Below are 55,794 nucleotides of genomic sequence, written 5' to 3'. Positions count from 1 at the left end.
GGGCAGCGGGTATTTTTTCAGCACAGTCCCCATCAACTGTAGGTTCCCCCAGGCCAGTGCCTTGATTTTCGTAAGCTACAAAAGCCGCCTGCGGTCCCGACGCGGCCCCGCGGGGGTCTCCCCACACAGCGCCCTTGCTCGGGGACGGGCAGCGCCGCCACTGCGCCGCCGCGGGAACTACAGCTCCCATCAGCGCCGCGGCACGGCGCCGGCTCCTGGCGCCGCCATCTTTGTGCGGGGCTGGCGGCGGCGGCCGCCATCTTTGCTCGGGGCGTCACCGCCCACCCTCGGCGGCCGGCGGCGGGTCGCGCATGCGCAGGGCAGTGCTGGCGGCGGCATGGGGCGGGCGGCGCTGGCCCTGTGGGTGCTGGCGGCGGCCTTTCTGTGGCGGCTGGAGCTGGTTGCGGCGGGCGGGCCGGCAGGTGAGCGTCGCCCGGCCGTGAGGGCGTTGCGGGGGATGGGGAACGGGACGCGGCTTCGCGGCCTGGCGGCGATGATGGGTGGCCCGGGCGGGAGGAAACCCGCGCGTCCTGAGGGGCCGCCGCGGGAGTCTTGCCGCCGCCTCCTCCGGCCGGGCAGCTCCCCCGGCACCCTGTGGGCCCCTCCTGGCTTCCCTTTCGGCTCGGGGCCCGTCACGGGGTGCCCGACACACTGCCCCCTCCCCGGCCCCCCGAGCTTGGGTGGCCCTTCTCCTTGCCCCTGAGGGCTTTTCTTTCCCCCGCTTGCTGTAGGCATGCCCGCGTTGAGCTGCGTGGGCTGGAGCAGGTCCCGAGTGTGATGTGGGACTTTGGTGCAACCCTGTTGCCAGCCAGACCAGACATGCTGTTCAGCCCCTGCTACTTGTTCTTATAGTTCAATGAATTAATTCCTTTGACTTTTCCTTCCTGTGTGTTTTAGATGCCAAATGGAAAACAATAACTGACCAAATTAAGAAAGCCCTGGAAGTCTATAAGCCGTGTGTAAAGGAGAATTGCAGCTGCCACCAAAGGTGAGAGACTGGCTTCCTTTTGACTGCACAGGCCTCTGGGCATGAGAGGAAAGACTTTTGTCATCGCTGATGGCAACCGATGGTTGGAAATTAGCTAGACAATATTTGGGTGCTAAGGTATCACATCTGTAGCCGTTGCAGGACATGGTGCTTGCAAGGAGGAGGTTATTAACAGCATTGTGTGAAACAGGTTGACATCCATAGTTCCAATAGAAGGTGTGTGCACTCACAAGCTGATCACACTCCTTGTTGTCCTCTGTGATTGAACATACACTGTGTCAGCATTTCACACATGATCATGCTGAATATGAGCATACTCATAGCTGGTGACGTGTCTGTCTTAACAATACACTTCTGCCTTCTCTCTTAGTGCAGTGTTGCCAACAAATCTTTCTCATGGGCTTTTAAAAGTGGAAGAAAGCAAGTATGTGTAAAATATTCTAAATAGCTAGATTAAGAAAGATTGTTTCAGAACACAGATTCATTTGGTGTGATAGTGTGCTGTACTTCTTAGCGCTCTTTCTAGGGAATCGAGCTCACTGCTTCTGAGAATGGGAGTGATGATAGATATTTATCTACCTGATTTTCACGAGACCAAAGTGTGATCCAAGAGGAGCTCATTCAGGAAGACACCAGTCCTGTTTACTTTTTTTGATGACTATGGAGCATTATGCATAATGCTAGTACTCTGACTTGAAATGCTGGCCTGATCTTCCTACAGTGAATTTAATTGAAGAGCTAGAGGCTTAGATGTGATGCAAGACCACTGTAGGCAGTACAAGTGCAAGCTCATCTGTCTTCTAGGCATAACCAAACCAAACTTCCTTTCTGTTCATACTGATGGAACACAGCTGTGGTGTGGTGTACATTACAGGTGCGTAGGTCATCATTGCCATATATCCAGGGATTATAGGGCTGGGTTTTTTGATAGCTTTAAGCGGCATTTTTATTTAAAAGAGAAGAGGCAATTCAGTGAAGAATCAACATATTCTTCTGCCTTTAGGATTAGGACTCCAAATGCAGAAACACTGATGCCCAACTTTAAGCCTCCTGTTTAAAAGTACCAGATATGCTCACTCATTTTGGGGGTGAGATTGAGTGCTATATTGGCCTTTAATATTAGATGAGTCATATTGGGCAAGTGTTTGTACACTCTGTTTTCAGTTTTTGATCTTCATTGCTCTAGAAATATTAATGAGGAAAAATCTCTTTTAGTTTAGCCTTCTAGTCTTTTCCCTAAGTTCCAATTCGGATACAGGCTAAAGAAATCTCCTAATTTTTAAACATACTCTCTACTATCTCCTGCCTACCTTTGGGTAGAATGCTTTCCCAAGTGGTTACAACTTCCAAATCTGCTTCAGAACGTGATAGTTGACAGTAACATGAAGTTATGGTTGCTGTGGGTCTCAAAACCTCGTTTTCACTGAAGCAGTAGTTCACTGAAGGGTTGGTAAGAGGCGCTGCTATGGTGACAGGTGTTACAAAAGAATCCAGGAAGATAATACAGCATGTATGCTGTATGACCCTTAAGAAGCTTCATTCATTTTGGTAGCTGATTTGAAGGTATGTAAATACTCAGCGGAACACTGAAAGCCAGTACTTTTCCCCGTATAACAGATTCTACTTATTTCTGGTCTTTTGTGATTTTTGTGGCCAAGGACTGAAGGTCCCACCTTGATTGTTGCTACCTTTTAGTTGTCACTTAGGTTACTATGACATGGATGTGCCATAAAACTGCACCTTTCTTCCTGTTCGCAAGCTCATTACATTTGCATCCCTGCCAGACTGCTTATCCTGTGGTCATCCCATCTGCTCAGTGACAATTTTTAAATGTAGTTTTACTGTTTTCTACCTGATTACAAAATAGCAGAATCCTGGAGGTTGGAGGGGACCTCTTGAGATCTTCAAGTCCAGTTCTGCTCAAGCAGGGTTGCCAGGACCGTGTCCAATCATATTTTGAATAGAAACTCTGCAGCCTCTCTGGGCAACCTGTACTGGTGTTTGACCATCCCCACAGGTGGATCACTCTGACAGTGTTGTATTAAACTAAGGCACTGATGCGGTGTCTACCAAAAAGTGGGGAGGGTGTCTTCATGGCTGTTACAGTTTTGACAGGGTTCGGTAAATGCTCCAAACCGTTAGATCTGAAGATCTTTAGACTAAATTTATATAAACTACATCCTTCTCCTGTACTTTATTATATTTGTTAGTTTTGTTTTTGTACTGCATTCCTGGAGCTCACTGGTGATATGCAGATGTCACAGAACATGCGCTACATAGGCCTGTCCTTCTGTGCTGCCTTTCACTGCACTCAGCATTACTGGGCGATGCTGTTCCTTGCAACTAGACTCTTACCTTCTTTTGTAATGTCTAAATAGCATGACACTGTGTGAGGAATTTGGTCTTGGTGTGGCCCGTTGTTCATGGAAGGCCAAAGCACAAGCTTTGCAACTCATAGGTTAGGGTAGCTGAAGACTTTTACCCATAATCTGCCAGGGTATGTAAGGTCCTTTCTGGGAGAGTAACTAGAGTTGTCCATGTTGATTTAGCCTGAGTCCTGTGCTGGGCTTGTTCAGGCAAACCATGTATAGGTAGTCAATGAGTGAAGCTTGGACCATTGAGTCTCTTGAGCAGTAGCTCTTCCAAGCGACTTAAATTAAATTCTCTGTTGTGCCACATGTAGCAGAGCTCCTGGAAGCTACACAGAGCTTGTTTTAGCTAAAAGTCTGTTCTGTATGCTGCAGTAATTTAATGCAGAGTATCCTCTCTATTGTACATAATAATGGCTGATTGTTTTGTTTCAGTGTCTGGAAACAGGACCTGTCTCCTTTTCGAGATGGCATTTCCAAGGAGATCATATCAGATGTGGTGAGCCGGAAGCTGGGGACACACTACCAAATCATTAAGAACAAATTGTACCGTGAGCAGGACTGCTTGTTCCCTGCGAGGTAAGAGGCTGTGCAGAGGATCGTGTCTCCCTAGCTGGGACACAGGAGTACTTCCAAATCTGCCAAGTTGAAAGTCCTTGAGCACAGTGATATTTTGGAGGTCTCAATTCCTTATCAGACCAGGAGCCTAGAAAATTATGTATGAAGCTTAAATGTGGCAAGAGGTGAGTGTCATTTTTGCAGTTCAGTGTACAAAGGGTGGGTGGGTGGGTTGGTTGGTTGGTTGGTTGGTTGTGGGATCCCAGAGAAAGCTGCAGATCAGGCCAGATTTAACAGGATGGGTTGCTTCACTGGTGTCTGTACTACACTGGGGCTTAGAGGCTGCTATAGGCAGTTCCCAACCTGCATCATGGTATGGCTCAGGCTTACTGTCTCTTCTGCTCCTGCTCAGAGAGAAAGACCTGCAGGAGACTGCACGATTCTGCCTTCTTCTAACAGCTCTTTGCCATATGTCATTTCACCACAGGTGCAGTGGAGTTGAGCACTTCCTTCTGGAGATCATCAACCGCCTCCCTGACATGGAAATGGTGATCAATGTGCGAGACTACCCCCAGGTCCCCAAGTGGATGAAACCTATTATCCCAGTCTTCTCCTTCAGTAAGGTGCGCGCATCTTTAAAAGCTGAGCATTTCTGACACGTGTGTGTCCTCCTTCCTCTTGGGAATGTATTTTTCAGGATGGTTCCCCACAGACTTTCTGTGTGTCAGAATTGCTTGCTCTTTTTTTGTTCTTTATGTTTCCTTTTGCTTCCAGTTTTCTGGCAGGCAGACTTGCAGATTTATTCAATAGAATGGTTTTTCCCCTCATTAGCTCCTCTTACAGGTCAAAAAATGTACCTCTGCCACAGCGGAATGATGCACAGCTGGATGGGATATATGCCAGCATAGCTGTCATTTGCTACGGTGCCTCTGTTAAAATTGTAGCCATAGTTTATCAGTGTTGTTAAGGATTTTTGATCATCAGTCAACTGTCATACAGTAAATTTCATGTAACGTGACTATTCTAATCTTCTTTTTTGGTACCACAGGTAAGTGTTTCTTATTTTCTTTTCTGTAATACTGCTGTCTCCTGTGAACCCTTTTCCCCTTTTCCATCTGCAAACATGCACACACATGCAGAGGCACGTGCACGCATAGAGACATCGACTTTCTGCTTCTCTGTTCCCAGACTTGAGAGCCCTCCTGTGTGTTTTCCTGCCTCTCCCGTCATTAAACCTGACTGCAGTGTAGTGTCTCATCCTTTCCAGCAAAATACCGTGACGCCTCAAGCTTCAGCCAATCTTGCTTTGCCGTAGTGTACACCCAATGTGCCCAAACCCTGCACCCTCGCTACCTAACCCTGGTCATGATCTGTTCTTGGCTGAAGCCCAGCATACAGTAAGATGAAAAAAGAAGCAATAAACCACTTGCCCTTTCTAGTTCAGGCCCTATTCTGTTTCTGCTAACTTGTAACATCGTACTCTGACTAGCTCTTCAGCTCATGAAGTCTAAACCATAATATGATCCATAACTATTGCCTAGTCCCCAGCTGTCATAAAACTCTCTAGAATTTCAGTGCAGCATTGCAAGCACTGTCATTGAATAACCATGTTTACTGCCAGGTGTGGTAGTAAAGCTAGCTGTTTTGCCTCTTGACCATTGCACAGCCTTAACTCTAGCCAGCAGAACCCAAACCGAAGCAGAGCAGGTTGCAGAATTTTAATATTTGCAGCTGTATTCATCCTGCCCCTGGGTGCAAGAAACTGAGTTGTCTGGTCATCGTTGTCCAGTATCTGAACTGTAACCTCAGCTCTGTCCTTAACTGAAACTTAGTGACCCAGGCACAGCTCACATTTAACCAGCCGGTGTTAGGAAGGCTCCAGGATGCCGGTCCAGGGTGCTATCTATGGCTGAAAGTATAAGGGATTGAAGGATTGTCCTATTCTGCCTCTCAGAAGGCCAACCCTGGGGTGGTGGTGGAGATGTCATGGTTTGTTATCAATGCCTGTTTACAACAAGACTGAGAAGGAGCTGATCATAGAAGCACACAGCCACTTAAGTTGGAAGGAATCTCAGGTCTCCCAGTCCAGCACGTTGTTTGGAGCAGGACCAACTAGATCATGGTGCTCCTGGCTGTGTCCTGCCCAGATCTGAGCACCCCTGAGGACAGGGTGTACACAGACAGTGTCTCTGTCAGAATGAAAACATGTTTCCCAGTATTTTCCCTTCTTGTAATCAAAGCCTGTTGCCTCAGTCTGTCTCTGCATTTCTGAAAAGAGTCTGCCTCCATCTTTGCTGGTCTTCGCTCTGATTGTATGGGGATTTAAGCATACAAGTAAGAGTGAGGAACTGAAATTGTTACATGACCTGGATACTTGTTGCATTGAATTGTTAAGTGATCTCTAGGAAGGCTGAAATGAACTGAAGTGTTGGAAACCTAAATGTCAAGGTGTCTATAAGTGCCTCTGAGGAGATAATAATGCCGCTTAACTTACCATCAGTAGAAAACACTTGTGGCTACACATAGGCACAAGTCTTTAGAAAGGTGAGTGGAGCTCAGGTCTTTCACTATTTACTTATCAGCTGTATCATGGACCTCTTTTGTTCTTTTCTGACATGGAAGTCCTGTGTTGTCATGCAAGACATAGTGTTTTTTAAAAGTAATTGAAAAATTTAAATATTGGGTTGTCATCATTTGAACCCCAGCAGCAGTGCAAAGCTCTTACAACTGCTTATGGAACAATAACAGGGAAAGCCGACAGAACTCCTAGAAGGGACGTTCATTACTGATGGGCTCAGTCAATAAACTGAAATAGATATTACTCTTATTCTTACCTTACTCTCCTTTTTCTAAAGACACCTGAATACAATGATATCATGTATCCTGCCTGGACGTTTTGGGAAGGAGGACCAGCTGTCTGGCCGATTTACCCAACAGGTTTAGGGCGCTGGGACCTCATGAGAGAGGACCTCAGAAGGTATGTTTTGGAAATGGTTATGTATGTGGGGAGGTTTAATGGTAGACAAACTCAGAGTAAAAGCCATCTAGTACTGGACAGCACTGAGCCAATGTTGAAGTCTAAGACCATAGGTCTCTTGGCCTGTGATCTGTCCTGCAGCCTCTCATTAACTACATAAAGACTAACTGCTGTATAAGAATTCTCCATGGAAACCTTGGATGATGTAACTAGAAGTTACAATTAGCTTCTCTGTTTCCAACACTTTTGTGAGGAATGCAGAGGACAAAGTATACATACTCTTCATGCTGTCGGGGCCAGATTACTATCATTTTTGGTGAGATAAGGTTTGTCAATAAAGTAGCAGTTATCTTTTGCCTGCAGAAATCTCCCCTGACACATGGAAATATTTTCCTTTGTTTCCAACTACTTCTCTAGGAGCTGTGGTTTTTTCACTGCAGGGATGATCCAGGATGTTTGTTTAAGCTTCTGGAAGGGTAAAGGAAAGCCTTCTTTAGATCTGCTTTTACTTGAGTATTACTGTGCAGTAGAGAAACCTGGAGTCATTCCCAAGAATAAAGAGTCATTACTGGGCTGAGAGTAAGACAGAAGACATTTCTGATGGGGGGGTCTTTTAGCAGCATCTTTGACTATGAGCAGAATAAGGGGTTGTTACTCATGGAGAGTGACAAAGTGTGCAACAGTGAGTGAGCATAGACACATAACAAGAAAGCTACCTTGATGTCAATCACTTGACATCAGAATGCAAGGTTGAATGATTCCCTCTTCAAAATCTGAAGATCTATAGGACTAATCATAGCTGAAGCCTAATGTAATCGATTATAATGAAGGTCCAAAGCATTTGCTTATCCTCGCTTTCTCAGTGAACCCCACTTGTGTCACTGGGTTACGAGCAGATGCAAAGCTTGACCTGCGCAGATCAGTAGGGGATCAGAACCTTTATGTCAAGCCAGGTGCAACAGAAAAGTACAACAAAATGTTCCCCAGAGTGACTGGACTGACAGAAATAAACCACGTGAACAGTTATTTTGAAGGACTTACCTAGATTTTAAAGTGAATGTTATTTGGCAAAACAATGAACCCCTGTGTTTTAAATGCAAAACACCAGACGGGGGTTTTTTTGTTTGTTTTTGTTTTGGAGTTTTATTAATGGGAAATGGCAGTGGTTAGAAACTTCAGTCATTTTGCACTATCTGTATTCAGTGAAGTACAGAAAAATAAAGCAACAGTACAAAAAGTGGATTCAAACTTTACATAAATTTTAATACCCTTAAAGGTTTAGTGAGGGGGTTGTTAGTAATTCATTGCTTTGGCTGAAAGGTATTCAGAAAAGTAGCCTATATCATGTTGCCTTAAATACAATATTCACAGGAAAACCTGTTTCATTGGACCTGGCTGAGAGTTTTTTCTGCTATAATGAAGAAAGTGATTTCCATCAAAAATGAAGAATAATACAAAGAGATCATGCTGTGAAAACTGATGAGAGTGCTCTTTCATGGTTATATTAAATAATTTATTGCCATGTATAAACAATATTTTCAGATCTGCAGAAAAATGGCCATGGATGAAAAAAATCTCTAAAGGATATTTCCGAGGATCCAGGTGAGCATATTTTTCTGTAACAGGAGATTCTACCAGCATATGCTGTGACAGTGGTCTGTATGCAGAAATATCTGTATCTCTAAGACCTAAACAAGTGTGACCCAGAATGTATTTTTTAAAAGGGAAGCGAGACATTTTGTACAGCAGTATTTCACCATTAGTGATTCTCCGTAAGAACTGCCATTTACAACTAGTTTATTATAATTCTAATATTGGAAACAGAAGTTGTGACAGAGTTGCTACATTATCTCTTAATGAATAAAACTGTCACACTAGGAACCAGCTTGTTTTGTTCTGTGAAGAGAACTGCAGGTGCATGATACAAATTTAAAGATTTGATATTGATGTGCTTGCTTCTTGCCAGTGTGAATGCATTATTTGCTATGCAAGTGCTCCACTGAATTGAAAGCATTCTTGCTTTACGTTACCTGAGGTGGGGGGGAGTAAGAGAGTAGATTATTTTTGCCCTCTCTCCAGGGAGAGTTTGAAAACAATGTTAAACCCAATACTTTGTTCCTCCCCCATCCCCAGTAGGGAAGGATTTGATATCTTACTAGGTAGGCTCAGGAGATGATGATGAGTGAGCCTCAGGGATGTCATAACCTTGTGTATGAGTAGTGTTTTAAATTAGTGTTGGAGGGATCAGCACTGAAGGTGCTTAGCAACTCTTAGTTCTCTCTGACTTAGAAGGGAGTTAAAGTATTTGGCACCCATCAGGGTAAAGCCTGAGGGAAGCAAAATCTCTGCTGATTTGTCATGGGAATTGCTTAAATAATACTATTAAATATTTAGTAAGTGAATAAAGAATTGTGGCCTCAAATCATTTCAGTATACATAACTCATTCTCTTCTGCTAATTTACCCTTGGACAGAATTACACTGTATCGTAGGTACCTGATGTTTTTGGGGCACATAAGGGAGGTCAGCCTTCTAAAGCGGCAGAGTCGGATTTGAGTCTGGTTGTTCGTTAGCTGTGTTGGGTCATGTAGATTGGCAATTACTGATAGCATTTCTTTTGTAGAACGAGCCCTGAGAGAGATCCCCTCATTCTGCTGTCCCGAGAAAACCCAGAACTTGTTGATGCTGAGTACACTAAAAACCAGGCTTGGAAATCTGAGAAGGTGTGTGGGTGTTGTCTGTCTCCTGAGTGTGAAGGCCAGAAAGGGTGGCATTGCAAGATGGCTTTGATGATTGAGAAGCATCTTGTTGGAGGGTTGTGGGTGGCCCTCTAGAGTGGGGGAGGCTTGTAGTTCCCTTAATGGCTGCACCTCTCTGACAGATGAAAGGAAGGAGTCTCTAGAGCCTGGCAGGCCAAACATTTTTCTTCCATCTACACTTTTTGTTCAAGGAAACCAGCACACGTAAGAAAATGAATCCCTGCCAATCCCCTCCTCTTCCATTACAACAAAATGAGCTAACTCGTCCTCTTCTAGCCCTGAGCTGCCTGTGTGGTGTTGTCAGTCTTTTTAAACCTTTTTCTGCCATCTCTGTTTCTTGGGCTTGTTGTTGATAACTTTCGGATAACGCTGATAACTTTTTAGTTCCATATTTAGTCTGCAGTCCATCTTTCTCCAGACAGTCTTGGCTAATCCGGTTACACTTGGCTCCACACAGTCCATTGTCCCAAGCTGTTTTCCACTCTGTAGCTGCCAACTCAACATTATCATTTAATGTGTTTGTGCTGGCGTTTGCTTACAAGCAGTGTGTAATTTACTGATTTTTTTTTTCCTTGTTTGAAGGGCTGGGAATTCTTCATAATACTTCTAAAAGCCCACCAGAGAAGATTTTCTCAGAAGTGGGAATGGCGGGTTTTGAGACTTCAGCTTTGTTTCTAACTGAGAAGGAAAACAAATATGAAATCACCATGTAAAGCTTACTGATTTTTTTTTTTTTAATTTTATTTTAAGGACACTTTAGGGAAGCCTCCTGCAAAGGAAATTCCACTGGTTGATCACTGCAAATACAAGTAAGAGTTTTGAATAGTAAAGCTGTTCAAGGGCTGTGGGTTATTTCTTTCCTTGCATGGTGTAAGGTCTCATTTTATTTTAAGGTCTAATTCCTGCAACCAGCTCCTTGCAGATAAGAAAGCTTGTAAACAGACATAAGGCAGTTAAATCTGTTTGCTTAGCATGGTCTCTTTCAGTATCAGCTTTCCCCTGTTGGGTCAGGAGAAATAAATGCTTTGGGGAAAGTAAATGCCTTAGATTGCTAATAAACATATAGATATAAAATTTTATTCTATTTTTTTTTAATCAGAAAGACTTTCTGTCAGTTTTTCTTTATATTTCTTTACCAAGCTGTGTGTTGAAAATTTATTTTTTGGTGCTACAGTGATAGCATTGCTGTCTTCAAAGAGATAAGGAACTAAGGAATCATGTCTTCATATGCATACTGGGACAAATGTTGCCACTGGGTGTATGTAATAAAGAGGGAACGTGAAATATGATTGAGCAAATATAGTATTGATTTATACTTTGTATATTGTTTGGGAGAAATTTTTTTTTATTTTTTAACTACTTCAGGGAGGGGGTTTTGGTGTAATATTCTTGTGGGTTTCTGTGTAAAAAATATAAATGTTTAGTGTGTATGCACTTGTATATTTGATGTTTTGCTTTTTCTTTTGCTTTAAAATTACTTAGTTACAATTCTGCCAGTTGAGAATCTGCTGATACAGGAACTTGGTCATTTGGCTGGATCTGTGTTTTTGTGCGAATGTGATTGACTTGTTTCATTTTATATTTCACTAGACTGTTGCCCAGATTTCTCCCTTCTGTTACACGTAGACTTCCCAACTTTGACGCCTCCTAAGCCCCTCGTATAGTAGAGGCTGAGACACTCTCACATGCTTTTGTTGTAGCCCAGGGTCTGACAGGGTCAACATGAACTTCTCGCTGCTTCCTTCAGTGTAGGTGCTATAGCGGGCTGGCTGAGAGCAGCACTCAGTGTCTTGGCTGAGGTCACGGGTGGTGGGAGCTGTGTCTGGAACTGGACAGAGGCATGTACTCGCTTCAGACCACTGTTCCTGTTGCACCTCTGCATGTATCTGTTGAGTTCCTAACACAATGAGCCCCTCATCCCTGCCTTGAACTCCTAGGTAATACAAAGAATGCAAAATAATATCAGATGTACTCCTTGTCACTTACTGCTGAACTAAGTTTAGCTATAATTCCCATCTCGCCCACTATATATAATACATAATCCCCATCGTGCCCAAAATAGCTTCATTAAAGGGAAAAACTCCCTTCCCCCAGCCCAAAATGTTTCACTTCAAAGATTAGTTATATGTACTGAGGGGTTTTACCCACAGGAAAAACAGCTTTCCATATAATTGGAGAAATGTGGGTTTAAAAAAAAAAAAAGGCAAGTAAGCAAACAAGCATCCCTCTGAGATACAGTTTGCTAAGAGAAATCCGCCCCCAGTCAAGCCCACTTTACTAACTTGGCAGAAAATACTGAAAACAAAATTGTGGATTCTTTGTTATCTGCAAAGTCCATCTGTTGTGTGCTAGCCTGTTTAACCTCCTAGGGTTGCATTCCCAAGTTAATACAAAACAATTAGATTAAAGCAGAATCCCAGAGGAAAAAAAGCAAAAAACAAACCAACTGAGATAGATGTGGCAAAGCAGAACAATGAACAGAAAAGCTCACTGCAAGACAATAGGGAACTGGAAAGAATCTCCTCATGGTAACAGAGTCTCTGAAGTGTAGGGTCATGCGATCAGCATCCCCGCTGTGACCCTGTGCCTCGTCAGCAGGTGTGCGTGAAGCCTCCTTTGGTTTGGCGTGGACAGGTGTCTTTGTCAGAATTAGAGCCTCATGCCTTGATTTTCTCCCTCAGTTTTGAAGACAGCAGAAACTCACCTAGAACATCCTTAATTTCAGCTCCCTTTTCCTACGAGGAGCTTCCATTAAATGTCTTCCCTTTGTTTTAGCGACTGGTGCATAGCTCAGTGTGAGGGAAACCGCCCCCCAAGCTGCTACCTGTGAGGGAAGGTTGACTGCTACTCAGAGTACGGTTTCTTAGTGCGTTTCCCCATAAAATGGCAAGCGTAATCAGGTCCCTCTCCTTCCTTATCCTTTTAAAGGTATCTGTTTAATTTCCGGGGAGTAGCTGCCAGTTTCCGGTTGAAACATCTTTTCTTATGCGGTTCACTTGTCTTTCACGTTGGAGAAGAGTGGTTGGAGTTCTTCTACCCTCAGCTGAAGCCTTGGGTGCACTACATCCCAGTCCGATCAGACCTCTCTGACGTCAGGTGCGAGGCCGGGTGTGCTCAGCGGAGCACTGCATGCCACAGGAGAACACTGCTGTGTTTGGGAAGGCGGTTTGGTTTGTATTACACCAAGAAGTGCCTCCACTCCTTGGCATCAGGCAAAAGCTCTTGGAGGTCACGTTCTTTTCTATTTATTATTGCCCCCAAAGAATCCTTTGCTTCTATTACTTGGAGAGTACAGTTCCACTGGAGTATGTAGGTCTGTCACCCTGATTGAAAGAAGCAGGCGCTAGGCCCTTAGACTTGCGAGCGGGCCCTGCAGCCCAGATAAGAGGGAAGAGGAACTTATCACTGGGCCAGAAATGTGTTGGTTCCCAGATTTCAGCATGCTGTCCAGAACTGATACAGAGCAGATGAGAAGGGCAGGTTTCCTCTGTGCTCTGAAATGAGGAGCACCAGTCCCTTGCTCAGTTGTAGATCCTTAATCTCATCCTCTGCAAAAAGTAAGCTGAGGAACAATGTTTTCCATTGAGCTGGCAGTTTCACAGCTTTTTTTTTTGGTCTTCGTTTTAGGGAGCTGTTGCAGTTTGTAAAGGAGAATGATGCCATAGCACAAGAAATTTCAGAGCGGTAAGTTGTGTGTCCTTTCTGGCTATCAGGCAGTCTTCCTCCAAAGCATTTTCTTATGCAGCTTTTGAAGGGGTTACCTATCAAAGACAGCCTAGTATTAATAGGGTGCAGTACAGCTGATCTGCAATAACAGCAGGAGGGTTGGAGAGCTCGTAACAAGCAGGGGGAACCGGAGAACAAGATGATATGCTTAGGTCTTTGGTTCATATGTGACCCATGTCAGGAACCCCACTGAAAGCTATCAGAAATTGGGAGCTTTTGTCTCGGTGTGAGGTGGGTTGACCCCTGGGAACTGCATCTGGTTGTAAGCATCATGTATCCAGGCTGGCAGCGACTGGCTTCTGAAGCAGCAGGCACCAGTGCTGCTCAGGCTGTATTTGGGATGTGAAATCTGATATTTATTATCCCAGATAACAAATACCATCTTGAGGATAACAAAAGCACTGCAACTGTCAGAGCTATGAGCATGAATGAAAGTTGTGAAATTAAAATAGATGGTGCAAAGCAGTGCATGTTGTTTCTCATTTGAAACACAGAAGAGTGAAAGTTGATATACATATAAAACAAAACCAAAGACTCTTGTAGGAAATGGAAATTGGTTCTGACTCTGCCTTGTGTGTCTCTAGGGGACGCCAGTTCATCACCGAGCACTTGCAGATGGAGGATGTCTCTTGCTACTGGGAGCATCTGCTGTCTGAATATTCCCAAGCCTTGACTTACAAAGTGAAAAGGAGGAAGAGCTACAGCGAGATCACTTCTGAATGGCTGAAAACAGAACTGTAGAGACTTCTCTGTTTTTCTCTTCAGCTCAAATTGATCTCTGTGGAAATCTGAAGATAGCATATCTTCTTTCTTGTTCACTCAGACTTCTTATCCTTTACACTAGTACAGCGGGGACCAGCAATAGGCTAACTTTGAAACTGCTCTTGTACAGCAGGACACAGTTGTACTCTAGCCATGAGAATGTTAACTAGAACGTTGGACTATGGCTATTTGATGGGGTGGTTACTGTCATTCCTGGAGGAGGGTTGTTAGCATTTAGGACATAGTTACAGAATGATCCTAAATCCCATGCAGTTAGTGGGAAGCCTTTTGGTTAGTTTTACTGGACTTTATACTAAGTCCTCTGTCCTCATGGGCTAGGTACACAGACTGACAGCTACACCCAGCTGGGAGATACATGCCCCTTTTTTTTGGCAAATGGTCAATGTTTTCTCACCTGTGTGACAGTATTTGGGATGTTAGGTGCTCTGTGACAGAAGCAGGTACTGGGATTTTTTACTGGGGTAACTTTTTTAGATAGCTTAGAGCTTAATGTTCATGTCAGGTTTTAGAAGTCAATGGCAAGGCTTAGATGTGCCATCGAAAGGACAAATGGTCCTTGCACGGTTAAACTACCTACCTCAGAGGGGAGCAGCAGGCAGTGATGGTGTTGCTGCAGCACTAAGCCTGAGTAGTGGACGGGCACACAGTGGACAGCTGAGACAAAGACGGCTCATCCTCTGACATGAGCTGGGTGCCCGCACAGCCACGTGGAACTGAGCCCCTCTTAGCAAGCTCTCACTGGTTGACTGGCCAGACATTCTAGGGCCCTTAGAAACCCAGAGAAAGTATACACAGAGCTAGATTTGGCTCTTCTTTTTTCCAGATGTTCACAGATTCTCTGCTCTGATCCCCTTCTGTAACTTTCTAGGATTGTTTTTTTGTTGTTTTGTTGGTTTTGGGGTTGGTTTTTTTTGAGGCTGGTAACACAGCTGCTGGCTTCAGTATTTGCTGTTCTTTCCCACAGCTGTTACACTCCTTTCCTCATCTCCTTCAGTCTGGTTGAGGAAATGTTTTCAGTCACACAGTGGCAGCTACTCCTCACATTGCTGACTCAGATTCAGTCACGGGTTGCTTGCGCTCACTGTATTTATCCCCACTGCAGACTGCTTGGCCCAGAAGGAGCACAATTTCTGAAGTGCTCTGTGGCTCCTGAGTCGAGAAGCTTGGTAGGAAGCAGCATCTTCTCTGGCATCCAGACAGGCACTGGGAAGAGTGTGGGCAGCAGCACAGGATCCTGGGAGGGCCACTGCTTCCCAGGTGAGGACCCTTGGAGGTAAAGCCACCTCAAGTCTTAGGAAGCAGCACAGTAACCAGAAGAGAACGGTAGCGACAGCTCGCGGTCTCCTCTGCAGTCAGTTTGGATCAGATAGGCAGAAAACACTACAAGGAGCAGTAGCACAAAGAGCCCCTACACACGTACGTGCTCAGGTTGAGGCCTCGCAGCGTGGCTGGGCCCTGGTGCCTGGGTTATCCCAGCCCCCAAAGCCAACAAAGTGGGGTACTAAGTAGCCTGATTTCTGAGGAAAAGATCTGTGTGAGGGCGGAAGGGGTTTTCTGGTTTTGTATTTTTAGACGATGGAGAGGCAGCAGTCTGAGAAACTGAAGCAGCTATGTATAATATTTTAAAGCCATTTTTAATGAGGTGCTTTTGGAATAAAACAAACCCGAAGTTTTGATGGATGCATCTCTGCTTAATCGGAATTGCATTAAGAGATCGGGATAACCCTCAGCTGTTCCCCCAAAGACAGGGGAAGTGTATCTGTCAGTTTTTCTCTGTCACTGTAATACTCGGGGTGTGTGTACTTCCACTGTCAGGTCAGGCTTGCTGGAGCCTTCCTCTGGCCAGTCGCCACCGGGAACTGGGGACTTTGCGGCCTGATTCCCTTCTTATTGCGTCAGCTAGCCCCGGCCCGTCGCTCTCAGCAGAGAGAAGACCTGCGGGGAAGCCGCCCGCCCTCCCCGCGGGCGCTACCGCGGCCCGGCCCGGCCCCTTCGCGCTCCCGCCGTGCCGTGCCGTGCCCCGCCGAGGGGCTGGGGGCGCTGCCGCGCCCGCCCAGCGCCGCCGCCGCCGCCGAGGAGGGCCATGGCGGAGCGGGTCGGCGCTCAGCCGCAGTTCGGGCGCCCCGCGCCGCCGCCGCAGACGGGCTGGGAGCGGCTCAGCGAGCTCTGGCGGCTTGAGTGAGGGGCCGGGCTGGGGCGGGCCGGGCCGGGGCGGGCGGGCGGCTGCGGGCGCTGAGCCCGGCGCTGGCCGCCGTGGCTCCGGCGCCCAGCCCCGGCCTTCCCTTGCAGCGAGCGGCAGCGGTACCCGGAGGAAACGATGAACATCGTGCGGTCGGCCTTCACCGGGGCAGTGATCGGCTGGGTGTACGGCGGGCTGCCGGCCTTCCGCCAGGCCCGGAAGGCCTTCATCGCCAGCAGCCACGGGGAGCTCTTCCACAACCGCGCCGACGCCGTGGTACGAGCGAGCCCCGCGCCGGCTCGGCAGCGCCCACCCGCGACGGGAGCCCCGCGGGGAGGCGGGGGTGTCCACGGGGGAAGCGGTCGGGCCTCCCGGGGACCGAATGGCCCCGGGCCTCCCGGGGAAGCGCCCCACGGCCGCCGCAGGCTCAGGCCTCCTGGAGGCTCCGGGCGGGAGCAGTTGCTGTTGGAGCCCGCAGGATGTGGGGGCACAGGAGGCCTCGGGGCAGCCAGCGGCCTCGGTTAGGTCAGCGCCTCTGGGTGGGTGTTATATGGCTCAGTAACCCCTTCGTCTTGGCTTTCGCCTTTTAAATTACAGTATGTCGGCAAGAGAACTCCCAGTGTCCAACTGGTGCTGCCCTCTTGCTCCTGTGAGTTAAGACCACTTAAAATTCCTTTAGCTTATCACTACACTAAACTGGGAGTTTGTTTTTAAATTAAAGTGGTGCTTACCTGGACTATTAGGAAAAAAACCCTTTAAAAATCTGCCTAATTTCACGTGACTATTTAGATTTGGCCCTTCTCCAAGCAACCTGCAAAGTATGGGTGTCTGGTTTCACTCTGCCCTTCTGTGGACACTCTTGTATACCTGCACCCAGGCCAAGCACTTAACACCACAGGCACTAGAAGAGAGAATTTGTTTTCTTCCGTGGTATTAACTGGAATATTTTTAATTTTTATGAAGCTTATGTTTACCTCTTTTTAAAAGCTGTATATTGCCCAATTTTTAAGCACCAGTGCTGAAATCCAGGCCTGATGGTCCCTTAACATTTAAACTTATTATGGTTATTATTTATTAGTACTTACAACTTGTAATAATTGAGAACTAGTTTCTAGTTAGTCCCCCTTTCTTCTCTGCTGCTCTCCCACTTTTCCTCAGAAAGCTCTCCCTGTCCCCCAGGATGTGTTTCAGCACTGGGATTAGAAAGACCAGTTGATGTTACAAACTGGAATTAATTCTTGGTGTTCCTGTTGGTGGCTGGGGTAAATGTGAGCGGCTTTTCCTCTGAAGATGACTGACGTGATCACTGAGGGTCAGGGTATCATTCCCAAGTGACACGAGTCCCACAACCTGTTGCAAATACCCCAGCTTGCGGCGGGCTGGTGGTGCTGGCGATGCTGGTGAGGGGGAGCAGGGCTGTGAGCTGTAACCTGTCTTCTCTCCCCGCTAGCAATCTGCACATCGGGCTGGTCTCAGGAGTTTCATCCGCTATGGCTGGCGCTGGAGCTGGAGAGTAGCTCTTTTTGTGACAATATTCAAGTAAGTGTTTCCCAGTGGTAGTGGGAGAAGAGCTGGCTTCTGCTTAAGCACTAGGGGCGAGGAGCCCTTCGTGCCAGCAGTGCTTGCAGCTCCTTGAGAGAGTCCTGGTGATTGATTGAGGCTCAAAGTGATGTGATAACAGTGAGTCTAATTGAGAAGGTGTGAACATGAAGAGGATTTAACCTTTTATAGTTACCCCAGAATTCAAATCTTCTAATGAACCAACACAAAAACTAAAATTGGAAAAGTCCTGTTCCTTACATCTCATCCATGCTGTTGCTGACTTGAATACTGTTCTTCCCTGTACTTGATGGCTTCTTTCTGCCTTTGCTTCATCCCTTTTTTTTTGCATTTTCCTCTGGGAGAGTGTTACAGTGTGTTGGCTGTTTTTGGAAGAACTTTCTATCCCATTCTAATTTTTTGGTTATGTCTCATTACTCCTAGTTTGTATACGCTAGCATTACTCACAATTCTTTGTTCTCGTCCTCAAACGCATGCAGATGATCATCCTGTTATTAAGCAGTCGCTGGACATCAGACCTACCATTGTATGTACCTCTTTAGGCCTTCACATTTTTCCTACACATGTGCAGCCAACGCAGAGATAGTGTTCTGCTTCCCTTTTTTTCTCCCTCAGAGGTGCCAGTGCATTTCTGACAATATAGCATCAAACTAAGCACACTCTTCCAAATAAAGCCCTTTTAAACTGGGAATATCTCGTTCCCTGCTGTTCAGAATGATGAATTTATATGTAGTCCTAAACCTTCATTGACTGTATCTGCAGGGATGTTCTGTTTAAATTCCCTTCTGCTTTTAAGATACCGGCAGTATCAACTGGTATTGTTTTATATTTCCATCTCTCTCATTTTTTTGTTTGTTTCTGAATTTTTTCATGAGCTTTTTTGGCTTCTTTGGCTCCATTTGGTTTAGTATCTGTTCTTAGGTTTAGCTGGCATACTGCTTGCTTTCTCTCGTGGAGGTTCTGATTTCTTCAGATTTCCCTGGGCTTGGCATGTAACCTCCTCATCTTCCACCAGATGTCTCCCATGCAGTCGGATCATCACCCTTTCTCACTAACCCTTTGTAAAAGGCTTTGAAAGAAGATATTTCCCGCTCAGCGTTAATTGTTTCTGTAAAGTCCAAGTTGAAGATTTTTCCCTGCGGTTGTGCAAATTTTGAGTTTTGCAGTTTAAAACCAAATTGTGTAGTTTTACCTTGTACAAAGGCTAGGGTGACGTTAGAGCGTTGGGAAGGAGAGGAAGATTGCTGTTGACTGTAGATGTCATTCAGGAGCCTCACTAAAGTGCTGGGGAGGTTGTGGCTGCTAAACTGAGAACAGAGTCTTTTGGGGCTTAACTGATGTTTTTGGAGGAGATGGTGTACCTACTCTGGTGGGAAGTCTCATGCTGCAAGAAGAGGTGGCCCTGCCAACGTTATGAGTGTGACTTAGCTCTGCTGGTGGGCACTGTCTGTCAGGCAGGATCTTGCCGACACACAGATTCAGCTTCTGCGGGTAAAGATCCTGCATCAGGGCTGACTGACTGACAGGACCTTTTCATTGCTCAATTCCTTTTATCCTTGAACATATGTTGGAAAAAAAAAATCATTAAAAAAAGAAAAAGAAATAGTATCTCAGATCCAGGCCGGGAATCCTGGTATTCCCTGGCCTCTGGCTGTGCAGCTGCCAGCAGTAAAGTCACAGAAGATCAAGGCACTTGTGGCTGGCACATGTGCGCTCTGGACAGGTGGGCAACAAGGCAGTTGGAGGCAACCAGAGGGTTGGCTTAAGGCAATCTAGCTTTGTTTCAGGCTGTGTTTTGCTACCTGTCTTTTTCCGTATGCAACATGCAACTGCTGACTTCTTCTGTGCCTTCTCTTTGCAGCATGGTGAGCACTGGTCTGTCTGTGTACCGCAATAAAACCACCATCAGTAATTTTGCTTCAGCAGGAGGTAAGACTGCTATAACCTTGTGTACTTTTTATGGGCAAGGGTCATAAGTGGAAAAGCGTAAGCAGAAATCCCCATCTCTTGGATTTGAGCAGGTCTCTAGCTTCTGTGCTCCTGGGATTTGTTCCTGCTCTACCAACTGCCATTGTGACTTTGCTCCATTGTTTAACTGCTGCATGTTTGTAACAGAGAGATCTCGATGCACTTCTGAAACCATTGGGGAGTTTTGTGGTTATCAGTTCATCTTCAGACACTTGCTGGAGTTTTTGGGGTGAAGAATGCATGTGTAGGGTAAAGGCAACACTTGGTGCATAAGCTGCTCTCATAAACCCTGTTTAGCAGGGGAAACATTTCTTATTTCCGCTCTTTATAACAGTTCAGTGCGCTGTTTGTAAACTACCCTTTTCATTCTAAGTTCTGCATGTCCGCTTTTGGCAACAGGGCTATGGGTAAGTGATCTGCTTGTTTAGTTTTACAGGCTTTATTGCCCTTACAGTTGGATACATGTTTTTACTGATCTTTTCTGCCTTACATGGCAGCTACTATTATTAGCTGTTGTTGAATAGGAAAAAAAAAAGGGGGAAGGATATCATGCTCCAGCCTGGAGAGAGCTCAGTTTTTACTTTCATAGATACATCTTAGCATTTCTTGGGGAGTTTTTCTGAAGCAGAAGGAGCTTTGTGCAATGTTTTAGTGCAGGGACTGTGGTGACTGTATGGTGAGGGTCCCTCCCGCTGGCCACAGTGCTTGGTTTCTGCAGTGTTAAAAGCAGATGTCAGCTCACAGAGAGGAGAAGTGCAGCAAAGCATCTCCCTCTGTCTGTATGTGATGGCTGGTGGGGGGCTGTTTGTGGTTTCAGTGGGTTTGTGGGTTTTTTTAGCCCTCACAGGAGCCATTTTCAGAATGCACTTGGGCCTGCAGGGACTCGCAGGCGGCTTCGTGTTCGGAACAGCGTTTGGGTGAGTTGTAACTGCTACCAATGAGTGATCGAGACACAGCTACTCTTCAAGGGTGTTTGTTAGATGGTGGCCCTGCACATCAAGCCTTGAATCATAGGTGGGGCTACAGAAGCTTCCCTTCCTCTGTTACCTTGAGGGATTTTCTGTAGCTCTCTTGGGACCTCATGATGATGGCTATTCTTCCAGCTTTTAAACTGTTTTTTTTCCTTCTCTTTTTCTTGATTTGTGTTTTCCTGCTTCCTCAGTGGTAAGAACTCAGTGCTCTTAATAGAACATCTTACTTGCTGCTATTTGCTTATTGGAGGAGACACTAACTACTGTTAAATAGGAAATTGTGAGGATGGGTTATAGACGTGTCTCCTGTCCCCCTCCCTTGGCATGGTCACTGATGAGCCCAATCACTGTGTGCAGAACTGTTGGACATCTGTTTTAAGGGAATGTGTTGTCTGTGGGTAAAGGCAGGAGTATAAGACACACCTTTTGGGCTCCCTTCTTAGCTTCATCAGCCACTGCTTCTGTAGCAGCTCAGAATCCACATGGTGCACAAGGGATGTTGACTGTCATGTTGACACCTTTTGAAGAAGGGAGCACCCTGGGAACTGCCAAACCCTAGGCTAGGAATGTGTGTAAAAATGATTTTTTACAAAATAGGCTCCATCAAAGCCAGAATGTGGAGCAGCAGCCATTAGGAAATGCTGAGGAAGAAGCTGTGTGGTTGGGCTGCTCAGCCCAAGGCTGTAAGGTGGCACGGCTCTTTGTGGATGTCTTGCAGTCAGTATCTCCTAAGGCTCTCTGGGGCAAGGAGGAACCCACGGTTCTCTCTCAGGGGCTCTGTCCATCAGGACAATGACCTCTTAACTCAGGAGAAGTCTTGATTTTTCAAGCAGAACTGGGATTTCTCTTCTAAGTACTGACTTGTGAGTATCCTCACAAGTGAATTTGGGGATCGTGCCTGGACAAGAGAATGAGCTTTATGTGTGCCACTTAGCACTGTCGGGATGGTGTCAGCTGTGGGCGTGCCTGGAAGCAGCCTAGGGAGCTTTACCAGGGAGAACACAAGTACCTCCAGAGCTGGACAGAAGCTAAGCAGGGGTGTGACTGTCTAAATTATGGGTTAGGTGATCTACAGGAGTTGTTTGGGCACCTTAAATCCTTCCACCCCTTTGCCCTGTGGGTGCCCTGTGGGTGCCTGTCAATGAGTGAATTCAAATTATGTTATCGAAGGGGCTGGCAGTAGAATAGGAGTACCTTAGTCTGCGGTGTGATGTGAGTATTGGGAAACTTTATGCTCCACTGATCTGGTGGCTGGCCCCCGCATGCTCTTTTTGCTGATACTGGTAAGTTATTACTGTTGCATGTCCCCTGGGTGACTTGTGACTCTTCTGCTTCCTCCTCTAGGGTCCCTGCAGGGGGCCTCTTAATCATAATGCAGAAACTTACTGGTGAGACCTTGCAGGAGAAGAGAAGTCGTGAGCGCAGGGAGCTGTATGAACAGAAGTTAGCGGAGTGGTAAGGAACAGCTCTGCCTGTCTGAGTCTTTGACGAGATGTGTGTCTAGGTCTGTGGGGTTCAAACACTTAAACCATGACACACTAGGTTTTCTAAACCTCGGTTCTTCTCTCTTTTTTTTTTTTAAATTTGTGCCCTGCCTTGGCCCAGTAATTCTGCATCAGGTTTTCACTTTTTGCAGTGGCTGAGAAGACAAGCAGGACAAGCACATTAAAATTGAGAGAGGCCAGAACTTTTCCTTCATTGCTGCCTTCTTTCCATCCCCGTTGAAGAGGGGAAAGAAGAAGGACAGCTGGAGGCTTTGGGGAGAAAAGGTTATGACACTGGTTGTGTGACTTACTAAAACACAAATAGTGCCAGTTCCAGAAGAAACTTTTCAGGAGCTGGGATTCTGCAGTGATGCCTTCGTCAGGAGGCATAAAATTATTTTGCACTCTCCCTTCTCTCATTAGGCAATCCAGGCTGAGTGTGACTGAAGTCTTAGGCCAAATGGAAAGCGACACCCAGGGAGAACCAGAGACAGAGAGCAAGAGAATCTAGGAGCTCCTGAGTCTTCCCTACATCCACGCTGTAAGCAGCTACAAAGTGTTTTGATTCTGCTTGTAAAAAGTCTTCAGTCAAGGGGTCATGGAAGTCTTCTGTGAATGCAGTTATATCCTGTGCACTTGAGAAAAAGCATTTTGTTGAAAACATTGTTCATGGATGCATATCCCTGCACAAGAGCTTGAAAGGGCCAAACTTGTTCCCTCTGAGAAGGAAACTCCGCAGACCAGGAAGTGTCATTTAGGTTTGGTGGGGGGTGAGGGCAGCCCCAGAGCCTTGTCTAGAACCCGTTTTACTGCCGAAAATGTCCAAACCACCGGCGATGTAGAAATACTCAAGGTAAAGGAGCCTACGAATAGTTCGGATGCTAAAGGTACCCCAATTCCAGAAGTTAATTATGCTGTGGTGAAAAGCTGCTCTTCAGGCAGTGCCTGGAGCACTTGCTGTTGAAGGGCAATACAGGCAGCACCAGAGCGAGCGATTCTCCTCTCGCCATCCCCCTCCCACTGCTTGACTTGGCCTGGGTTGGGACTGGGGCTGATTTGCTGATGGTGGTTTCTTCAAGATTTTTGCAGAAAAACGCACTTGGTTCCTACAGTACTTGGGGTATTTTGCAGTCAGTGTTGAGGAAGGGTGAACAAGCTGGGAATGATACAGGAATACCCTGAAAAAGACGGTTTTTGAGTTCCTCAATAGAAGTGTGGCTGAGGGGCCCACAGAAAGGTTGACTTGATTCTGGTGGTAATAGTGGAAGAATCAGTGCTGTGGACAGTTTTAACAACAATAAAAAGGCCTCTAATTGTTTTGAAGATTGGAAATTAGGGGGTTACCTTTGGGGGAAATGTGGTTCAAGACACTTAATAAAGCCATCTAGCAGTGGTGATTGTGTCCATAAGCTCTTTATGTTAGTGTATGGTATGTACTTTATGTTAGTACAGTATTTGCATTAGAGAAACATACTTGAGTGGTATCTCATGAGAAGAGCACTATCTAAGATCCCAGCAGCGAATAATAACATCTGGTGGTGGTGTCAGACATTCTTCTATCCAGGCAGGAACAAAGACAAGAGCCCGGAGAGTGCCTGCTCAGTTTATTATTTTGTACCAGAGATCAACTGTTAAGTTGTAGCTGTTGCTTGTGGATAGGGATGAAGTTAATGTAGCCAGAAGGGCCAGGTGGCCCATCACCTTTTCCCTCAAAGCAGAAGGTCAGAATTCTGGTCCCCTTTCTTTGTTGGAAGTTTGTTGTTCTATTTAAGAGAATTACATCCAGGCAGGGGGTTCGAGTCTCCTTCCCACAAGAAAAGAGTATTCAGTCTGTTCCGGCTGAATGCTTTTCTCTGTTACAGCTGATTACTGTTGATTGAAATATGAACAGTTGATTCCACAGAGTGTGTTCCGCCCACCCAAAGCAGATTTTTGGCACAGCTTACTTCTAAGAAGGTGTTGTGTTTTCTGACTTCTGAAATGAGCATTTTATTTTTTAAACACCACAATGAAGTTCATTTTTCCATTGAAGAATTACAGTGTTTCAGGGCTGTCATCAACCAGCTTTGATTTTCCTTTTCTATGTGTAAGTGATTCATAGAACCACAGAACTATCTGGGTTGGAAGGGACCATCTAGTTCCACCCCCCTGCCATGGGCAGGGACACCTTCCACTAGCCCAGGTTGCTCAAAGCCCCGTCCAGCCTGGCCTGGAACACTGCCAGGGAGGGGGCAGCCACAGCTGCTCTGGGAAACCTCTGCCACTGTCTCACCACTCTCACAGTAAAAAGAGTTTCTTCCTTATATCTAATCTAAATCTACCCTCTTTCAGTATAAAACCATTACCCCTTGTCCTATCCCCACACTCCCTGATCAAGAGTCCCTCCCCACCTTTCCTGTAGCCCCTTTCAGTACTGGGAGGCCGCTATAAGGTCTCCCCGGAGCCTTCTCTTCTCCAGGCTGAACAACCCCAACTCTCTCAGCCTGTCCTCATAGGGGGTGCTCCAGCCCCCTGAGCATCTTAGTGGCCTCCTCTGGACCCGCTCAAGCAGGTCCGTGTCCTTCTGATGTTGGGGTCCCCAGAGCTGGACACAGCACTGCAGGGGGGGGTCTCACAAGAGCAGAGTAGAGGGGGAAAATCCCCTCCCTTGATCTGCTGGCCACACTGCTCTTGATGCAGCCCAGGATGTGGTTGGATTTCTGGGCTGTGAGCGCACATTGCTGGCTCATAGTCAGTTTTCCATCCACTATTATCCCCAAGTCCTTCTCCTCAGGGCTGCTCTCAATCCACTCATCACCCAGCCTGTATTTGTGCTTGGGATTGCCCCGACCCATGTGCAGACCTTGCACTTGGCCTTGTTGAACTCCATGAGGTTTGCACAGGCCCATCTCTCCAGCCTGTCCAGGTCCCTCTGGATGGTACATCCCTTCCCTCCAGCGTGTTGACCGCACCACACAGCTTGGTGTTGTTGGCAACTTGCTGAGGGTGCACTCAGTCCCACTGTGTCACCAACAAAGATGTTAGCAGGAAGGATCTGAATGAGCAGAGGTATGGATAAGCCTCTTCCTCTTCCTGTTTTAATCACTGCATGCATTGGTGACAGTATTGTTATTGTCCTCCTCCTCCTCAAAAAACAAAATAGGCCTTTCTGAGTCACATTTTTGCCATTGTGGTTACACAGAGATGTTTTATCTTTTTTTTTTTTTCTTTTTCCTCTTCTTTTTTTACTGTTACATTCCCACCCAATATCCCACACTCATCTGTACAGCAGTTCTGATGACATTTAGCAGTGTCATTGCTGAGTCTTTATTCCTATTTAGTGGTATTGGCTGTGATGTCTAAAGAATACTGATCTTGTGTCTGACCACTGATGCAGTGATGTTCTTCCATGGCAGCGCCGGGGTGTAGCAGTGCTGTGAATTATCTCTCCATGTAAAGAAGAGTGGGCTGCTAGATGTCCTTATGATGCACATTAGCAAGGGGAAGCACAGACTTCCATCTACACTCAAGATTAGCAGCCATTTTTTTCTCTGTTTTCTGCTGAATTTCATTCCGTGCACTTCCTCATTTCTCATATTCAAAGTCACTATCCAAACGGGAAGTGAAGAGTTGGTTCAGAGTTTATTTTTAAAATATAATCCCCAATGTAAGGGATTCATCACACCCCTGCTACCTGCCCCCTCCAGAAAAAGCAGGGCACAAGTTGCAACTCCTCCACTTTCAGAGTAGGTAACACAGGTAGCAGGAATACAGTGAGAACATCTTACACTGGTTTTGCTTTTGCAGAGAACCTCCTATTTTGGGAGGGAGAAGGAAGACCTGTTGCAAACTGAGCATTGTGCACCATAGCTACGCTGCTCAGTTAATCCCTGACAAATTGATAGACATGAGATAGGTGGAAGTTACAAATTGGGCACCTGAGTGCCTTGTTGTTGCTACTGTTGAGCAGAACAGAGCTGTGTCTTGATGCCAACTGTTACTGTTACAGGTTTGTCAACCAGCTGCATCACCTACCTTGTTGCTCAGGTTTTTAGCATCTGTGAAATGGTGGCTGGGCTCATGTGAATAATCGAAAGGCTCTACCACTTCCCCGCTCATAGAACAGACACCTTTTATTACTGAGGAAAGGAAACTGAGTGTATCATTTATTTTTTAATATAATTAAAGGAGGAACCCCAGGAAAAAATGTTATATACAAAATACTGTCGATAAGAGCAGCTCGCCTGGTACAAAGGCCCAGATGTTAAGCTGAAAAGGTCTCACAGAAACCATTTGTGTGCAATTCACTGAATACGACATAAGGCAATAGAAAACATGATTCATAGTAGAAGTGCCTAAGGAAAAAATAAACCAAATAACTTGCCCATCAAGAATATAAAAACAAAACGATGCTAGACATACTTGTCAATGAAACTTTGTTTTCTGTAGAAGGAGTTACTTAAAGTGTCACAGGAGTTTGTGGTGATGTAGAAAGGTTTGGCACAGTGCAAAAGACAAACCCTTCTCTGTGCAATCATCAATCAGGAGCAGAAGTACAGCATGAGATGGTCAGAGGGAAAACGTGCTGGTACAACTGTCAGAGCTGTGGTGTGGGTGGTAAGGTGGAAACGCATCGTGGCCATATCAGGGAAGGAAGCACAATGTTGAAAATGAACAAAGTAAATACAAAAAAAGGGTGTTCAGCCTGCAAAGAAGCTGCTAGTTTGTGCTGGAAAGAACAAGCATAGACTGAAAGAAAAGGAAACTTGAAAAGTAGGAGACACCACTGCCCACACACAAAGTCCTGCAGTAAGCTCACATTGTCTTTTGGAAATGTTCCTTTATGTGTCCCCTGTGTTCTACTTGCAACCAGAATGCACAAGTGAGTATTGTTTCCTTATCACCCACTTCACCTCCTTTTCTCTGTCAAAAAACCCTCCATAAGAAAGTTCTGAAGTTCCCATTTCACTTCCTACAGTGGGAAAGCAGTAAAACTGATGGGGTAGCATGACTCTGCAGGATTAGAAAGGGAGTGGTGTCTTATTTTTGCTAGCAGCTTGATCTCTTAACCTCTCATAGCTCAATCTTCTATAAACCGCTTTTAGTCCTTCTATTTCCTCCAGCAATTTCTCTCTCAACACGTACCTGCTAGAAAAAAGTGAAAGGGATGGAATATTTCTTTGCTGTGTCCTAGCAAGGTAAGCAGCTCAAGCAACAAAACATCCCCCAAAGAGGATGGCGTGGTGCTTCCAGACTTCGCTCTGCCCTGCTGACTGCACACATGGATAGAGCAGTAAGGGAACGGGTAGAGCTTGCAGTGGGACAGAGCAGAAGGGAAAACCAAAGCTGTCACACTCAGGGCAGCGTTGCGTTAGGTTAGTATGCAGAGTTGCTTAGGAAGCTTGTTGGGGCTTGGGGTGTTTTCCTCTTTTCCCCTCAAAATGAGAAACCGCTTTTTTCCTACACAGTAGGCAAGAATATCACCCAGATCACAGAATCACAGAATCATCTATGTTGGAAAAGACCTTGAAGATCACCTAGTCCAACCATTAACCTAACATTGACAGTTCTCAACTACACCATATCCTCAGATGAGTCCTATCCAGTGTTGGCATCCTGTAGGGAACTTCCTCCAAGTCCTGGGTGGGTAGAGAGAATGCTGGCAGAAAGCAGCAGCAGTCAATGCAAAGTAAATCCCTGTGTCACTGTGAGAGAGTCCCAAGAACCTGGAGAGCCTACCCTAACAATTATTCCTAGGCAAATGTACAAACAAAAGCAGACCTATGTTTATGAAGAAAGGCTCTGAGTTACATTTCGTTACAGTAGATACATGTGAGATAAACACTGAGTGTAACAGAAATTTAAAGGGGGCTTTACAAGTGTGGGTAGGCAGGAATGCCTATAAAAGCCTGCGTGTGTGTGTGTGTGTGCGCAAAGGTGTGCACATGCGTGCACTCACACACAGCACCACCAGCAGGCTGCACTGTCAGGTGTGCTCCTGTGTCTGAGTAACGTACTAGAGGAGCTGTGTCTTGGTACCTGGGTTGACGAGGCCATCCTTTCAGGAGAGGAAGGTGACAAGAACTTCTGCCACCGCTGTAGAAGCAACATCAGTGAGCTGCTAGGTGTGCCATCAGTGTGTATCATTCCCTAAAAAGTCCCATAGCACTGAAAATAAGCATGAGGCATATAGTCCCATCTCTGGGTGATTTTTCATCAACAGTGCATGCATTATTGCCTCTTCAGGGGAGAAGGCACGGTCAAGTCCAAATCCAAAGTCTTCCAGCACAAAAACCAGTACTGGCAGATAACCTGTGCGAGGCTGAATATAAAAGATTTTAGCTGCTCCCAGTTGCATCGTGAAAGCAGAACCTTGAGATTGGTGTCGGGGTCTGGGGTCTCCCAAAGGCCAGCTCTGTGTTACTAAAGGGGTAGGTGGGTGTGGGCTACCTGCTAAGGCTCTGCAGGCCCCCTCATTTTCTTAGAGGCAGCATCAAAGCTAGAGGATCCCAAACGCTTGAACTGGTGTGTTGATGCTGATGACACTCTTTCTGCCCTGTTTTCTGTTGCAGAAACATGGAGGGTTCTCCCAGTTGGAATTCCAGCAACCCCGTTGTAACGAGACCACCTCACAGTTTCTGTGGCATAGGTGGGGTTTTGTATTCATTCACACAAGATTATGTTGTCAGTCTTCTTGAGCAGTTTTCTACTGCTGTCATCCCCTTTCAGAGAGCCAAAGGGTCAACGCAGTAAGCATTGCTGTACAACAAACAGGGGGGCTGCAGTGCGGAATACACAAGATAAGAAACCTGAGGGACACAAAGAAAAGATTTTACTGATTTCCTTCCCTCTTCTTCATCCTAAATGAAAGCCAGAATGTTGCAGAGCCAAGACAATCGGGGATCACCTGCGATAGCCCTCCACAAGAGGGCTCCTATTACAGTAAAGCCAGAGCTGTTCAGAGCTACACTGCTCAGGACAGGCACTACAGCGAGCTACAGAATGGCCCAGTGCTTACTGTGAAAACCTTTGGACTCTATCCCTCTGCGAAGCGAGGGTGACTACTCTCCTATTTAAGCAGAGAAAGGTCATGGCTCAGCACATCACACAGTTAGGAGATGACAGTCAGCCACTACAGAAGCACAGCTTCCATCCCTGTCCACAGACAGACACTGTTCCAGGCACTGGAGTTGGAAAACACTAGCCACTTACAGAAAAAGCCTGGCGAACTTTTATAACAAAAGAGTAATGTGGCAGAATGGATTTATTCAGTAGGTGCACTCCCACTATTTCCATCACAAAACCCCCCAGAATTCATGCTAACCAAGTATCTAGTATCTGTTCCAGATAGGGCCTTCCCCAGAGGAAAGCATGAGTAGGTGGTCAGGTTTGGAAATGAGATGGGTGGCCTGGATGATAGTTTTCCCTCCTTTCCATCTCAAAAATGTTAAGCTTTTAGATTACTGCAACGCACAGCGTGACAAATTCATGACTTCTAGGACTCTATGGCTGTTACTCTATAGCATTACTGTGGCAATTCAGCATGCTGTGGTGAGAGCAAGAAATGCAGTCACCTGGATAATGATGCGAATAAGACTTAGCTGCTAATCTGTCCTTAAATCTCTTGACTTGAAAAATGTCTTTTTGGAGGACACAGCCCTGAACACAGCTGAGTTTTCAAGCCAAAAGGAATACAATAAAACCTTGGTAAGCTAGACTGTTTCCCAGCCCATCCTTCACAATACTTCATTACTGAATGTAACTCCTTTTAAAATACAAGTGTTTTCTGGGCAAGTCTTAGAGGGGAAACTTCCTTCTCCTTTCCTCCAGCTGCTGAAGGGGTTGGAGATGTCTCAGAAGAGAACTGGCATTGCTAATCTTACTGGAAAAGATGGAGTTGTTCTCTTGTTATGTACCTTTCCCTCACCACCATTCAGGCAATCCTTCATTTCTATCATCAGTTATCATGTTCCCATCCCAGATCAGGCACGTGACTGATGGGGCATCAGCCAGAAATAACCTCTAGGGGATGAAGCCACATGTGGGACCTGTAGTAGTGATGAGCTACCTACAAATGAGTCCAACAGGACAGGAACTAAGAGACTGCCCAGTTCTTAGTTGTGAGGCCCATGAAACGAGCACAAGGGCAGAGACAGGGGATGTCACTGCAGATCCTGATAGATGGATGACCATGCTACAGACCCACCTCTCAGACATTAAGCAGCTCCCTTACACAGGTTCAGAGGAGTCACTGACAAGTCAAAGATGTCAAAAGTTCCTTTTCTTTCACTTCTATCATTCTTCATACCCATTTAGGCCCTAAAAATTTTGATAATCAAGGAAATGAATGCTACAAAAACTTGCATCCATGCAGGGCCCATTCTGTGGGAAAAGCAGCTTAGCAGCCCAGGAAATTTGGTCCTCTTAACATTATTCACTAGATTAATTTTTAGAAATTTGAAATAACCCAAACAAAGCAATGCCCCACAAGCAACATGAGCATCATTCCTCTAGTTACTGACCGGGAAACACCATGTGTCTGAGTTGGCAGTAGGGTCCTACTGCTTTTATTTTCCCTAAAGGACAGCACACACTCGTATTAAAAGCCATACATGGTTTTGTGAGCTAACATGGCACAAGAATCTAATAGTATTGGAGAAGCTATTTTGGCAAGAGAAAAATGGTGAAGAAAACTACCTGCAGATGCGATCTGGTCATACAGATGATGTTTCAGGTGTCACTTTAGAGGTCACAGGTGGCTTCATACATTCTTTCACACCCTCTTCCACTGAATCCTGAGGCTTACAACAGTGAGAACAGACTGAAAGAGAAGATCCTTTGTTAGTATTTGGAATACTGGAAGACATAAAAGTGCTGAAACCAAATGTCTTCTTCAAGAAAATAAAGTATAACTGAGAGTGGGAAGAAAGGAGAGAAGAAATTAAAGAAAAAAAATCTTTAAGGTCTAGTTACTTCTAGTTTTCCTTGGCAGGACTTATCTCTGCAGTACATCTGAATATGGCTGGCCCATAGCCATAGTCTCATCTGATAGAAAGCTCTGTAATGTATAAATATTATCGGTATAGTGACATATAGATAAACCAGTTCTCATTAGCACAGGGCTAGGACCTCAGCCTGGCACAAATCCAGGTTGCTATGTGCTAAGATAAGGTCAAAAGGTAAATAATGGTAAAAGTTACATGTCACTAAATGCTGGTTACCAAGCGAGTGAAAGATAGCCAGTGTTAGAACAGCCAGCCAACTCTTTCAGTGCTTTAAAAGGACTTCACATTAAACAGGTCCCCTTGGTATGTCAGCATCTATGAGTGACTTTTGTTTTAATAATTCAGGCTGAATCTCTCTGTACTATTACAGCAGATCGTACTTGCACAAATTTTACAACATGGATTCTAAACTGGATTTTAAGTGACCTCTAATCTTGGTCTAATCTTTGTGCTTTGTGTTAAATTAATTGAAGAGCCAAAAAAAAAAAAAATCTAAAGAGTTTCCATTCTTAAATTACTGCAAAGAGACATTGTGAGCTCCTCAAAGTAGGGGGTTGTGAACCTCAACAAAGCATCTACATGTTTTGGTCACCACCACAATCACGCATCTGAGAACTCTCATTTCCGCTTTGCTCTATCTTTCTATTCTTCCCTCCCACACTTCAGCTCTTTGAAGCATGGATTTTTGAGTTCAGAAACAACTCTTAGCATCAAGGCAGATCCCGACTCAGCTTTCCACATGCCAGAACAACAGAGGTACTCTCGGACCTATTCTGAGTTCCCACAATAGCTCTGGGAAGGTGACCTGTAGCAACACCGTCAGGAAGGACTCTCAGGACAGATATTTCCTTCCCCAGACGAGTGTCAATGCACAGCGGCACCAAAATGTGACAACTATACAAACTGAGAATTTGGGGAGAAGCTCTAGCTTCAGTTTCTTGTAGTATATGCCTTGTCTCAAAAGTGGCTGTACAAAATAGCACCACCTGACTCAGCAGATCTACTCCCTGTGCATATTAGGAAAATGGGACAGAAAGGGAAATTCCAGTTTATGTAGCCATGTCCCATGCTGTTGCAGGTGATCACATTCTACCACACCGGTATGCTTTTTACATCTACTTTAAAAGCAATTTGGTTTCTGTATAAAAGGTTATCTCAGAATGCTCCAGAATCTTACTAATTTAACGGTAAGGAACCTTTTAATTTCCAGTCTACATTTGTTTGGAGACAAATCTTCCAATTCCAGTTTATTTTCTCCTATAATTAGTTCATTATCCACACAGCTAACAGCACAGACTGTGATCAGCTGTGATTTTCTTGATTTCAACTTGCTTGCTGCTTTCCCATTGATATAGCCGCAGGGAAGAACCAGCACTGGTGTCATGGGGGGCACATGAGTGGAAAATGAGGAGGCGCACAAGTGTGGCCAAGAGTCACTGCCTTCCAGAACCTTCCTTTCTTTGTGATAAACCACCAAAAAGTAAATTAGCCCAGCCTGACTCAACGGTCACATTGGTTTTTGAAGGGATGTGGTTGGTGAGGAGGTGAAAAGAAAAATAGTAATGCTGCCTCCACACCTTTGACTTGGGAGTGAACTTGTCTGAAGTTGAAACAGAAGTAGAGGAAGACACAAGCCTGACAAACTTACAAGTGTCCCTAAGTGAACTGAGTCCCTGCTGCCTAGCAAATAACCTCCTTCCAGCGGGGGATACCACTGCAACCATGGTGAGCAGCCTGGTGGCTTCTGGTTCAAGTGGGCTGAACACAGAGTGTGCTCAGTGTGCGATTCTTGTCTCCAGACTTCCCCAGTGACCCGACAGAACTTGATTGGGTGATATTTTTAACTTGTTGCAAAGCCTGCCGTCTTTCTCCAGGACTGCTTTTCAAAGCTGCTCACAGAGTGTGGATAGGGCATCTACAGCTGTTGACTTTCAATACTGCCTAGTTGCCTAGCTGCCTTTATAAAAATCCATTAGATGTTTACTCACATCTTCAGGGGTTTTCTGGCTTAGGTAGGCTTAGGCATGATTAGGAGCAATAGTTAGCAGATGAGATTTTTTTGAGCCACAAACATAACAGAAATCTGCTCAGCTGACAGCTAACCCTGAGATGCTTGAGGTCGCCTTCTCTGTTGAAAAACTCCCTGGAAACTTGTCTGGAGTTACTGAAGACTTCATAGGGTGGGATGTGGCACCTCACCTGTGCCATTTTTGGCCACACAAAGACAAATCCATCTGTCCTGATTACAGTTGTCCTAAAAGTGGTACACTGCTACACTTAAGTTCTTCCTGTGGCCCTAGCACTATGTATTTTTGTAACATTGGCTCTGTGACTTTTCTGAGGGCTTCTCTAAGTAGTGTGTGTGAAACTCTCAGTGTTCTGCTGTATCTATCATGATCACCAAGATTCTTGGCGTCTTCAAGCATCTTAATACATCAAAATGGACCTTTATGAATCTCTTCAATTCTGGATACTCCTGATTTTGGAAATATTGCGATCTGCTGTGAAAAGTCCCCCTTAGCCCTTCACTCTCAAACCTGAACCCTAGTGCTGCCTGCACAAAATGTAGGAAAGTCCTGAGCTGGACTTAGATTTTATGAAAGTAGATGCTGCATTGAAAAAAAAAAAAAAAAAAAAGGAAATGAGAAGAAGGTACAAAAATACCTAGTGTGTCAGTATAGTTTCTATAAATGTGTATTTTACATAGCAACTCCATAAGCAGTAAAAGACTGTTTCTTGAAAAAGGAGCTACACTTACCATGCCTTGGGAGGTATCGTGCTGCTAGGGTAATAGCCAGAAGGAAGGTGATAATGATGATACTTGAAGCAGTGAGGACATTATAAGATGGAGGCACAGTAGGGACAATGCAGCCATTTGTTTTGTCTGAGACAGAAGAAATAAAATGTAAACAAGGGGCCCAACAGCATATTGGCATTTCCATGTAAGAGCAGATCCGTGAATTTTGGTGGTTCCGGCCAAATTCTAACTCAGATATTCAACTTGAAAATTTACCTATTCAATAAACAGACAAAGCTAGCACATTCCATTCCCCCACATTTGCTATGTGCTAAAATTTTTAACAGGTCCACAGAATCTGAAATGCTGGGTCTTTTCCAGAACAGGACCAAGACAGGCAATATTTTAAAATACATAAGCTGTTTTTAAAGAAACTGGTTAGGCTTGGTGGAAAAGTCTAAGTCTGTATCTAGAAAACTTCCATTCTTAGAGGTACTCTGCAATTTTTGTTAATGTTTTCACCATTCACCAGATGTATGCCTAATTTTTTTCCCTCTGAATTCACAGGTAATGGAGAATGATGTGTTAAACAGACTAGAATAGACTTCTTTATTCATGGCAGGAAAAGAATGTTGTGGCAGAGTTCAGTTTCAGTGGATCTGGAGCCTTTGGCTTTTCACCACAGGAGATAACCATTCTGCCATTGAGACTTTAGGGTAGATAATGGGCTGTTCTTGTACAGGACAACCTTAATTCAACAGGAGGGACAGATTTGGTGCATATTCTGGATCTTCAGATTTTCATTATCTCCATCTGGCACAATTAACCATCATTCAGCTGGTAAGGCACTAGCCTGGTCCACTGTACAATCCTCCCCTCCACTGTAGGGTCTGCCTCTTACATTTACCAGAGGCTGTATTCTATGTGGAACTCGGTGTTCATGACAGACTTGTTTGAAGGACTATTTCTATCATACCAAAATGGGAGTGGTTCCACATCTTCAAAATCAAAAAGTGTGGGGTTTGTGACTGCTGTTGGCACTGTTGATTGCACTTTCCTCTGAGAATCTGTGTGACAACAGTGTTTTACTATTACTATTTTTTGTTGTTGTTCCTCTCCTTTTCTATGTAGTATGATATTCACAACCTTCTTCCATTACCATCTCTAGGGACATTATACACTACCTCCAACGATAACCAATATTCATAAAGCACTAGTTTCTGGTGTTTGCCCTGAAGCTGAATGGCACCTCTCCTCATGAGCCCCTTTGATTTTAATGAGATTGATGAATAAGTACTTTGATGAATAAGATACAATTGCCTAGGAAAAATAGTGCTTCTCTTGAAGGTGCTCTTATCTCTACAGTGAAAACATCAGACCCAGAGACATTTCAGAGTACTTTTTTGGTAACAGCATTAAAAAAACCCTTTTGGCTCTAAGAATTTTCTTGCAAATCCCCCTCTACTGCAAAACATCTGGACTGCAGTGTGCTGCCTTCCCTCATGCTGTTTCCACTTGTGCCTCAAGCTTTTCAAAGCACAGACTTATCTATTATGTTATCACTTTTAAGCCACGCACAGTGATGGAATTTTTTCCATATGAGTTAACCCTGTATTAAATATGTGTATGAAAGCAGAATTTTGTCTAGACCCCAGATGACAGTTTCTGTCACTGAAGCAGGAACAAACATACTTGTTAAATGAAGAAATTCTTTTTAAATGCAACCTGTGGCTTTTAAGGCACACACATTTTTCAAGTCCCTCCAGTTGAAAACCAGGTCTGTGTCACACAACCGGCAGCATGACCGTGCTGGTGCAGAGGGGCACTGCATGGTGGCAACCCCAGCCCGTGGGAGCCACGAGGCTGACATCACCAGATCTCAATAGGGTCCAGAAGCCCTCTCAGCCCAGCTGTGACTCATGGTAGAGCACCTGAAAGACAGAACCATCTCCGCTTGTCAGTCACCGTCCTAACTCTCCTCTCCCACCCCCGCTGTCTTACAGCCTTTGAAAAATTTTGGTGTGCAGCTCACAGGTGAGATCACTGGGTCATCCTTGCAAGGACAGATACACAAAATGTACCGCTTTCTCAGAGAGGCAACTCAGCAGATTCAACAAAATGGTTTCGTAACACAAACTGTTAATAAAACCTACTTAGAAGCAAACTGGTGGACTTGGCAAAGCCATTGTATTCAACGGAGCAAGTGAAGCTGACGTCTTTGGTCACATTGAGCCACAGTTTGCCAGTGACGTTGTACAGGCTGAGGCTGGACTTGGACACCCAGGTGTCATTCCACACCACGGACTCGTTGTTGAGGGTTCCAGAGATTTTGGGTTTGGGGAAACCTCCATGAGAAGAACATCTTACCACCATCTCAGTTGATTCACAAGAAGTAGCGGATACTTCTGCTGTTATGTTCGGCTGGCTGAAGTCAGCTGAAGCAAGAAAGATGTAGTTACCGTTCTGTCAGATTACAGCGAGGGCTGCAGTCCTGATCACCCATGCTGAAAGCAGACTCCCCCACAGACCATTTTTCCTCTATCAAAAATCTGTTTTGCCTCTCTTGTGCCTTAGCATTCTCCCCACAGCCTTGACTGGATATGGCCTTGGCCTTTGCTTCTTCTCCCTTGACAGTACACAGACTTCATGACCCCACCTCTCCAATGCCACCATTTCTCTCTACACGCAGCAGTTTGTGGAACAACAGAAAAAAATCATAAGCCAGGTAGGAAAAATATGGGAACTGAATAGAAATCTGTATTACAGGCAATGGTAGACAATTTCCTCTTCCCTCCCTCATTAGTCCCTTCTCATCCAGAAGCTCACAGAGGGTCCATCTCTGTTGGGAAAGGAGGCGAGTCACACGTTGGGCTCTCAGCTGGGATGGCCAGCAAGAGACTGAATTACATTTTCTGCATGACAGCCCCTCCAGAAGGCCCAGCTGAGAGCAAGACCAAGTCATACTAGTAGTCATTGCAAAAAATGTGTAGCAATACACAGGCCCTCTCAGAAGGAGAAGAAAGGTGGTGTCCTTTTCAGCCTGCTTCCCTTTGCCAATCTGGTTGGTGTTACTGTAAACAGTTGCATTGGTACAACTGAGGATGCCCACAGGTTGCAATAAACAGCCCAGGGTGAGGAGGAGGAGGCAAGGGGTGGCAAAGGACCTATTTAAGGCAACTTTCCCACTGGAAAAATCTCGTCTTTAGCAAGAGAGTCACCAGTCAGAAACGGAAACTCAGCGTGTGGCTTCCTGGTGGGTGCAAGTCACACCAACACCACGGCTGCCAAAGGAACCAAACTCTCCCTCTCACACCTGTCAGCTGTATGTGCATGGCCTGCACACCCCCTCAGGCACTAGCCCCAGCCATGGCAAGGCCAGGCAGAGACCTACAGCAAGTTGTTCAACTCACTGCAAAATGACCCTTTTTGGAGCAGGTAAGGTTTTGTCTCTGATTGACTGCCTCACCATTTGACCACATGACTGTGGCGATCTGCACAAGGCAGACGACCTTGAGGTTGTAGCATGTCTCCCACAGCTTCTGCTGAACATGAACCCATGGTCTAGGCTACCAAGTAACTAGTAACTAGTGAAGGAAACTTGCTCAACATCACACGGCTGACCAGTGGCAGACAAGGAGACACCCGGATTTCCTTCCAGGCCTACTGTTTATTGAGCAGTACAGCATTACAGACATCCAGTCTGGAAAGTGCCTTCAAACATCCTAGTCTGCTTTACGGAGGCTCCCTGATCAGTCACCAGGGAGTAACACCTTTCCACCTCTCTCAAGTTAGCTTGATTCCAGCAGGGTTGAGAGAACATTTCCCTTGCCTGATCCCCAGAAAAACTGATCCCACTTTACCAAAGGGAGCAGAAGTCTACCACAATTACTACTACAACTGGCCTGTTAAGATAGCAAGGAGATTTCTGGGAGGAAAGAAACTGGAGTATTTGCAGGGAGGAAAAGAGATCCGTTGTTTCACATTTTTCATGTCGCTAACTCCTCAGCCCTCACAGCTAGAGAGGGTGCTGGCAGTGCACTTCCCTTTTTTCATATCAGTTCCCAGAAAAGATCACTAAATTTGTCTCCTTGTATATATGCCACCATGCCCTCAGACAAGCAGGCAACAGCCAAACCTCAGGAGCTTGGTTTTTCTTGCTGATGAATCTCATTCCAGATGAGGAATGCTCATTCACTGACTAGTCTGCAAGATTCCTGGAACTCTCTGCTGCTAAAGGTATTCAAATGCATGTATATATTTATATATGTTACCAGTATCTCTGCCTTTGGTTGAAACCAACTGCAACAAAAACAGTGGTGGAAATGGAAAATAATGTCAACGGAACTTTTTGTAGCCTCCAAGAAAAGATTCAGATTCATTCTGAGCAAAACAACTTCAGTTATTTCTTTAAGATAAAAAGCCTCAAATCTCCAGATGGGTTCAGCCTTTGGCTGTGGAGCTGCAGTGCAGCTGGCGCTCTGGAAGCAGGGCTGGGATGTTGCTGTCGCCACAGAGAAGCAATGCCACCCCATTCCTCTTTTGGTTTGGATGCTTCCCATGCACCGAGGGCTTGGGCTCTGCTTTGCCTAAAAGACAGCAAGGGGCAGCAGTGGCCTAGGGCACCCATCAGCAGTGGTACCTGGGGAGGTGTCCTGGGAGGTGTCCTTTCCCAAGAGGGAGGCATCAAGGGGAGAGTGTCGGGCTGGTGGTGGAAAAGGCAAATTTTCTGTACCTGGGGTAGCTTTGGAAAGATAAGGAGGGAGGCTGCTAGCATGGTAATAGCTAACACACCTTCTGGCACCCTTTTAGGCTTCCTGATGAAAGTCTATTTGCTACACTATGACTAAAGCTTGGAGGAGTGTTCTTTACCCCCAGAGGGTGGCACCAGAAAGCCTCAAGTGTAGGGAGGCAATCCACCTACCTGTGACAAAGAGGGTGACAGTTTCCTCACACAAAACAAATGGGTTCTGGGGAGATCTGAGTTCCTGAACTATACACTGGTAAGAGCCATTGTCCAGGATTTCCAAGGGGGAGATCCACAGGGTGAGGTTCCTGGGGTTCATCTCTGTCCGGTTCTCATATCGCTCATGGTTGAAGATCTTCTCCCCCTTTGCGTAGGCAAGCACTACCTTCGTAGTGTTCTTCTGCCAGTAGACCCGGTAATCATATAGGCTTTCTGAGCTGGGAATTTCATAACAACAAGGCAGGCCGACTTTTTCCCCCACTTTGCTTTTGACTACTTTCTTCTCCAGTGCATAGCCTGTAGGTGGGGGGCAAACAAAAGTCAGTGAGACAGTGGTATAACCTTGTGCCAGGACCTGCTGCATAAAGCTCACCTCTTTCAGCTCTGTCTGCAGCCACTAATGTACCTTATCACCCACTGAGCTGTTTACAACTTCAGCTCTGCACTGAGGGGAGGCCTCCCTTGGCATTGACTTTTACGTGATACTCCAGTCCTACTTAGGGTCCCGAGCTAGCAGGCACACAGGGATTTCTGTATGGATTACTGAAGGCAAAAACAGGAGAGTTATCAGCCTGGACAGAAACACTCCTCACATCTCAGGGTAAAGAACTGCTGTTATTTATGTAAAGGGATAAAAACATGCATGCCCAAACTGCTCTCTCCCTTTTCAGAGCTCAGTGTTTGGAAAGTCTGTGTCACCTTCCAGTGGGTTCCCTGCGTGACAGACAGGCCCACAGTGGACTATTAGTTTGGGGGTTTGGGGTTTTTTTTGGAAGGATTTTTTTTTTTTAAAGAAAAAACCCCAAAACTCTCAAGGTCCCAGAAGCTAGAAGCGATCTTACAATGATAAACAAAGGTTACAGCCATATTGTCATCAGCCTCCTGGTATTAGCAAATGAACAATTTAGCCTAGTCTGGCTAAAACAAATTTGTATTTGCGAAGGCCCACGGGCCTCCCTTTTGGGGCTACTTGCAAACCGGCACAGGCATTCCCCAACTCCTGCCCAGCTACTGTGTCGGTGCCATACCTAGCATGCAGGCACATGCCTACAATAACAAGCTGAGACCCTTGCAGAGGGAAATTAGGTACAGCTTTGACCATGTTAGCTGTAGTCCCCCTGTTTCACACTACGACTTTTATGCACTCTGCTCCCATGATCAGCCCTGCTTTCCCACTCTCCTTCCTCTTTCTGTGGGTGAGCGCTTGCAGGCGCCAGACCTGACATGCGAGGGAGCAGCCTAGCAAGGAGCTCCTGCTGTTGCTGGAAGAGTGACCCAGTACTGATGTGCTGTCCTGTGCTGCACCAAGGCCAGGGCAGATGGCTGGGCTTTCACCTGACTTTGTGCAGCCTTCAGGGTGATGTTTATCCCTGCGCACCCTCCTTTGTTAGTCCAGAAGGTCAAGTTGCTTTACGTTTGCCCTGCTTGCCTTGGTCTCATGACCTTAGCACCCATCTCCATTAGTGGAAGGGGGATACCAATCTGTTGCACTCCATTGACTGAGAGCAGAAAAAACCAAGGAAATAGCCGGCCTCAGGACAGAGAAGGTTCAAATTCCTTCATCCTTCCCTGCAGAACAGATCTCAGTAAACACGTCTGAGAGAGAAAGCAGGGAAGTCCTGACCAGGCAGTGTGTCACTGATGGGGAGAATGAAGCATCACCTGTTGGTGGAGGTGAGACCCCATGTGCAAAGGCTTTGCCTGAAGTGTGAACTGAATGCTTAACAAAGCTGAACCTAAGAACTGCCATCTAAAAACTGCCCAGAAAGGTCTGGCTGGTGCTGGCTCATGTGTTATTGTCACAGCTAATGCCAGACCACAGACATGCGCATGGAGTGCAGCGCTCGGTGTGTGACTGGGATGCTGTGACGTTCAGATTTGCTAAAGTGTCCAAAACAGCCACAAGTTGTTGCCTTCAAGGGCTCATTTGCTTAGCAGTGACTCACAGAAGACCCTTGGGATGCCACCACACAGCTGGTAGCAAGACCCCTGCAGCATGCTGACCTGTGCCCAGTGGCACACGCTGAGAGTGTGTTTCGCGCTCCTCCAGCTGCTGGCGCTGGAGGGAGACAAGCAGCTGCTCAGTCAGTGCCCCGCAGAGCGCCTGGGACAGAACATGAAATAAGTTTTCACACCCCTCCCCTGTGCACACCTACCCCTGTCCCACTTGCACACTTTATATTAAATCTCCAGGAAACACACTGAAAAATACTGAGGAGGTCCTTACAACACTTTGGAATTTCTTAATACTAATTAAATGAAGCAGAATACATAATTAAATGAGCAACTGCTCATTTAACCGGTTTCCCTTCACTCAGCCACCTCATTGGTCTTCCAAAGGGAAAGATTTAAACTCAGTTTTCACCCCGCACTACCTGTACTTCCCCTTATAATGCATCGCAGACTCTGAGCAACCGGACTGGGGCAGACCGGACTGAGCCCACTCAGCCCATTGACCTGTGTCAGCCAGCAACCGGTAGCAAAATGGTAGAAAAACTAGTTCTTCCACACTACACAGGATAAAACTGCCATACCCTGCCAACCTTTGGCAGCCAGGAATTTAGGGATTTCTTGACATCAGCTGTTTAATCACTACTGCTAGACACATCCTTCAGGAGGAGTTCTTGCCCCTTCAGGAACTCGTGTATATTTTGGTTTCCACAACATCCTGTGACGGTGAGTTGCACAGTTTTGATGACATGCTGTGTGAAAAATCATTTCCTTCTGTTCACCTTAAAAACAGCCCACTTACGGCTGTGATTCTTGAAGCTCCTCCTTCTGCGTGTCTGCAGCATTTGTGTGTGTGTGGTTTTTCCCTCGACCACATCTTTGCTGTTCTCACAGTTCAGCTCTTACTATTGCTGGAGAGACTCACAAGAGCAGCCAGTCAAACTCTGGGATTGTGGAGCCTGATAAACAGAATTTTCTATTTTCTTTTGCAGCAATAGGGGAAGAGTAGGCGTACAGTAAATGTCAGGGTGACATCACATCATGAGTTGCCTGAGGTTCTCCACGCCTTGCCCCTAGGAGTCTCCTTTGCAACCAAAAGGAGAACAAAAACCTTCTCGGCAGTACATGTGCAGGGGCTGGAAACTCCTGCTGATGTCACACGTACCCTTAAAAGGCTCTGCACCCTTGAAACTGCAACCTGAATGCTGCAAGCCTGAAGGAACCAAAGTCCATGAAGAGTCATTCAGCCCCACAAAAGTCCCCTTTCACTTTAAAGGTGAATTGCAAAGCAAAAATGAAAATTCAGTTCTGTTCCATCCCGTTTCTGTGCTGAATGCTCTCTGTAACCAGGCTGTGGGGGAGGTATCCACTGTGGAAATAATTTTTAATGACTTCTCTAGAAAGAAGATCTGTCCTCTTCCCAGTCCCCTGAAACCCACCTGCTCCCTTGATGTGCATGCACATCACTCTGTCACTGGAGGCCTGTGGCAGCGCTGAACTGATGAAGGGGCTGACTTTCTGTTCCCTGGGCAGAAAAACATGTTTCATTCAAACTACACCTGTGCTGCAGATGCCCCATACAGCAGGCCTAATTAGAACGGAAAAGTGCATGCATAGGAAAACCGTCCTTGCTTGTTTGCTCTGAGAGTCAGCAAGTGGGAGAGCTGTTGAGCCCATATCCCTATTTCCTTCACTCTTTGCCTAAGGTGTGTTTCAGAAATTCCGTGGCCACAGAGAGCTTGGTTATCCTGATTACACATAGAGTCAGGTGGTATAGAGAGCAGATTGCCTCTGGGACAGAAGTCCTGCAGAGACATTTGACTGAAAAAGGCAGTAAAAGACCATGCAACATTCTAGAGATGCAGCATTGAACTGTTGGAAACCTTCAGATAATTCCTGGTGAACAGAAACCCCAAAGCCGTTCTCTTTGCCCTTTGTTCCCCATTTCTCTGCCTTTTTAAACTGCTCTCCCTTTTTTTTGGGGAGTGTTACCTCACTTTACAGATGACCCACAAAGCAAGGCACATGATGGGAAAGGTCATTCTTGGTGGGCCTGGAGTCCTTTGCTCCTGTGTAAGCATCAGGTAAGACAGTGGATCTGCATATTTTTCGACCAAAAGTCCTACCGAAAGCTCTGAGGCAAACTGTCGGTGACCATCCAAAACTGGGAGGATCAAACCAGTCTTGTGTTGCTTTTTTTCTGTAAGGTTCCCTATTCATCACTGCAACAGCAGCTGGTCTCTCTACTATTAAATTATTTGGCATCGTTGACTTTGCCTAGGACCATGCACATGGGACTCCTGCTCTGATGGGGCGCCAACATCTTTCTTGCCCTCCGCCTGTTGTGTGGGCTGGAAAAAGGGACTTGGGGCAGCCCTGGGAGGAGGTACACATCCTATCGTGGTGAGGCAAGGGCACTTCTGGTAATGGGCTGGGCCAGCTGAGGAAAACACGTCTCGTGGAGCTGTGACTTTCTCCTGGGAGCCATCCCCTGGGGTCAGCACGGGAATCACACCCAACAGTCCCCGGGTAATTTTGCAGTTCAGGTCCCTCATTTTCCGTGAACAGCACATTCACCCCAAACTTGCAGGGTTTATCCTTTGAGGATTACACAGTATTTTATGGGGATTTCTGATCAAGATAGATAATTAGTTGAAAAATTGAGAAATTTTGAGAAGCTGAATCTTTAAAGGGCTAGATGCTTCCTCTTGGTCTCTTCTTTTTCCCAAGTGACTTTACCAGTGAGGAATCAGATTCTCCCAAAGCTTTCCATGGAATTAAAAGTCCGCAAACACCCTGTGCTACACACGTGAAGGAATGCTTTGTATATAAACCAGTGTTGTGACAGACTCACGTGAATGCACTGATCACAGAAAAGACCCTATTAGATGCACAGATGACTTTATGTAGAGACATTGTGAGGTTTCGGCAGCACACAAAAACACTGCCTTCCTCTGTGTTTTGCTATAAAGACCCCGTGCATTGAGAAAGATGGAAAGATGGGATGAAACAGAGAAAAGTGGGTGCTGGCAGGCCCTGCTGGCCATCCTCTTTAAGGAGTCTGTGACTGCATATTAACCCAGGCACAAATGTCTGTCAAACCTCCTAGGCTCTTTCTAGGCAGACTCCACTTCAGCAGGTAGAGGCATGCAAAGGGAGGTTTCAGCACACAGAGGAAGGAGGAGCAGCCCTTTCCTTGCACAACCCCAAGCCCAATGTTCCGGTCATGAACCGCAGGCCTGCTGCTACCCTTCAGCTGCTCTAGGCTGCTCTAGCAAAGCAAACCCAGTTCACTTTGCTCATGCCACAGTGACCTCATGTGAGGTCATGTTCCCTTACTCACCCCAAATGTGGTGAGAGAGAGGAGCAGAAGAGAAGGCAACCCGAAGGAAAGCAACAACGCACTTCCTTCCGCAGCAGTTCCACTCAGTCTCGCTTCCACGTACCTGCTCATGCTAGTCAAGCGTGCCAGCAGCAATTAAGTGACGGGATTAGTCCTAGTTTGCAATGATGTCGTGGCAGGCCTGGGGTAGGGAAATGATTTGAAAAGGTTTTTCTAAAAGTTCATCTCTGCTTACTTCTGCACCGTAACCTCACAGTGCCCCGCTTGGAGCAGCATGGCAAGGGCACGCACCCCTTACGTGACTTTATGCACTTCCCGTCTTCACATTGCCACGTTCCTCCTAAACAAAACAGTAACCTTGCTTTTCCCAGCTCTATACCACTTGATTTGGCAATGATTATAACATCCTCATGGTGTTTTGGTGCCTGACTCCTTCAGCAGCCTACATTCCACTTTAGTGCTGTTTTGTTTCATGTGCAAAACCTTTGGTGAAGAAACCCTTGCAGTCATGAAGCAGCTGTGAAAACCAGAGAACACCTTCCTGCATTTATAGACAGAAAGACAGTCCATCTTTGTGGGTGTGTACTAATCCCATTTTTCCTTCCAGCAGCGCACTAACTTGAGGCCCTGTTGATGACACATGAAATTATCAATCTCATTGGTCTCCCTGAGCATACTTTGATAAGCAGGGGAGTACTGTAGGTACCACCCATTTTAGAGTGATTCACAGGGCACTCTCAACACATATTGGTTTCCAGTGTGGGCCCAGTTTCATCGACATGCAGTACTTCTGCGGAAGCCCTCTGTCCGACTGTAGTTTCCTTTGCAGATTGCAGATGGAATGCTCTGCTTTCTCCAGTCTTAATTGCTGCTCACAGAAAGCAGATTTCACAACCCTCTGATTGCCATTTTGCCACGAAAACCAGCAAGGCCATCCAACCAGATGGGGAATGAAAAGAAGTGCCATTACTGAGTCATGACTCTGTCAAAAACCTGGTTTCAAAGGGAAGGAAACTCCATTAATCAAGAAAAAGTTCCACAATCTGCAATTAGCAACTGAGAAGAAGAAAGGGAATCTGAAATATTTTGGTAAAGGGGCTCGCTGCAGCCAGCCAGTACCCCTCCCTCTTGCTCCAGCTCATGTTTCTGTACTGCTTGAGATAAAGATCTACTGCCTTCTGAGTCACCGCTGCCCTGGCTGGGACAAGCCCACTGCCTGGGTATGTCCAGTCTGCTTTGTTTATAACATGAGTAAGATCACAACTCTTCACAGGTCAGTTGGCAAATTTTTAATCTTGGCACTAGCCAGGAGGTCAGATCCAAGCAAGAAGCTGGAGATGAGATGCCAAAGTACTTGGGGTGAGATGGGGACTACATCATGTCTTAAGATCTTCCCCTTTCCTGCTAAGGCCTCCACATGGGTGTTGCTCGGGAGGAGAGGAAGGAGGCTTGCTTATCTCCTGTGCTGCATACTGGCAGGACACTCGTGATGGGGAGAGAAGGACGTCTTTGACTTAGGGAAAGGAGCAAAGGGAAGAGTCTTTCTGAACCTTCCCCCTTTCTCTGTTCCCAGCACATGGAGTGGTGACCCTGCTAGAATAAAAAAGGGCAGGGGGGACACTAAATCTGGATGTCCTCAGAGGATTTGTATATTTTATCAATAGTTCCTTCTGAGATCAAATTCCTGCAACTGGCTCAGCACTCTTATGATTTCCCAATTTGAGGGCAGAAATAAGATGTGGCAGTTGTGTAAGACAGGCCTTTGGGGGAGATTTGTCACACAAAGACAAAAATAAATTTGTTAAATTTTTCCCCTGCAGACTCTGTCTCTCGCTGACTGGATCACTTTGTACTTCCTCTATATTTAACTCCCAGCTGAAGATGTTCTCAGATAATTTTCCTAATTCCTCCAGTACCACTACCATGCATACTGCTGTCCTCGCAGCACAGCTTTTGAAGTTGAGGTCCTCTCCACTGCTTAAGGCCACAGTTTTCTTCAGTGTTTGTTAAATCTCACTGCCTCATGTGCTCCCAAAGTCGCCAGCCCACTATTGAAACTAATAGAAAGTGCCCAGTAACCAAGAAAATCAAGTATGATACCTCTCAATTATGCCCACTGAAGATTAGAAAAATTACAATTTTTTATATTTTTTTTCTGCTAAAGTACTTGCCCACAGCCATAGTAATATTCACCAGTGCAGCTAACAATGCTAAGGCCTGCCAGCCATTATCCTGTTATAAAAACCTGATTCCGGCTCAGGCACTAACTCATGAATGCTCTGCAGATGCCAACCTCAACAATAACCCTTCAGCTGGAGGACTGGCTGGAGGAGAGATTAAACAACCCTATATAAGAATGTAGCATGGCGAATGGTAATTAACTGAAGGATGACTAAGAAAATGAGACCAAAGCAGTTCCGAGGTGTCTAAAAGGTGCAAAAGCCACAGAGGGAGTGAAATGAGAGGCTGGGGCAGAGGCAGCTGGAGGCACCGTCTGGGAGCATCGCAGGGCTGGGCAGCGCAGGGAAGGGGCTCTCTTGGCGGGTAGGAAGCAGCATCTGACAGCGAGGTCTGGTCAGACTGAAGCACTTCCCCCAGTGCAGGCATGAAATTCTTGCCGGCTGGGCATTTAAAACTACGCAGGAGAGTACCTACTATGGTGGGAGCAGCAGGGCACAGAGGTGGTCTTTTCTGCCTCGATGGTCTTTTCTAACAACTTTTTGTATGATATGGTAGCATTCTGGGCTCGCCAAAAGGCGAACATCTTTTGAGCGCAGTATGGCTAGAGATGCCACCATTAGCCAGCAGTCAGCACTTTTATTTTCAGCCAGGGAGTCCCCTGGGACCAATGATATTTTAAAAGCATAATAGTGAAAAAGCAGAAGCAAAGCCTGTGGCATTTCCACAATGGGAAAAATTTACATAATCTCAGATGACCTCCTGAGACTCCCGATGGTGATTGTCCCTCCAAGGGGACAGAACAGCTGCCATTAAACATAAAGTTCATCTATTTAAAAACAATACCAACCTCCTTTAACCAAACAAACAGACTTCACTGTGTTCAGCACACTTGCCTTGCCACCTCGTGAAAAATACCACATCTACATGTGCACAGCACTTATATTACGTTTAAATACATGTTACATGTTTAAAAGGAAGGAGAGTTTCCATGAACACAAAAATTCTCCTCCAGCTTGGCACAACCTTGGGGTGCAGCCAGATGACAAACTGGCACTGATCTCATGCCTTCCCCACACAAGCAGAGGGGATCTGGCTCCCCTTTCCCTTCTAACCCCACGTGCTCCCACTGCTTTCCTTGCAAGACTCTCCAGAGTCTGGTTCAATGTGTCACACTGGTGTAAACCAAGGGGGAAAAAAGAAACTTTCTGCTAAACTGGAAGGCAGATTAAGTCATCCAAGGATCAGAACCAGAACTAGCACAAAGGCAAGGAGGATCACACAGCCAGAAGCAGAGGAGAGAGGAGCAGGATTGCACCTTTTGGTGGCAATGACCTGTTTGGCCCCCTCAGGGGCTCAGACAGGCTGCATCCCTATCTGGGGTACACAACACTGGGTGTAAAAGCAAACTGGCACTGAAGAGAGCGGGCTGACCCCTGCAGAAAACGAACTCATTACAAGCAAGGCGGGGGGATAACTCTGTAAATGGCTGCCTTCATTTATGTCAGATTAATTACACCCATTAAACCACACTTGTAACTCAGAATTGAGGCAGCTATGAGCGGGAAAGGTGTTGAGGGCATACAGAGTGGCAACTTCTGCTGGTAATCTACTGAAATGCATAAAAACTTCAGCCCCAAACTTTGCATGTTTAAATGCAGGAATGTCAGTATCTGACATTCACATTGCAGAAAGGTTACAAATGTCTCAGTGTTTCAAGAAATGCAAAAAAGCTGTTGCCTTTAGAGTAATGTGAGCTCACCAGAGCTATCTGGGTTCATTATGATCTAACTGCAAAAAGGAGACAATGTGGGTGAAAAGAATGTTTGACCAGCAGCTTTACAAACTCAGTATGCAGGCATATAACTGTACTTCGACTGCGAAAGAATGTAGCTTGTCTATGGTTAATTTTCTGTCTTTTTTTCTAAAGAATTATTTTTCAAAAAATAATTTTTAAATTTCTTTTAAAAACAGAAGAAGTAAAAGCAAGTCAGTAAGTAAAAGCAGAAGCCTTTAGTTGGGTTTCTCTTTCTCCAGACAAGCTGTTACAGCAGGTTTCATTCTGGATAGACAGAGACATAGACAGAAAAAGGAGTTCCTTAGTTCCACTGCTCTTATTTTTGAACCAAAGACATTTCTTTTCTGCATGTCTGGAATGGTAGGAGACAGAAACTCATCCGAAAAATTAAAAACAGCTGAAGGTAGCAAGAGCAATAAGATAGAAACTCAGTTTGCATCCAGTGATCAAATGGGCAAATCTGGTATGTAAAGAGAAATTTCTGTCATCTCCGCCATGAAATCTGCCCTAGGCACAATCAATACTGGAGCTGGCATCGAAATTAGATGTCAAGCACCTAAAGCTCATTGCTAAACACTTCAGTATTTGGGGGCGGCCATGAAACAGGAAATCTTTCTCGTTCTCAGCCTTCTTTGTCCCTTTCTGAAACCCAGCTCCACTCTGAGCTCTTTATTGGCAGTAACATGTGAGAGGGGATTCCCAGACTGAGCTACTTGTGAGCCAGCACTTGCTTGCAGTGAGGAGGGAAGTGGATATTCCCCCCACTCTCAACTCTCCAATATCTCAGAAAAGCTTTAGGGATTTTCCTCAAAACTTCCCAAAAAATTTCACCATTGGGAAGAAACCAGGAACTAGGCAGTCCCCAGCTGGAAGAACAGACTCTAGGGAAGCTTAAAAGGAATACTCATGGACACAAAGCCAGGCTTGCTGGGTCTCTGCAATCAGTGCCTACACCTCGTTTGCACACAAGGCAGGGAAAAGTCATACCGAGAGACTTCTAGCAACATTTTCCTAGTATAACAAACTGGGACTGAGAACATCCTAAACATAATTTGTAGGGAGGTGTGAAGGTGCAACAGCACGAGAAAAACAAGCCCATGGGGATACCAGCAATGCATTCAGACTAAATGAATTTGTGCTGTAACCAAGGCTGTTCTGCCACTTTTCCACTGTGCTGAGACAGCAGGGTGTTCATGTACATCAGTGTCTCCAGCAGCACATGACATCTCAGAAACAACTCTAAATCACGCTGGCATTTCAGTGGGTCATGTCAGGTGAACCTCAGAGTAGCAAAATTCAATTCAAGGGGAAACAAATGTATCTCTGTAGCTGGGGCATACACCATTTCCTACGAAATACAACTTTCAAATCATTGTCTTTAATTAAGCCCGCCATTAATGCCTTCGATTGCTACAATATAAAAATTCATCCTGGCATCCCCTATACTACTGTTTTATTCACACAGAGTATAGGGAGAGCACCTGCTCTCATCCTAGCATGCTACCTGACCTTTCGAGCACTACAGCATGGAGGTGTGCAAGCACCAGGACACCTGGGCTAAACCCAAGGACGCAAGATGTAGCCACCGGCTCCCAGTGCTGGCTTTGACTGTGCCTTGATGTGGTCGTGAGCTTTCCCACACGGTGTCAGTTCTGTAGATGCTAGCCGTGGTGACTCACTTAACATGTGGGAAGTCACTGGCAGGGCGATGGCAGACTCCCAGGGCTTCACAATTTTGCCACGACAAGGTCAGTAGTTGGTCCTTGTGGTCCCTGTGGGAGACCAGGGAAGGCAGCAGCTACAAGTCCCAGTAAAGCTTTTAGAACCACTCCTTTGTAGGTACCGTACCATGTATTTTCAAGAGTCACTAACGTAGGAATAGCTCTTTTTGGAGAGAACAGTGGCAGGATGTGTACGCACGCATACAGAGAGAGAAAGGAAGTGCATCGGCTTTGCTGTTCTTAACAGTCTGTCAACCTCCTCCTGAGGCACCAGGACTTCCACAGACTCATTCTGTGGGGAAACATCTAACAATTGTGCCCCAAAAGCTGACATAATGCTTTTAAAACAGCTTTTTTTCCCACTTTGCTTCTTGCAGAATTAAACCCTATACTTTTGTAATTGATCAGATTTGGAGAAGTAAGTCTTCTCAGCAACAGGATGATGAAATCCTGCTGGCCTATCAATTTGTGCCTTGTGTTTCCCAGCCAAGGCACCTCTTTCCACACCTCCCAGCCCATTCCCAATTCCTTGGTGCCACCATGCTCCTTACAGCCTCCTCGCAGCTGCCTCCTGCCCTTCCTGTTGGCTGGGCAGGAGGAGGGGCAGCACATGCTCTGGAGTTTGGGTGCTGTTGTGGCTAGCCAGTGGCTTCCATGCAGCAGGCAAGGACACCACTTCTCTGTCAGCTCTGCGTCCTGTCAAATTTGGTTGAAACTGGGAAGAGGATTTGAAAGTTAAGAGCAGGGGCCTAATACAGATGAAGAGACAGAAAGCAGGATAAACTATCGTTCCCTTAGTAAATCATATTGAAAAAAGCACAGCTATAGGAACATCTAGTTTTCTATTATCAAACTCCTATTTCTAGTACTGGATAGCATGCATCAGACTGTATGTCCAAGTATTGCCCATCTTTGGTCTTGGCATCAGCATCCTTTTTAGACAAACTGCACAACTGGTGAATTACCACATGCTCGTAATTACATTAATAACATACCACAAAGCTCTTAAAGTACGGAGAGAGAAAAGTTCTGCACATGATAGATTGTTTACCCTTTGCAGTACGGGCAAAATACATCCATGCTTGACACATGCGTCACAAGCACAGAGGTCGGGGAAGGAGGGCAGGGGAAGACAGGAGAGCAGAGATCTCATGAGCGGCATTTGAGGTGGTTGCTTTCTTTACAAGTGAACTCTGCAGTTCAATCCCTGTTAAATTCCCTGAGTTTAAAGAAACTCAAAATGAGACTCAGCATCAAATATCTCCCATTTTCACATCAGCATGAAAAACTCCTAATTTTGCATCACTCGATTTTTAATCAAAGGCTCAGTTCAGCCCAGGTTTGCTCTAGAGTATCATTAGCTGCGATGAAACACTCAAATTGCCAATAAGCACAACTTATTTTGCACCCACAATAAACCTCAGCTCAGAAGTAAGTTTTGTGTGGTTTCAAGATTAATATTTCACACAGCTGAGAAGACTCATCCCAAGCCTCTTGAGGTTAGGAGGGACCTGTGGACTCTAGCGAGCTTTGAAGCAGGTCCTCAGAGAAGGACGGGGGACAGTCCTTGCAGTCCTCTGACGGGGACTTGTGTTGTTGGAGAGAGCACTTGCTGTGCGCTGTGCTGCCCAGGAGGCCGAGTCCCCTCCGCCCTGCCCTGTCTTCCCCACCGCATGCTCACTGTCAGCCATCCCAAAAACTGCAGAAACCCTACCGCCACTGAAGCCGAAGGCCGAGGAGCTGCGCCGCACGCTCCTCGCAGACATCAGCCGCTCCAAAAACACCCTCTGCTCTCACCCCAGCTGGGATGAGTGACCACCTTGCCCCTCTGGGAGCCAGCCGAGAGAGCTCACGGGTCCTCAGCGCTCGCCACCACGGTTATCAGAGCCAGCCACCCCAAACCCTGGCCCAGCCTCCGCCCTGGCAGAAGACACCAGAACAAGTGCCCCGAGAGCCACCATTCCTTGCCAACGGGCACACGGGTGCTGCAGCCTGCTCAGGCCCAGCACACCCCCCCTCCCGAACTCCCACGCCGGCCGCTCCTTCTTACCTAAACTAAGGCAGAGCAGCATGAAGAGCCCGAGCCCCAGCCACCTCCTCAGCGCCGGCGGGGCGGCGGGCAGGCATGCCATCTTCCTGTAGCTCCTGGGCCAGAAGGAGAGGGGGACACGGTTAGGGGAACGGTGCCCAAGGAGTCACAGCACTCGCTGCTGTGCCCCTTCTCCTTCCTGCCCGCTGCCGCCCCAAAAAACCGCGAGCACAAGCCCAGCCCAGCCCACTTCCCTCCCTGGAGCCCTGGAGTACCTGTGGCTTCCCCGGGTGCGCGGCCCTGAGGCAGGGAGGAGGCAGGGAGGAGGCAGGGGGCTCAGTGCCGGGCCATGGGCGCCCGGCTCCTGCCACAGAGACGCCGTGTCCCCGCGGGGTGCAGGAGGAAGGCTGGGCAGCGGGCGGCTGCTCGGCCTCATAAGTCGCCTCACATCCGCCCACGACTTCCTGATGGGGCGTGCGTAAGGCTGCTGCGCCCGCTGCCCCCGCCGCACAGCGGCGGGCGTGGGTGCCGCCTTCGCCCCGCGGTGCCACTTCGGATGTGCCTCCAGCAGGGTGGGGGCAGGAGGGTTTTGGGCTAAGGGGGCAGAAAAGGGCCCTGCCCACAGCCGGTGGGTGACAGGGGTTTTTGGCAGCACTGGCACTGGACAGACTTCTCAAGTTGGAGTTTGAAAGGCAACTAAGTCAAGAGCCTTATGCTCCATGGGGAACAAGCCTACGAAAATATATTTGAATTTGAAACCACACACACCATCATTTCAGGCCCAACTGGATACAACCCATCAAGTTCAGTTACATGAGGAAAATTTAACGAAGACCGCTTAAGCTGCATGTGTTGGCCGTCATGGCCAAATGCCTGGGCAGGGAGCAGCCCCTGGACCCCCGGACGCGCCACCAGGACCAAACGGGCTCCAGAGAGCATCCGCTGGCACTGGCAGGAGAGGCGGAGGGAGCGCTTGCCTTCGCAGCACCCGGTCCCCCCTCCTCCAGCAGGCACCCACTGCTCACCCACAGCACCCACTGCCAGCCCCTTCCTCCCACTCCCTGTCTCACCCCGGCTCTGGACGAGGCAGGGAAAAGGCAGGGGTCCTTCTTGCTCTAACGCCTGGAAGAGCAGAGCCCACACCAACCCGAGCAGCCAAACAAAACCAGTCCGAAGCAAATCCTGAGAGAAGAACAAACCACTTAGTAAATAAGAGCCCAAGGCAATAAATGCATGTAAGTGATGTAGATTTGCACAGATACTGCACACCCTCCCGCGAAATAAAACAAACCCTGGTATAGTGTAAGGGGTTATATTTAGCCGTAATAATCACAGTGAGAGGGCTACACACCAATGAAAACCTGATTTTCTTCAAGGAAAAAAATAAAGTGTAAATGCAAACCAAGATTAAAATCATTCATTTAAATGCAGATTTCTGGCTTGATTATTTTAATTACTCTGATTTAAAGCAAATGCATCCTTTTTATCAGAAGTGATTGCCACTATGTTGCTCCAGTTCATCAGTTTAGCTTCCCTGAATTGGATTAGACAGATTGATGTAGAAGTGAATTCATCGTAATATAAACCAGTTTTATTGCGACATAATTAACCACGTGGTATTGTATAGAGAAATCAGATACTCCAACAAGAACAGGTTACAACTTTTCTGTAGACAAAATGATGATTCTGTATGAAATGGTGGAGAGGAGTTTGCTATTGACTCAGAGTGGGACCGTGTCTCTCCGTTGCAGGATTTCTAGTGCACGTGCTTTGTGATTTGCGCTGTGATTTAAATCTTGTACATTTGTACTCTAGGCATGCATTTTCTAACAGGACCACTGGCATGGTTTGCAAATGCAGATGACACTAGGACCATGTGTTTATATACAAGTGTTTTCACGGTACTCAGAGAAGACAAAAATACTAGTAATATAGTCATTATCACAGTCCTAGCTCTCAGGCTAGGGACTGCTTCTCTGCAAGTCAGGTGGGTCCATGCACTTTCTACTCCTGGTCTAACCATGTACCCTGCCGCGTTATGGCAACCCTGTATAGTTGTACAGTTTATCATCTCACTTTCATTTAAATTCAAGATTTTATTTTTTTTAAAAATATTTCTGTCATTAGAATATTACAACCAGAATGAAACTCCAACCTGTTACATCCACATTTGCATTTTTTCATCTGGGTTTAAACCTGTCTGTCCCAGGGAAAGCGACTGAGCTCATCAGCTTCCAGTCCATAGCAAGGAGGCATCAAACCCCTTCTTACCCACAGAGGAACCTGGAGAAGCTGATAGCTTCATTAGGGCTGCCTAGATTTTAGACAGACAGCTGAACTCACGGATGCTATTCTCTGCCAGAGCTCCTTTTCTTTTTCTAGGTATCATGGCTTTTGGTATCTTCTCCTTTGGAGAGCTCCCTGATTGCAAGCAGACTGCAATAACAGAGAAAGTGTAGTAGTCTAGTGCTTTGTTCTGCTTTGATCAGAAGTAGAAGTCATAATTTTTCCATCACTTAATGCTTCCCTAAGTACATATTCTTGATTCTCAGAAGCCATCTCTTCAAGGGAAGAGGTATTATGCATACTTAGGATGCTAACAAAGTTGAAGGACTCAGACATATTGAAGTCACAGTTCAGAAGAGACTCCTTCCTTTCTATGAGCACTGTAGCACGTAATATAAGCCCACTAATTCACAGCAAAATCCCCATAGGAATAAGTTTTCTCATGCGCTTTAATAGGCCTTCAAGCATTTCACCTATATGTGCTCCAGAAACATATTTAAATGGATAGAAGAATCATTGTAGCCTGAAAAGGGAAGCTTGGATTTAATAAGAAAGGGCTTTAACATTCTGCTAAAAACAACTACTGTGGAAAAGAGGAAGGTGCAAGAGCATCACACACCCCACATTTTTGCTTTGCTGTCACACAAAACCATTAGGAAAAAAGCAGAAAAGACAAGTGAAATTTTGCAGCGTATGTGCTGTGTAGAGGAAATTAATTTCAGTAATCAGCACTTGTGGTAGAAATCCTTTCCACTCGAAGGGAAGACTCTTCAAATATATTGCTGCTAGATTTCTCCTGTAGACCCACTGACATCACCAACTTTTTCCAAATGGCAGAGCCACCGCTGCAGAGATGCAGTTCCAGCACAGTCAAACATCATTATTTTGGACGTTTAGTAATTGGTAAAAACAAAAGAACCCAAACAACCTCCCCCTATTTCTCAGTTGACATCTCAGAGAAATATCAGAAAGGGTACAATTGGCTAAATACTGAAAACCAAAATACAACACCTACTCTCTGGTGAGGATTCATAACCGCATTCCCTCCTACACAACAGGGATCCTTTTTATCATTTTTAATGTGAATGGACATTCCCAAATGTGTTAATCTGAACTAAAAGCACATCCTCATCCTTTTAATACAAGAATGTCCAGGTTGAATGGGAAGTATCCAAGATGTGTGTCCAGAGATGTACATTACTAAAAGATGGTTGTTCAAGTTCCCTAAAAACATGTTTATCAGAAAAATGATCCCATTGCAAAGCAGACTAACATTTTTAGGAAGATTTTTCATAGAATCATGAAAAGACCTTTAAGATCATTGAGTCCAACCGTTAACCTAACACTGCCAAGTCCACCACTAAATCATGTCTCTAAACGCCATGTCTACACATCTTTTAAATACCTCCAGGGATAAAGACTCAACCATTTCCTTGGACAGCCTGTTCCAGTGCTTGACAACCCTTTTGGTGAAGAAATTTTTC

The 55,794-nt window shown here is 46.0% G+C and overlaps 3 protein-coding genes across 8 annotated transcripts; 2 read left to right on the top strand and 1 right to left on the bottom strand.

Annotated features, from left to right (window-relative positions):
• Window positions 1-319: 319 nt before the first annotated feature.
• On the top strand, window positions 320-15,835 carry POGLUT1 (protein O-glucosyltransferase 1). Of its 2 annotated transcripts, none has more exons than XM_074900740.1 (11): window positions 320-422; window positions 898-988; window positions 3,793-3,936; window positions 4,403-4,538; window positions 6,771-6,892; window positions 8,435-8,494; window positions 9,515-9,614; window positions 10,401-10,459; window positions 12,579-12,746; window positions 13,278-13,334; window positions 13,961-15,835. In XM_074900740.1, the coding sequence occupies exons 1-11, from the start codon at window positions 338-340 to the stop codon at window positions 14,115-14,117; spliced, it is 1,179 nt and encodes a 392-aa protein (XP_074756841.1). In that variant the 5' UTR covers window positions 320-337; the 3' UTR covers window positions 14,118-15,835. The 2 variants fall into 2 exon arrangements, with proteins under 2 accessions (XP_074756841.1, XP_074756852.1); XM_074900751.1 differs by having other exon boundaries at window positions 338-410.
• A 323-nt stretch (window positions 15,836-16,158) lies between these two features.
• TIMMDC1 (translocase of inner mitochondrial membrane domain containing 1) lies at window positions 16,159-46,364 on the top strand. 5 transcript variants are annotated; one of them, XR_012633234.1, is made up of 8 exons: window positions 16,159-16,337; window positions 16,449-16,614; window positions 17,789-17,877; window positions 19,760-19,827; window positions 20,705-20,783; window positions 22,182-22,292; window positions 22,474-22,606; window positions 22,745-24,045. XR_012633234.1 is itself a non-coding variant. In XM_074900705.1 (8 exons), exons 1-7 carry the CDS (start codon window positions 16,243-16,245, stop codon window positions 22,830-22,832), a joined length of 696 nt encoding a protein of 231 aa, XP_074756806.1. In that variant the 5' UTR covers window positions 16,169-16,242; the 3' UTR covers window positions 22,833-22,862; window positions 45,128-46,364. The 5 variants fall into 5 exon arrangements, 4 of the variants coding, with proteins under 4 accessions (XP_074756806.1, XP_074756797.1, XP_074756788.1 ...); XM_074900705.1 differs by lacking the exon at window positions 22,474-22,606 and adding an exon at window positions 45,128-46,364 and having other exon boundaries at window positions 16,169-16,337; window positions 22,745-22,862; XM_074900696.1 differs by lacking the exon at window positions 22,474-22,606 and adding an exon at window positions 36,046-36,202 and having other exon boundaries at window positions 16,169-16,337; window positions 22,745-22,862.
• Window positions 28,999-52,474, bottom strand: LOC141958108 (T-lymphocyte activation antigen CD80-like). The gene is made up of 7 exons (XM_074900664.1): window positions 52,300-52,474; window positions 52,046-52,140; window positions 38,964-39,302; window positions 36,196-36,477; window positions 34,064-34,189; window positions 30,998-31,121; window positions 28,999-29,109 (listed from the first exon to the last, which is right to left on the bottom strand). The coding sequence occupies exons 1-6, from the start codon at window positions 52,458-52,460 to the stop codon at window positions 31,015-31,017; spliced, it is 1,110 nt and encodes a 369-aa protein (XP_074756765.1). The 5' UTR covers window positions 52,461-52,474; the 3' UTR covers window positions 28,999-29,109; window positions 30,998-31,014.
• Between the last annotated feature and the right edge of the window lie 3,320 nt (window positions 52,475-55,794).

Source organism: Athene noctua, chromosome 1, assembly GCF_965140245.1.
Source record: "Athene noctua chromosome 1, bAthNoc1.hap1.1, whole genome shotgun sequence".
Classification (NCBI taxonomy): Eukaryota; Metazoa; Chordata; class Aves; order Strigiformes; family Strigidae; genus Athene; species Athene noctua.
This window is presented reverse-complemented; position numbering and strand designations above follow the sequence as displayed.

What these genes read in the sequence shown, in the direction of transcription:
- LOC141958108 (XM_074900664.1), bottom strand. Translation starts at nt 52,460, where the DNA reads ATGAGGCCGAGCAGCCGCCCGCTGCCCAGCCTTCCTCCTGCACCCCGC. An exon ending in GTCCACCAGTTTGCTTCTAA is followed by an intron (nt 34,190 to 36,195) that starts GTAGGTTTTATT and finishes CTTCTGTCTCAG; the next exon opens with ACAAAACAAATGGCTGCATT. An exon ending in ACGATACCTCCCAAGGCATG is followed by an intron (nt 31,122 to 34,063) that starts GTAAGTGTAGCT and finishes CTTCTCTTTCAG; the next exon opens with TCTGTTCTCACTGTTGTAAG.
- TIMMDC1 (XM_074900705.1), top strand. Translation starts at nt 16,243, where the DNA reads ATGGCGGAGCGGGTCGGCGCTCAGCCGCAGTTCGGGCGCCCCGCGCCG. An exon ending in CTTTTTGTGACAATATTCAA is followed by an intron (nt 17,878 to 19,759) that starts GTAAGTGTTTCC and finishes TTCTCTTTGCAG; the next exon opens with CATGGTGAGCACTGGTCTGT. An exon ending in TAATTTTGCTTCAGCAGGAG is followed by an intron (nt 19,828 to 20,704) that starts GTAAGACTGCTA and finishes GGGTTTTTTTAG; the next exon opens with CCCTCACAGGAGCCATTTTC.
- POGLUT1 (XM_074900740.1), top strand. Translation starts at nt 338, where the DNA reads ATGGGGCGGGCGGCGCTGGCCCTGTGGGTGCTGGCGGCGGCCTTTCTG. An exon ending in ATGAGAGAGGACCTCAGAAG is followed by an intron (nt 6,893 to 8,434) that starts GTATGTTTTGGA and finishes CAATATTTTCAG; the next exon opens with ATCTGCAGAAAAATGGCCAT. An exon ending in TCAGACCTCTCTGACGTCAG is followed by an intron (nt 12,747 to 13,277) that starts GTGCGAGGCCGG and finishes TCTTCGTTTTAG; the next exon opens with GGAGCTGTTGCAGTTTGTAA.